This window comes from Salmo trutta, chromosome 27 (genome assembly GCF_901001165.1).
Source record: "Salmo trutta chromosome 27, fSalTru1.1, whole genome shotgun sequence".
NCBI lineage: Eukaryota > Metazoa > Chordata > Actinopteri > Salmoniformes > Salmonidae > Salmo > Salmo trutta.
Genome location: NC_042983.1, coordinates 21,083,773 through 21,155,861, shown reverse-complemented (window position 1 = coordinate 21,155,861; position 72,089 = coordinate 21,083,773). Strand labels below are relative to the sequence as shown.

General features: G+C 43.3%; 1 protein-coding gene across 5 annotated transcripts; it reads right to left on the bottom strand.

Annotated features, from left to right (window-relative positions):
* Nucleotides 1–45,781: 45,781 nt before the first annotated feature.
* gapvd1 (GTPase activating protein and VPS9 domains 1) lies at nt 45,782–70,717 on the bottom strand. 5 transcript variants are annotated; one of them, XM_029717221.1, is made up of 28 exons: nt 70,572–70,717; nt 64,965–65,176; nt 64,220–64,487; nt 63,463–64,038; nt 63,235–63,318; nt 62,971–63,105; nt 62,158–62,347; nt 61,441–61,515; nt 59,197–59,351; nt 58,879–59,008; nt 58,518–58,643; nt 57,441–57,614; nt 55,050–55,187; nt 54,002–54,136; nt 53,237–53,347; nt 52,799–52,879; nt 51,784–52,130; nt 51,506–51,593; nt 49,860–49,931; nt 49,608–49,727; nt 49,397–49,526; nt 49,098–49,210; nt 48,650–48,809; nt 48,170–48,357; nt 47,687–47,900; nt 47,387–47,459; nt 47,071–47,268; nt 45,782–46,708 (listed from the first exon to the last, which is right to left on the bottom strand). In XM_029717221.1, exons 2-28 carry the CDS (start codon nt 65,144–65,146, stop codon nt 46,568–46,570), a joined length of 4,404 nt encoding a protein of 1,467 aa, XP_029573081.1. In that variant the 5' UTR covers nt 65,147–65,176; nt 70,572–70,717; the 3' UTR covers nt 45,782–46,567. The 5 variants fall into 5 exon arrangements, with proteins under 5 accessions (XP_029573081.1, XP_029573078.1, XP_029573082.1 ...); XM_029717218.1 differs by having other exon boundaries at nt 49,397–49,727; XM_029717222.1 differs by lacking the exon at nt 61,441–61,515 and having other exon boundaries at nt 59,197–59,354.
* Between the last annotated feature and the right edge of the window lie 1,372 nt (nt 70,718–72,089).

Below are 72,089 nucleotides of genomic sequence, written 5' to 3'. Positions count from 1 at the left end.
AAAAATTCTAAAAACATTTAAAAAAGGAAAGGTAGTGCATGCATATGTATTCACCCCCTTTGCTATGAAGCCCCTAAATAAGATCTGGTGAAACCAATTACCTTCAGAAGTCACATAATTAGTCAAATAAAGTCCACCTGTGTGCAATCTAAGTGTCATGTGATCTGTCACATTATCTCAATATATATACACCTGTTCTGAAAGGCCCCAGAGTCTGCAACACCACTAAGCAAGGGGCACTATGAAGACCAAGGAGCTCTCCAAACGGGCCAGGGACAAAGTTGTGAAGAAGTGCAGATCAGGGTTGGGTTATAAAAAAATCTGAAATGTTGAACATCCCACAGAGCACCATTAAATCCATTATTAAAAAAAATGGAAAGAATATGTGCCCACAACAAACCTGCCAAGAGAGGGCCACCCACCAAAACTCACAGACCAGGCAAGGAGGGCATTAATCAGAGAGGCAATAAAGAGACCAATGATAACCCTGAAGGAGCTGCAAAGCTCCACAGCGGAGATTGGAGTATCTGCCCATAGGACCACTTTAAGTCGTACACTCCACAGAGCTGGGATTTACGGAAGAGTGGCCACAAAAAAGCCATTGCTTAAAGAAAAAAATAATCAAACACGCTTGGTGTTCGCCAATAGGCATGTGGGAGACTCCCCAAACATATGGAAGAAGGTACTCTGGTCAGATGAGACTAAAATTGAGCTTTTTGGCCATCAAGGAAAAAGCTATGTCTGGCACAAACCCAACACCTCTCATCCCCCTGAGAACATCATCCCCACAGTTAAGCATGGTGGTGGCAGCATCATACTGTGGGAATGTTTTTAATCAGCAGGGACTGGGAAACTGATCAGAATTGAAGGAATGATGGATGGCGCTAAATACAGGGAAATTCTTGAGGGAAACCTGTTTCCGTCTTCCAGAGATTTGAGACTGGGACGGAGGTTCCCCTTCCTGCAGGACAATGACCATAAGCATACTGCTAAAGCAACACTCGAGTGGTTTAAGGGGAACATTTAAATGTCTTGGAATGGCCTAGTCAAGCCCAGACCTCAATCCAATTAAGAATCTGTGGTATGACTTAAAGATAGCTGTACACCAGCGACACCCATCCAACTTGAAGGAGCTGGAGCAGTTTTACCTTGAAGAATTGGCAAAAATCCCAGTGGCTAGATGTGCCAAGCTTATAGAGACATACCCCCAAGAGACGTTCAGCTGTAATTGCTGCAAACGGTGGCTCTACAAAGTATTGACTTTGGGGGGGTGAACAGTTATGCACACTCAAGTTTTCCGTTTTTTTGTCTTATTTCTTGTTTATTTCACAATAAAAAATATTTATTGTCTTCAAAGTGGTAGGCATGTTATGTAAATCAAATGATACAAATCCCCCAAAAATCCATTTTAATTCCAGGTTGTAAGGCAACAAAATAGAAAAAATGCCAAGGGGGGTGAATCCTTACGCAAGCCACTATATAGGCCTACTCCCCAAAGCAATGTGTATCTTGTGTATCACTCATGATCATTTCGATTCTTGAATAGCAAATTCCATTCATAATGTTGTCCTCTCCAGGGACCCTTAAATACATAATACATAAGTTATTATAAACTGGGTGGTTCGAGCCCTGAATGCTGATTGGCTAAAAGCCTTGCTATATCAGACCGTACACCATGGGTATGACAAAATAATTATTTTTACTGGTCTAATTATGTTGGTAAGCAGTTTATAATAGCAATAAGGCACCTCGGGGGCTTGTGGTATATGGCCAATATACCACAGCTAAGGGCTGTATCCAGGCACTCCGCGTTGCATTGTGCATAAGAACAGCCCTTAGCCTTGGTACATTGGCCATATACCACACCCCCTTGGGCCTTATTGCTTAAATATACTATACATAATACATAAGTTAATAAACCCACATCCAGTTATTGAGACCTCGTCACAAGAGGATATTAAAGATGCTGAGTAGAAGACATTTCCTATTGTTGCAGACATTGTTTCAGACAGAATAATGAGTACAGTAAGTCCATGAACTGTATGAACAACATGACACCATTTCCTTTATTGTTGAAGGGGACCAACTGTCATTCAGGCCAGGTGTAAGTGTTTCAGAGGCAGACCAGGAGGAGGTTGGTGCCTGTGATGGGAGATGTGCTAACTAGGCTCCAGTAGATGTGTCCTATGTGAGCAGCAGCGGAGGTGAGAACAAAGCCTTAGGCATTTCTCAGCCCAGAGAGGTGGCTAGGTTGGGCCGCTGCGCCTCCAATTCGGTTACAGTGCTGTCACTATTCATTGAGGGGGCGCACCTCCTTTAAAGCATCACTACCTCAACAAGGGCATCGCTCATGATAGAAAAGAATGAGCATGATTTGTGAACTCTCGTCATCTTTGTAATTTCATCAGTGAAATGGGATTATATTTTAAATCACCACTTTTTTGTTCATTACACGTTTAAACTCCTCTGACAGACAAAAACTTCAATAAAATGTGCATGTCAACCCTGGTTGACTTCGCCAGCTCTCGTACTTGATTAGACAAACAGAGCACCAGGGCTCCGGAACGGGGGGAAATAATGTGCTAATTTATTCATTTTTCAGACGAGTCACAATAGATTTTTAACGACCAATGTCTGACCTCCCTTAGGTGCTTCATGCTTATGGGGGTTAATAAAGCCTAACACTCTGGCGCTGAAACGCTTCACAGAAGAGCCGGGTGAGAAAAAGCCTGCAATGAAATAAAGACTGGGGCAAATCAAAAGTCTAAGAACACCAGCCCCAACCCAACAGAGAGTGAGAGAGAGAGAGAGAGAGATAGAGAGATGGAGAGCAAGACTGGTATTCCACTTAGATTCCAATTCCACAGGTCTCTAAGGGACAATTAAACCAAGTGAGGAAGAAGTACTCTCTTTTCACAATGCGCTGGGGCGTACATATTATAAGCTTTACCCATGGCAATACACACACAGCAGGACCTGCCAAGACAAGAAGGGGGAAGCCTCTAAAGCGTCCCCTAAACTTAATAACAGTTTATTTCCTGACAGAAAGAAATCTGTCCTTTCAATGATTTAAATGTTCTTAAACCCAGTGTTTATACATTAGAGTTTACACAAACAGAGTACAATAAATGGAGTGGCTGCAGATTTGACTTTTCTGGACCCCTATTCCCGACAGCTAGAACCGAATATAATAAGATAGTATAATGTTACTTTAAGACAAAAAACACAACCTAATTTCTTATGAGATTTTAGGATGATTGTGCGAATGGTCAAATGTTTTGGTCATGTAGCCAAAACTCAACAAAGCCTGCCACTAGGCAAAATATGTAATTTGATTGAAACCTAACACAGGTAGGCAATGCTACAGTTTGTTAACACCTTCTGAACTAATATTCAAAACAACACTGTATAATTCAAGAAGATCAAAATGCATATACCCATGAAACTGATTGAGATCAAATATTCCCAGTCACTATTCACATAATAATAAGGAATTCCCCTCGACCACACCCACAAATTGAGGAAAACCAACATTCTATCCTATTGACATTCAACATTCTACCCCGATTGTAAAAGAGGCAACTTCGTCGTACATTTTCATAAAGAAATAAGAAACCATGCCGAAAAGCTGCTGTGTCGTTCATTGTACATGTAACCAGGTAGAAAATCCCAATTTAGAGTTACAATGCTCCCATATTGGGAAATAGTGCCTGTTAACCTCTACGGGCCACGGGGGCAGTATTGAGAATTTTGAAAGAAATATGTGCCCATTTTTAACTGCCTCCTACACCAACTCAGAAGCTAGGATATGCATATTATTAACACATTCGGATAGAAAACACTCTGAATTTTCTAAAACAGTTTGAATGGTGTCTGTAAGTATAACAAAACTCATATTGCAGGCAAAAACCTGTGAAAAATAGATTAAAAAAAAAGAGAATTTTGTGACTGTACTATTTAGTGTCATTGTTTTAAAGATACCACAGTGAGAAAGGATTCAGTTCGCAACTCCTACTGCTTCCACTAGATGTCAACGATCTTTAGAAAGTTGTTTGAAGCATCTGTGATAAATACACACCGAATTAGAAAGCTTACAAGTTGACACGTCATCACTTCATTTTTTGCGCCTGCGCATGAATCTGAGAAGAGTGCCTTTGTCATTATCGTTTATTCTAGACACTTGATAGGTTGTGTGAAAATATTACTGATGTTTACTGATGTTTCACGTTAAAAATGGAACAAAAGATTAGTGCTAAACAACGTTTGACATGTTTAAACAAACGTAAATAGATTATTTACTAGGTTTTCTTTAGTTTTTCGACGTGACTTTACACTGCCCACCTCATTTTGTGGGAGCCTACTGAACGCTAACTATTTGGACATAAATTATGAACTTTGTCAAAAGAAACCACATTTGTTCTGGACCTGGGATCTCTGGCAGCGCCTTCTGATGGAGATAATCAAAGGTAAGGGGATATTTAGAATGTTATTATCGATATTAGATGATGCTAATGCTAACGGTATAGCTTAGCTTAGCTTAGCATATAGCTTATTGTTGTTAGCATAGTACCCAGTTTATACAAAATGTGATTTCCCAGTAAAGTTATTTTGAGATCTGGCCCTTCGGTAGCAATTACGAGATGATAATATATTATTCTTTGAATGACAATATTATAATTTACCAATGTTTTCGAATAGTAATTCCGTGATTTGTAATGCTGGATTCACTGGGTGCATTCGAGCCGAAAAAAATTCTGAATTTCACCGCGACTGTAAATGCTGTTTTTGGATATAAATATGAACTTGATGGAACTAAAAATGCATGTATTGTATAACATAATGTCCTATGAGTGTCATCTGATGCAGATTGTCAAAGGTAAGTGCATAATTCTAGCTAGTTTTCTGTCTGTTGATGCCCTTCTTTGAATTGGCTAAACATTACACGCAGCTATTGTCAATGTACTCTCCTCACATAACCTAACTTTATGCATTCTCCGTAATGCCTCTGAAAATCGGACAGCGTGGTTAGATTTAGGAGATATATCTTTCAAATGGAGGAAAATAGTTGATTATTTGATTTTTTGAAATGATTACTCTTGCAGTTTTGAATTCCCCGCCATGGTCACATGACAATGAATCCCAATACTGGGATAAGATCGGGATAAGATCCTCAACAGGCTAGAAAAGCCCTGCGATATGGCTTCAGGCTATTTGGCGTGGGAAATGTGGGGGTAGCCATTTGATTAGCTGTTCAGGAGTCTTATGGCTTGGGGGTATAAGCTATTTAGGAGCCTCTTAGACCAAGACTTTGCGCTACGGTACCGCTTGCTGTGCGGTAGCAGAAAGAACAGTCTATGACAAAGGTGGCTGGAGTCTTTGACATTTTTTTAGGGCCTTCTTCTGACACCGCCTGGTATAGAGGTCCTGGATGGCAGGAAGCTTTGCCCCGGTGATGTACTGGGCCGTCTGCACTACCCTCTGTAGTGCCTTGCAGTCGGAGGCCGAGCAGTTGCCATACCAGGCAGTGATGGAATCCGTCGGGATGCTCTCAATGGTGTAGCTGTAAACCTTTTGAGGATTTGAGGACCCATGCCAAATCTTTTCAGTCTCCTGAGGGGAAACAGATTTTGTCGTGCCCTCTTCACGACTGTCTTGGTGTGCTTGGACAATGTTAGTTTGTTGGTGATGTGGATGCCAAGGAATTTTGGGGTGGCAGGTAGCCTAGTGGTTAGAGCGTTAGGCCAGTAACCAAAAGGTTGCTTGATCAAATTCCTGAGCTAACAAGGTAAAAATCTGTCGTTCTGCCAATGAACAAGGTAGTTAACCCACTGTTCCCCAGTAGGCTGTCATTGTAAATAAGAATTTGTTCTTAACTGACTTGCCTAGTTAAATAAAATAAAAAACTTGAAGCTCTCAACCTGTTCCACTACAGCCCCGTCAATGAGAATGGGGGCATGCTCAGTAATCTTTTTCTGTGGTGCACAATCATCTCCTTTGTCTTGATCACGTTGAGGGAGAGGTTGTTGTCCTGGCACCACATGGCCAGGTCTCTGACCTCCTCCCTATAGGCTGTCTTGTCGTTGTTGGTGATCAGGCCTACCACTATTGCGTCATCGGCAAACTTAATGATGGTGTTGGAGTCGTGCCTGGCCGTGCAGTCATGAGTGAACAGGGAGTACAGGAGGGGACTGAGCACGCACCCCTGAGGGGCCACTGTGTTGAGGATCAGCATGTCGGATATGTTGTTACTTGCCCTTACCACCTGGGGGCGGCCCATCAGGAAGTCCAGGATCTAGTTACAGAGGGAAGTATTTAGTCCCAGAGTCCTTAGCTTAGTGATGAGCATTGTGGGCACTATGGTGTTGAACGCTGAGCTGTAGTCAATGAATAGCATTCTCACATAGGTGTTCCTTTTGTCCAGGTGGGAAAGGGCAGTATGGAGTGCAATAGAGACTGCATCATCTGTGGATCTGTTAGTATGCAAATTGGAGTGGGTATAGGGTTTCTGGGATAATGGTGTTGATGTGAGCCATGACTTGCCTTTCAAAGCACTTCATGACTACAGACGAGTGCTACGGGTTGGTAGTCATTTAGGCAGGTTACCTTAGTGTTCTTCGGCACAGGGACTATGATGGTCTGCTTAAAACATGTTGGTATTACAGACTCAGACAGGGAGAGGTTGTAAATGTCAGTGAAGACACTTACCAGTTGGTCCGCGCATGCTCACATTAGGCATCCTGATAATCGGGAATGTTGTAAATCTTGACCTGATTAAAGGTCTTACTCACATCGGCTGCAGAGCGTGATCACACAGTATTTCCGGAACAGCTGGTGCTCTCATTCATGTTTCAGTATTATTTGCCTCGAAGCAAACATAGAAGTAGTTTAGCTCGTCTGGTAGGCTCGTGTCACTGGGCAGCTCTCGGCTGTGCTTCCCTTTGTAGTCTGTAATGCATTGCAAGCCCTGCCACATCCGACGAGCGTCAGAGCCGGTGTAGTACGATTCGATCGAAGTCCTGTATTGACACTTTGCCTGTTTGATGGTTAGTCGGAGGGCATAGCGGGATTTCTTATAAGCTTCTGGGTTAAAGTCCCGCTATTTGAAAGTGGCAGCTCTAGCCTTTAGCTCAGTGTGAATGTTACCTATAATCCATGGCTTCTGGTTGGGGTATGTACGTATGGTCACTGTGGGGACAACGTCATCGATGCACTTATTGATGAAGCCAATGACTGATGTGGTGTACTCCTCAATGCCAACGGAGGAATCCCGGAACATATTCTTGTCTGTGCTAGCAAAACAATCCTGTAGCTGAGCATCTGCTTCATCTGACCACTTTTTTATTGGTCGAGTCAGCTGTATGTTCTTAATGTCTTCGTCATTCAGCCACGACTCGGTGAAACATAAGATATTACAGTTTTTAATGTCCCGTTGGTAAGATATACATGCTTTCAGTTTGTCCCATTTATTTTCCAGCGATTGAACATTAGCTAGCAGGACGGAAGGCAAGGGCAGATTAGCCATTCGTCGCCTGATCCTCGCAAGACACCCTGATCTTGTTCCACTAAATCTCAGTTTCCTTCTCCAGCGAATCACAGGGATCTAGCCTGGTCAGGTGTCTGTAGTAGTATATCCCTCCCGTCCGACTCATTGAAGAAGAACTCTTCATCCAGTTTGAGGTGAGCAATCGCAGTTCTGATGTCCAGAATCTCTTTTCGGTCATAAGAGACGGTAGCAGCAAAACAAGTTACGAACAACGCGAAAAAATGAACAAAATAGAATGTTTGGCTTTGAGCCGATAAGACGGTAGCCCTCCCCTCCGGCGCCATCGTAAATCTTACAGTAATAGGCCATAAAGAAGAATACAAGTGTATTTAATTACTTTGTAAAACTAATGGATTCACATACAAGGCATAAAGCTTAAATTAAAAGGCATTAACAATCATTACAAGGCATTGTTCTAAGCATGGTCAGAGACAGAGAGATCATAAATGAAAAAGCCATGACCCAAAACTCCATGTGGTGGAGAGAGAAAGAAAGAAAATCTCACCAGAGCAGGTCAGGAACATATAAGATAAAGAAAAATGAAAAGTAATCTTTAGACGTTGTACTTTTCTTAAATGTAGTTTTGTAATTTACTAAAACAAGCAGACATGGGGTAACCTAGGCAAACACAGGTTGTTTTCCCCACAGGCGGGCAGGGCCACAACATTCTATCTAATACCAACTGGGGCTATGGTTGATGTGCAGATGCTGAATGGACGTTTCACCAGTAAAACTTGAAGAATTGTCATTCACGATTGACAATGAGAAATGTGAAGCGATGGTGGCCAAAACCTTTATTTTGTTTAAGATGCACCATTTGCCAAGGTAGACTGTTCTCTATGAGGAGAGCAGAGACTGTGTGTAAAGTAGAGAATCCCGCACATGCACAGAAGCTTCGGGACCTTTAGCTGTCAGGAAGAGGGGTCCAGAAAAGTTGAATCTGCAGCCTGAGCCTACAATAAAAGCAGTCTCTCTTTCTCCAAAGAATATTGAAAACATATACCAGGAAACTCTTGAATCATATAATGTAAACAAAATAATCCATAGTCTGTTTTATACTTTATTTTAATGTCAATCACTTCTCAGTTTCAAAACATGAAATATTCCAAACTTTATCAACCGATTGGCTTTCATGTAGCTAGAAAAAATGTGAAGATTTACGCTTACTTACTGTCCATAGTGAGAAAGGGCCTGTGGTGTGTTGCAATGTTGCCAGAAGACATCCATCTTGTTTCCACACTCAGCACAGTGCTCTATTTGTCTGAATCTGTGTCATTTTAGTTCAGTCAGGTCAATGGCAATTCAACCTCCTCTCGTCACAGGCACTTCAGATTCCTAATGTGATGCATGTAAGATAGGAACCAGCTAAACACTGTCCCTGTCACTGCTCACACATAGCTGCATATAAATTATATACCCTGAGCTCACTTTCTCCATATTTTACTCCTGATTTGGAAATACTGAATGATATGTCCTGTTTCTTTGCTATCTGGTCCATGACCGGCATGCAAGCTCCCCTGTCACACCCACTCAGGTAGAACCTTGTCATGATGTTATATTGTAATCATTCCCCCCTGAAACAGCAGCCATCCCAAGTGTAAGCAATGGTAGGTCAAATCAAATAAAACTTTATTTGTCACATGCGCCGAATACAACATGTGTAGACCTTACCGTGAAATGCTTACTTACAAGCCCTTAACCAACAGTGCAGTTCAAGAAAGAGTTCAGAAAATATTTACCAAATAAATTAAAGTAAAAAATTATAAAAAGTAACACAATAAACAATAACGAGGCTATAAACAGGGGGTACCAAGTCAATGTGCAGGGGTACAGGTTAATCAAGGTAATTTGTACATGTAGGTAGGGGTGAAGTGACTATGCATAGATAATAAACAGAGAGTAGCAGCAGTGTAAAAAACAAATGAGGGGGGGGTGTCAATGTAAATAATCCGGTGACCATTTGGTTAATTGTTCAGCAGTCTTATGGCTTGGGGGTAGAAGCTGTTAAGGAGCCTTTTGGTCCTAGACTTGGAGCTCCGGTACCGCTTGCCATGCAGTAACAGAGAAAACAGTTTATGACTTGGGTGACTGGAGTCTTTGACAATTTTTTGGGCTATCCTCTGACACCGCCTAGTATATAGATCCTGGATGGCAGGATGCTTGGCCCCAGTGATGTACTGGGCCATACTCAGTACCCTCTGTATCAAATCAAATCTAAAAGTATTGTCACATACACATGATTAGCAGATGTTATTGCAGGTGTACCAAAACGCTTGTGCTTCTTGCTCCGACAGTGCAGTAAAACAGTTGAAGTCGGAAGTTTACATACACTTAGGTTGGAGTCATTAAAACTTGTTTTTCAACCACTCCACAAATTTCTTGCTAACAAACTATAGTTTTGGCAAGTCGGTAAGGACATCTACTTTGTGCATGACATAAGTAATTTTTCCAACAATTGTTTACAGACAGATTATTTCACTTATCATTCACTGTATCACAATTCCAGTGGGTCAGAAGTTTACATACACTAAGTTGACTGTGCCTTTAAACAGCTTGGAAAATTCCAGAAAATGTCATTGCTTTAGAAGCTTCTGATAGGCGAATTGACATCATTTGAGTCAATTGGAGGTGTACCTGTGGATGCATTTCAAGGCCTACCTTCAAACTCAGTGCCTCTTTGCTTGACATCATGGGAAAGTCAAAAGAAATCAGCCAAGACCTCAGAAAAAAATTGTAGACCTCCACAAGTCTGGTTCATCCTTGGGAGCAATTTCCAAACGCATGAAAGTACCACGTTCATCTGTACAAACAATAGTACGCAAGTATAAACACCATGGGACCACGCAGCCATCATACCACTCAGGAAGGAGACCCGTTCTGTCTCCTAGAGATGAACGTACTTTGGTGCGAAAAGTGCAAATCAATCCCAGAACAACAGCAAAGGACCTTGTGAAGATGCTGGAGGAAACAGGCACAAAGTATCTATGTCTGTTAGGTGGAGCAGCAGACTCAGACAAAGAAACAGGGATGAATGAACCAATGTATTTATTGTAACACAGGGAGATTTTGAGTGCAGATCTGGGGAAGCTCGGATGAGTAGTAGGAAACTAGATGTGGAGGCTGAGGTTGGAGTGAGCTGGGTTGGAACAGGGTAAACAGGTCTGGAGAGGAATCCAATGGAGTGGTGGTGTGGTGAATCCAGAACAGGGTAGCAGGGTGGTGAGATGTGGAACAGGAGCCAGAGTCAGAGCGGCAAAACTGCAGTGAGAGGATAAATAGCGTCAGGCAGGGAAACAGACACAGCAGGGTAACAGGAGGGCACACTCTTTCATTAGGTGGGACATAAACTCCGTACCTTGGTCTGTCAAGATCTCATTCGGGATGCCCACCCGGCTAAACAGGTGGAACAGATTCCCTTGGATACCGCCGCCCATAGGGGAATGGCCTCAGGATACCAGGTGGCATAATCTACTATCACCAGTATGTACCGGTGTCCTCATGCTGTTTTTACCAGGGGTCCCACTATGTTCATGGCAATGCGTTCAAAGGGCACCCCGATAATCGGTAGGGGGACCAATGGGCTTCAGAGGTGGGCTTTCGGGGCCGTGAATTGACACTCCGGGCAGCTGCGACAGTAGTCTTCCACGGCCCTCCTCATCCCGGGCCAGTGGAACCGAGCGGCGATCCGTTCCCGGGTCTTCTCCATTCCCATGTGCGCCCCCAACAGGTGGGTGTGGGCCAACTGAAGAACGGTTCCCACGTACCGTCGGGGCAGCAACAATACTTCTCGAAGTTCCCCCTGTTGGCGCGACACCTGATACAAAAAGTTATTCTTGATTTGGAAATGGGGGTATCGCCAGTCACTCACCCCTGGAAGTAGCTGTCCATCCACCGCTATCACTTGGGCTTTCAAGTTCGGATCCTCCCACTGGGCCGTCCCGAATTGTCCCCTCCGTTGGCCCCCAGCGGAGGTCTCGACTGGCCCCTCGAAATCGAGGAGGGGGAGGCTGGGCTCTTCCTCCAGGGGTTCCCTAGGTTGTTCGGGTTCCAGTGCCCCCTCTGACTCCGGAGCCGTAGACACCTGCTGGTTAACCGGTTGCTTCAAGGCCGCACAGGTAATTGGTCGTACCCGCTCTCTTCTTCGGCCGGCTCGTACCTTCTTCCTCAACTCGTGCCCCCATAGGGCCGCGAACAGCGGACAATCCTGTCCCACTAGGAGAGGTACTGGCAACTCTGGCACTGCACCCACCGTCATCTGGCAGTTCCTTGTGGCGTCACGATGTTGGTCCATATGGTTGGATACTGCTTTGTGTCACTGTGAACATAGGAAATGGACATCTCTCTACCCCTTCGGTTTCCTGGTTCAGCAGGTTTCCTGGTTCAGCTTACGTCGGTTAGGAGCCATGCCCTGGTGACGCGCAGTAGGTTGCTCATCTGGGCTCGGGGGGATGCATCAGCTACGAACCTCCAGTCGTGTAACTGTTGAGCCCGATGGTCCAGGCTGTACCCGTAGCGGCTGAGTATCTCCCATTTGAGTCCATCGTAATTAGCCGCCTGTTCGTTGTTCAGGTCCTAATACGCCTTTTGGGCATTCCCAGAGAGGAATGGGGCCAGCAGACTGGCCCACTTCAGCCTTGGCCATCCTTCCCGTAGAGCTGTCCGTTCAAACGTACAGAGGTAGGTTTCGACGTCATCGTCTTCCGTTAGTTTGAGTAAAAACTCGTTGGGATGTGATTCAGGAGATGTTCCTCCTTGCAGCTTCCTGATTTCCTCAACGAGGCGGACGTTTTGTAATCGCTGTTCCTCCAGCGTTCGTTCTTGAACTGCCTGTTGTGCTTGTTGGACCCGGACAAACTGAGCTATCAACTCGTCCATGCTGATGCTGCGTAAATGTCAACCCTGATCTGACCACGTTATCAGATTGCCCGCATTCTCCACCACTTGTGGCAGACCAGGGGGTTTGGTCAAGACGTTAACACAGATCAGACACGGACAGAATTTGATTAACCTCTTACATCTAGATGTTCCGCTAGCGGAACGTCTGCTCCAATATCCAATGATGGGCGGGGCGCGAAATACAAACTCCTCTAAAATCCGAAAACTTCCACTTTTCAAACATATGACTATTTTACAGCTATTTAAAGACAAGACTCTCGTTAATCTAACCACACTGTCCGATTTCAAAAAGGCTTTACAGCGAAAGCAAAACATTAGATTATGTCAGCAGAGTACCCAGCCAGAAATAATCAGACACCCATTTTTCAAGCTAGCATATAATGTCACAAAAACCAAAACCACAGCTAAATGCAGCACTAACCTTTGATGATCTTCATCAGATGACACTCCTAGGACATTATGTTATACAATACATGCATGTTTTGTTCAATCAAGTTCATATTTATATCAAAAACCAGCTTTTTACATTAGCATGTGACGTTCAGAACTAGCATACCCACCGCAAACTTCCGGTGAATTTACTAAATTACTCACGATAAACGTTCACAAAAAACATAACAATTATTTTAAGAATTATAGATACAGAACTCCTTTATGCAATCGCTATGTCCGATTTTAAAATAGCTTTTCGGCAAAAGCACATTTTGCAATATTCTGAGTAGATAGCCCAGCCATCACGGGCTAGCTATTTTGACACCCACCAAGTTTGGCCCTCACCAAACTCCGATTTACTATTAGAAAAATTTGATTACCTTTGCTGTTCTTCGTCAGAATGCACTCCCAGGACTTCTACTTCAAAAACAAATGTTGGTTTGGTTCAAAATAATCCATAGTTATGTTCAAATATCCTCTGTTTTGTTCGTGCGTTCAAGACACTATCCGAAGGGTGACGAAGGGTGACGCGCCCGATGCGTTTCGTGACAAAAAAATGCTAAATATTCCATTACCGTACTTCGAAGCATGTCAACCGCTGTTTAAAATCAATTTTTATGCGATTTGTCTCGTAAAAAAGCGATAATATTCCGACCGGGAAACCCTGTTTTCGTTCAAAGACGAAAAAATAAAAACATGGTGTCGCCTCGTGCACGCGCCCCAGTTTCATTGTTCTCTGCGTTTTGCCGCCTTCTGAGAGCCTATGGGAGCCGTAGGAAGTGTCACGTTACAGCAGAGATCCTCAGTTTTCAATAAAGAGAGTGTAGAAGCCCAAGAAATGGTCAGAGAGGGCACTTCCTGTAAGGAATCTTCTCAGGTTTTTGCCTGCCATATGAGTTCTGTTATACTCACAGACACCATTCAACCAGTTTTAGAAACTTTAGGGTGTTTTCTATCCAAAGCCAATAATTATATGCATATTCTAGTTTCTGGGCAGTAGTAATAACCAGATTAAATCGGGTACGTTTTTTATCCGGCCGTGCAAATACTGCCCCCTACCCTAGAGAGGTTAAAAACAATGCAATAAACCTAACAAAATAGCACAGTTGGTTAGACGCATGTAAAATGTCTGCCATCCCCTAGCATACTTTCTGTTCATTCATTCTGATTTCTCCCCTCTACGTTAGTTCAGATCTTTGTCAGGGGCCACATGGGAGAGGAGAAAATTACAGGCTACCTGATAATTATCAAAGTTCAGAGCAAACTAAAATCTGCAGTGCTTTACCAGCGCTCCCAGCGCCCCGCTACTGGCAGCTTTCTCTTAGCAACTAATTAAGTCCGCCCCTGAGGTTCCTGACAGCAACAGTGGTGGATGCTGTAAGAGCAGAATTAAAAAAGAAAAAGACAAGTAGAGGGAAGAAGGGAGAGAGAGAATGAGAGAGAGTGAGTGAGGTTGAGTATTTTCTTCTCTTTTTGTATAGGAGAATAAAAATGACACTGGGGGCTTATTATTGTTTCACTCTTGAATGGATTCAAATAGAAATAACAGTGGTGGTCACCATTATGTGCAGTTGTAAATAGCAAAGTTCCCTCTGTCCGTAATATTATTTAATTATTATAACGTCATTATCCATATCCGGCAATGCTGCATGAAAAAGAAACACCCAGCCCACCGGGTATTAAATATAGGTTTTTAATCTCCTCACAGACCTCACTTTTGAATGAGATCACACCATAAAGAAGGCATTATGAGTGATGCTATCATCATCAGTGCAACACAATATTGGAAACTTTGGGCAGATGCATCACACAAAGCCTTTTCTCTCTAGTAGTATCTGTTGTCTCCCTACATATTAGAATTATCTTGAGCATGATGTTTTTTGTTATGCTCAATTTTTGTATTTTGTTTTGAAATTTTCAAGACAAACACATGCTCTTTCCATGACATAGACTGACCATGTGAATCCAGGTGAAAGCTATGATCCTTTATTAATGTCATTTGTTAATCTTTTTAATGTCATTAATGTCATTTGTTAATCTTACATCCATTTAAATCAGTGTAGATGGATACAGGTGAAAGAAAGACTTTTAAGCCTTGTGACAATTGAGACATGGATTGTGCATGTGTGCAATTCAGAAGATGAATGGGCAAGACAAAATATTTAAGTGATTGTGAACAGGTTATGGTAGTAGGTCCTAGGCACACCAGTTTGTGTCAAGAACTGCAATGCTGCTGTGTGCATCAAGAATGGTCCACCACGCCAAGGACATCCAGCTAACTTGGCACAAAAGCCAACTTGACACAACCTTGTAGAGTCCAGGTATTCCTAATGTTTGGTATACTGTACAGTGCCTTGCAAAAGTATTCACCTCCCTTGGCGTTTTTCCTATTTTGTTGCATTACAACCTGTAATTTAAATGGATTTTTATTTTGATTTTATGTAATGGACATACATACATACATTTGGACATACAGTTCAAATTGGTGAAGTGAAATGAAAAAGAAAAATAATCAATTAAAAATAATTTAAAGTGGTGGGTGCATATATATTCACCCCCTTTGCTATGAAGCCCCTAAATAAGATCTGGTGCAACCAATTACATTCAGAAGTCACATAATTAGTTAAATAAAGTCCACCTGTGTGCTATCTAAGTGTCACATGATCTGTCACATGATCTCAGTATAGATACACCTGTTCTGAAAGCCCCCAGAGTCTGCAACACCACTAAGCAAGGGGCACCACCAAGCAAAGCGGCACTATGAAGACCAAGGAGCTCTCCAAACAGGTCAGGGACAAATTTGTGGAGAACAGATCAGAGTTGGGTCATAAAAAAATATCTGAAACTTTGAACATCCCACGGAGCACCATTAAATCCATTATTAAAAAATGGAAAGAAAATGGCCCCACAACAAACCTGCCAAGAGAGGGCCGCCCACCAAAACTCACGAACCTGGCAAGGAGGGCATTAATCAGAGAGGCAACAAAGAGACCAAAGATAACCCTGAAGGAGCTGCAAAGCTCCACAGCGGAGATTGGAGTATCTGTCCATAGGTTCATTTTAAGCCTTACACTCCACAGAGCTGGGATTTACAGAAGAGTGGCCACAGAGCTGGGATTTACAAAAAAGCCATTGCTTAAAGAAAAAAGTAAGCAAACACATTTGGTGTTCGCCAAAAGGCATGTGGGAGACTCTCCAAACATATGGAAGAAGGTAGTCTGGTCAGATGAGACTAAAATTGAGCTTTTTGGACATCAAGGAAAATGCTATGTCTGGCCAAACCCAACACCTCTCATCACCCCGAGAATACCATCCTCACAGTGAAGCATGGTGGTGGCAGCATCATGCGGTGGGGATGTTTTTCATGGGCAGGGACTGGGAAACTGGTCAGAATTGAAGGAATGATGGATGGCGCTAAATACAGGGAATTTCTTGAGGGAAACCTGTTTCAGTCTTCCAGAGATTTGAGACTGGGACGGAGGTTCACCTTCCAGCAGGACAATGACCCTAAGCATACTGCCAAAGCAAAACTCAAGTGTTTTAAGGGGAAACATTTAAATGTCTTGGAATGGCCTGTCAAGCCCAGACCTCAATCCAATTGAGAATCTGTGGTATGACTTAAAGATAGCTGTACACCAGCGAAACCCATCCAACTTGAAGGAGCTGGAGCAGTTTTGCTTTGAAGAATGGGCAAAAATCCCAACGGCTAGATGTGCCAAGCTTATAGAGACATACCCCCAAGAGACTTTCAGCTGTAATTGCTGCAAACGGTGGCTCTACAAAGTATTGACTTTGGGGGGTGAATAGTTATGCACACTCAAGTTTTCATTTTTTTTGTCTTATTTCTTGTTTGTTTCACAAGAAAAAATATTTTGCATCTTCAAAGTGATAGGCATGTTGTGTAAATCAAATGATACAACCCCCCCAAAAAATCAATTTTAAATCCAGGTTGTAAAGCAACAAAACAGGAAAAATGCCAAGGGGTGAATACTTTCGCAAGCCAATGTACACTGCTCAAAAAAATAAAGGGAACACTAAAATAACACATCCTAGATCTGAATGAATGAAATATTCTTATTAAATACTTTTTTCTTTACATAGTTGAATGTGCTGACAACAAAATCACACAAAAATAATCAATGGAAATCCAATTTATCAACCCATGGAGGTCTGGATTTGGAGTCACACTCAAAATTAAAGTGGAAAACCATACTACAGGCTGATCCAACTTTGATGTAATGTCCTTAAAACAAGTCAAAATGAGGCTCAGTAGTGTGTGTGGCCTCCACGTGCCTGTATAACCTCCCTACAATGCCTGGGCATGCTCCTGATGAGGTGGCGGATGGTCTCCTGAGGGATCTCCTCCCAGACCTGGACTAAAGCATCCGCCAACTCCTGGACAGTCTGTGGTGCAACGTGGCGTTGGTGGATGGAGCGAGACATGATGTCCCAGATGTGCTCAATTGGATTCAGGTCTGGAGAACGGGCGGGCCAGTCCATAGCATCAATGCCTTCCTCTTGCAGGAACTGCTGACACACTCCAGCCACATGAGGTCTAGCATTGTCTTGCATTAGGAGGAACCCAGGGCCAACCGCACCAGCATATGGTCTCACTAGGGGTCTGAGGATCTCATCTCGGTACCTAAGGCAGTCAGGCTACCTCTGGCGAGCACATGGAGGGCTGTGCGGCCCCCCAAAGAATTGCCACCCCACACCATGACTGACCCACCGCCAAACCGGTCATGCTGGAGGATGTTGCAGGCAGCAGAACGTTCTCCACGACGTCTCCAGACTCTGTCACGTCTGTCACATGTGCTCAGTGTGAACCTACTTTCATCTGTGAAGAGCACAGGGCGCCAGTAGCGAATTTGCCAATCTTGGTGTTCTCTGGCAAATGCCAAACGTCCTGCACGGTGTTGGGCTGTAAGCCCAACCCCCACCTGTGGATGTCAGGCCCTCATACCACCCTCATGGAGTCTGTTTCTGACCGTTTGTGCAGACACATGCACATTTGTGGCCTGCTGGAGGTCATTTTGCAGGGCTCTGGCAGTGCTCCTCCTGCTCCTCCGTGCACAAAGGCGGAGGTAGCGGTCCTGCTGCTGGGTTGTTGCCCTCCTACGGCCTCCTCCACGTCTCCTGATGTACTGGCCTGTCTCCTGGTAGCGCCTCCATGCTCTGGACACTACGCTGACAGACACAGCAAACCTTCTTGCCACAGCTCGCATTGATGTGCCATCCTGGATGAGCTGCACTACCTGACCCACTTGTGTGGGTTGTAGACTCCGTCTCATGCTACCACTAGAGTGAAAGCACCGCCAGCATTCAAAAGTGACCAAAACATCAGCCAGAAAGCATAGGAACTGAGAAGTGGTCTGTGGTCACCACCTGCAGAACCACTCCTTTATTGGGGGTGTCTTGCTGATTGCCTATAATTTCCACCTGTTGTCTATTCCATTTGCACAACAGCATGTGAAATCTATTGTCAATCAGTGTTGCTTCCTAAGTGGGCAGTTTGATTTCACAGAAGTGTGATTGACTTGGAGTTACATTGTGTTGTTTAAGTGCTCCCTTTTTTTTGAGCAGTGTATATTTACAGTACACAAGCTACTGTAAATGCAAAAAGTACTCTTGAGTAGCTACTGTACATTAGAACATGAGAGGTATTAGTAAGCAAAGAAAAAGGAAACAACAGACCCCAGGATCCAGTAGGTGGGAAAGAAACAGATACTGGAGCTAATTAATGATAAAACATAAACACCACTTCACTCGTGAAAAAACAACATTGCAGACATTAGAATATAAGCCAATGGTAATCTGTCATAAAGCTAAAGTTAAACACTTTGAAATAAGCACCTCATTAAAAACGTCAGAGCTATTTGGGCCATTTGGATGAACACCACTGCAAATGGAGGATGCTTTAAAAGAGAACAGAGTGGCCTCACTGATAAGGTTCCTGGCTGCACTAAGACTGTATGTGATGCACAATCCATGAGAGACACAGCAACCAGGCAGGCAGTCATTATTTTCTCCACAATTACCTGAAGTCCTTGATAACGAGAAAAAAAGCCACATAATTAGAAAAACACCACAAACACCATTATTGTCAAGAGAACACAACCGCATAATGAAGCAATTATAAATGAGTGCCTTTGTGCTTGTCATTAATTTCTGCTTTTAAGGATGTGGAGATGAAGCATGGCTAAATGTGTGAGCCTAGGAGAGCTGAGGGGATGTTTAAGGTAGGTTAGACTAGCGGGGCCTCTGGAGGGTTTGTCTATAGTCAGACCAGGTCTGGAGAGGAGAGCCTTTGGTGATGACTCCATAGAGCCAGGCAGAGCAAAGAGGGAAGACATGTCTACTGGGACCAATTCAAGATATTACAACCCTTTCTGACACAAGTATTCAATGGCCCCAGTAGGCTGACCTCCCTAGTGTATTACACTAAACGTTAAAGGTCCAATTCAGCCGTTTTTATCTGAATATCAAATCATTTCTGGGTAACAATTAAGTACCTTACTGTGACTGTTTTCAATTCAAATGCTCAAAAATAAACAAAAATAGCTTCTTAGCAAACAAAGAACAATTTCTCAACCAAGAAATTTGCTAGGACTGTCTGGAAGTGGTTTGAGTGGGAAGGGGAAAACTGAACATTTGTTATTGGCAGAGAGGTTTGGAACTCTCTTTCTTATTGGTCTATTAACTCATTTACTGCATCGTTATGTCACCATGGAAGGCCAAAACTCCCTCCCACCGAAACAGGCAGAAAGTTCAGGCGGTGTAAGGACCAACGCTGGAGTAGAGAAGCATGTACAGGGAGTCAAACATTTAATCAGGAACAGACATGAAACAAGACAGGAACAGCGTCAGCACACGAGTATACAAGGACATAAGGCAATCAATGCTGAAGGGGGGAACAGAGCGGGGGAACAGACAGATATAGGGGAGGTAATGACAGAGGTGATTGAGTCCAGGTGAATCCAATAATCGCTGATGCGCGTGACGGGGGATGGCAGGTGTGCGTAATGATGGTGGCAGGAGTGTGTAATGCTGGGGAGCCTGGCGCCCTCGAGCGCCAGAGGGGAAGAGCATGAGCAGGCGTGACAGGCGGTCTTTTAAAATAGTTCTTACACTTAACTCTTACATCTAGATGTTCCGCTAGCGGAACACCTGCTCCAATAGCCAATGATGGGCGTGGCGCGAATTACAAATTCCTCAAAATTACAAAAACTTCAATTTTTCAAACATATGACTATTTTACACCATTTTAAAGACAAGACTCTCCTTTATCTAACCACACTGTCCGATTTCAAAAAGGCTTTACAACGAAAACAAAACATAAGATTATGTCAGCAGAGTACCCAGCCAAAAATAATCAGACACCCATTTTTCAAGCTAGCATATAATGTCACATAAATCCAAACCACAGCTAAATGCAGCACTAACCTTTGATGATCTTCATCCGATGACACCCCTAGGACATTATGTTATACAATACATGCATGTTTTGTTCAATCAAGTTCATATTTATATCAAAAACCAGCTTTTTACATTAGCATGTGACGTTCAGAACTAGCATACCCCCCGCAAACTTCCGGTGAATTTACTAAATTACTCACGATAAACGTTCACAAAAAACATAACAATTATTTTAAGAATTATAGATACAGAACTCCTCTATGCACTCGCCATGTCCGATTTTAAAATAGCTTTTCGGTGAAAGCACATTTTGCAATATTCTCAGTAGAAAGCCCAGCCATCACGGCTAGCTATTTAGACACCCACCAAGTTTAGCACTCACCAAAGTCAGATTTACTATAAGAAAAATGTTATTACCTTTGCTGTTCTTCGTCAGAATGCACTCCCAGGACTTCTACTTCAATAACAAATGTTGGTTTGGTCCCAAATAATCCATAGTTATATCCAAACAGCGGCGTTTTGTTCGTGCGTTCAAGACACTATCCGAAAGGGTAAATAAGGGTTACGCACCCGACGCGTTTCGTGACAAAAAAATTCTAAATATTCCACTACCGTACTTCGAAGCATGTCAACCGCTGTTTAAAATCAATTTTTATGCCATTTTTCTCGTAAAAAAACGATAATATTCCGACCGGGAAAGCGTGTATACGTTCAAAGAGAGAGAAAGTAAAAGCATGGGATCCCCTCGTGCACGAGCCTCAGACTGATGGCCCTCTGATCGACCACCATCCAAACGCGCTAAAGTTTTTCAGCCTGGGACTGGAATTACATCATTCAGCTTTTTCCCGGGTTCTGAGAGCCTATAGGAGCCGTAGGAAGTGTCACGTTACAGCAAAGATCCTAAATTTTCTTTAAACAGAGCCAAGAAGCTCAAGGAATGGTCAGAGAGGGTACTTCCTTTTTGGAATCTTCTCAGGTTTTTGCATGCCATATGAGTTTTGTTATACTCACAGACACCATTCAAACAGTTTTAGAAACTTTAGGGTGTTTTCTATCCAAAGCCAATAATTATATGCATATTCTAGTTTCTGGGCAGGAGTAATAATCAGATTAAATCGGGTACGTTTTTTATCCGGCCGTGTAAATACTGCCCCCTATCCATAACAGGTTTTAAGGTAAGACCCAGATGCAGACAGTGTTGAAGAAACAAAAGTGTATTATTTAAACAGGGGCAGGCAAACGACAGGTCAAGGTAGGCAGGGGTTAATAATCCAGAGAGGTTGTAAGGAATCGGAACAGCAGGCGGGCTCAGGGTCAGGTCAGGCAGAGGTCGGTAATCCAGAGTAGTGGGGCGGAGGTACAGGACGACAGGCAGGCTCAGGGTCAGGGCAATCAGAACAGTCAGAACCAGGAAACTAGAAAACAGGCACAAGGAACAGGCGGGAGCCGGGAAACAAAACGCTGGTAGGTTCTACGAACAAAATGAACTGGCAACAGACAAACAGAGAACACAGGTATAAATACACAAGGGATAATGGGGAAGATGGTTGACACCTGGAGTGGGGTGGAGACAAGCACAAAGACAGGTGAAACAGATCAGGGCGTGACCCTTTACTCAGTACTTTATTGAAGCACCTTTGGCAGCGATTACAGCCTTGAGTCTTCTTGGATTGACACTACAAGCTTGGTGCACCTGCAATTTGGGAGTTTCTTCTGTTCTTCTCTTCAGATCCTCTCCAGCTCTGTCAGGTTGGATGGGGAGCGTCGCTGCACAGCTATTTTCAGTTCACTCCAGAGATGTTCAATAGGGTTCAAGTCCAAGCTCTGGCTGGGCCACTCAAGGACATTCAGAGACTGCGTTGTCTTGGATGTGTGCTTAGGGTCGTTGTCCTGTTGGAAGGTGAACCTTTGCTCCAGTCTGAGGTCCTGAGTGCTCTGGAGCAGGTTTTCATCAAGGATCTTTCTGTACTTTTCTCCGTTCATCTTTCCCACAATCCTGACTGGTCTCCCAGTCCCTGCTGCTGAAAAACATCCCCACAGCATGATGCTGTCACTACCATGCTTCACTGTAGGGATGGTGCCCGGCTACCTCCAGATGTGCCCCTTGGCATTCAGGCCAAAGAGTTCAATCTTGGTTTCATCAGACCAGAGAATCTTGTTTCTCATGGTCTGAGAGTCCTTTAGGTCCCTTTTGGCATACTCCAAGTGGGCTGTCGTGCCTTTTACTGAGGAGTGGCTTCTGTCTGGCCACTCTACCATAAAGGCCTGATTGTTGGAGTGCTGCATAGATGGTTGTCCTTCTGGAAGGTTCTCCCATCTCCACCGAGGAACTCTTGAGCTCTGTCAGAGTGACCATCGGGTTCTTGGTCCCGTCCCTGACCAAGGCCCTTCTCCCCCAATTGCTGTTTGGCTGGGCAGCCAGCTCTAGGAAGAGTCTTGGTGGTTCCTAACTTCTTCCATTTAAGAATGATGGAGGCCACAGTTTTTGTGGGGACCTTCAATGCTGCAGACATTTTTTGGTAACCTTCCCCAGATCTGTGGCTCGACACAATCCTGTCTCGGAGCTCTACGGACAATTCCTTTGACCTCATGGCTTGGTTTTTGCTCTGACATGCATTGTCAACTGTGGGACCTTGTGTGTGCATGTCCAATCAATTGAATTTACCACAAGTGGACTCCAATCAAGTTGTAGAAAACATCTCAAGAAAGATCAATGGAAACAGGATGAAACTGAGCTCAATTTCGGGTCTCATAGCAAAGGTTCTGAATACTTATGTAAATAAGGTATTTATGTTTTTAAATCTTCTTCAGGATAGGGGTGGTATTTTCACGTCCGGATGAAAAGCATGCCCAAAGTTAACTGCCTGTTTCTCAGGCCCAGAAGCTATAATTAGTAGATCTGGATAGAAAATACTCAGAAGTTTCTAAAACTGTTAGAATAATGTCTGTGAGTATAACAGAAGTGATTTGGCAGGCGAAACCCCGAGCACAATCCATCCAGGGAATACATTTTTTGAGCTCATTGTGTTTTCCACTAGGTTTCATTGGGAATCCTGATTTATAAGGGCCCTGGTTGCAGTTCCTATGGCTTCCACTAGATGTCAACAGTCTTTAGATATTGGTTGATGTTTTTCTTTTGAGGATTGAAGAAGTACGGCTGTAAATTGTTCGTGTCACTGTGACTGGCTGAAGTCTTTTATTGTGAGTACACAGGAGCGCGCTCCGTGGTATTTTTCTTCGGTATTGAAAACAGATTATCCCGTCTTAAATTTTATCGATTATTTACGTTTTAGGATACCTGAGGAAGGATTAGGAACGTTGTTTGAAATGTTTTGAACAAGTTTACAGGTAACTTATTAGATACTTTGTAGGCATGTTGGGCGAGTTGAAACCGGTGTATTTCTGAATCAAACGTGCCAAATAAATGGACATTTATGGGACATAAAGAAGGACATTATCGAACAAAAGGACCATTTGTGATGTTTCTGGGACATTTTGGAGTGCCAACAGAAGAAAAGGTAAGGCATATATTATATGGCTATTTCTGACTTTCGTGTCGCAACTCCCTGGTTGAAAATGATTTGTTATGCATTTGTGTGCTGGACGCTGTCCTCAGATAATCGCATGGTTTGCTTTCACCAAAAAAAGCCTTTTTGAAATCTGACACCTTGGCTGGATTAATAACAAGTTTAGCTTTATTTTGATGTATTGCACTTGTGATTTCATAAAATTTTAATATTTATAGTAATTTAATTTGTATTTGGCGCTCTGCCATTTCACTGGATGTTGGCCAGGTGGGACGCTACCATCCAACTGATCTGCAAGAAATAATAAAAAAAGGTTTAAAAAAATTATAATTTTGCTTTGTCATTATGGAGTATTGTGTGTAGATTGATGAGAGAATAAAAAAAAACTTTTTAGAATAAGGCTTTAACTTAAGGGATAGGCGTCCCATCAACGGGACAGTTGTAAATCATGCAGCGCCGTGTGTCACGATCGCAGGTTTTAGAGAAACAGCAAATGTCGGTACATATAAGTGTCTTATATCGCCTGAAAGCTTAAATTCTTGTTACTATAACTGCACTATCCAATTTACAGTAGCTATTACTGCGAAAAAATGCCATGCTATTGTTTGAGGAGAGCTCCTAACAACAAAACACTTTGAAGGTGAAATTTGTACTTACATTCTGAAATCTTGCTCTGATTTATCATCCAAAGGGTCCCAGAGATAACATGAAGTGTTGTTTTGTTAGATAAAATCCTTTTTCATATCCTAAAAAGGTCCATATAGCATGCACAATTGATTTTGTATTTCCACTTGTTCAATTTGCAAAGAAAGGAATCTGAAAATCTAACCCTAAACGTTGTTTCAACCAGTCAAAGCACATTTGTATGTATTCCTCAGAGATCCTAGAATGTAACCAGACTTCACTATATCATTAGGTATATAGTATATCCTATAGAACACCATATTTGGTCAGAGAGCGATGCCTTCATGGCACACCGATGACGCAGGCGGTCTTCACTTGAACAACTCTAACTTTGTCAAATAATCACCAATCGGGGTCAAACAAAGCTAGGTAGATAGCCAATGAGCTGGGCTTTACGGGAGTATTTGGAAACCCTGTATCTGTTATAAAATGTAGCTACTAACCTTGTACGACAGCATGCCTTTTCCTTTTGGACAACAAATATAAGTTATGAAGTTATGAAAACTGGTTGTTTTGCAAATGTTGAACTTATAATATGGCTACTAATACTGGAAAAGCTAAATCAAAGTCCAAGTATACAGATTTGATGATATTCTTGCAGAAAAATATAATATGAATGCAAATGCACGATTTGTCCAAATGTACCTGGGTGACTTCAGAATAAATGTCATGAAGTTCGCTCATACTTCAAGTTATCCATCTGAAACTGTGCACATACACTGCTGCCATCTTGTGGACACCAATGGAATTAGAACCAGAGTGATGGCTGGAAGTGGGACCTTTCTGTTGCATTTCAAAGACGGTGGTAGAAAAAAACGATTGTTTTTTTCTTTGTATTTTCTTCTACCAGATCTATTGTGTTATATTCTCCTACATTCAATTCACATTTCCACAAACTTCAAAGTGTTTCCTTTGACATGGTACCAATAATATGCATTTCCTTGTCATTAAGGCAAAAATTGAAAAAAATGAGTTTTAACAAAATGTAGAAAAAGTGAATGGGGTCTGAATACTTTCTGAATGCACTGTAAGTGCTTTTGAACAGAGTAGGGTAGTAGGTGTCAGACACAGGGCCAAGAACTGGAACGTCAAGAACTGCAACGCTGCTGGGTTTTTCATGTTCAACAGTTTCCTATGTGTATCAAGAATAGTCCACCACCAAAAGGACATCCATCCAACTTGACACAACTGTGGGAGGCATTGGAGTCAACCCAGACCAGAGCTTTCGACACCTTGTAGAGTCCATGCCCAGGGCACATTTAGGCTGTTATGAGGGCAAGGGGGGGGGGGGGGTCTCGTTTTTTCCCACTGGGTCTGTAAACCTTTGAGGCATGCGAGTGGCCTGTAAAACATGTTAAAGATACTAAGGGATACATAACAAGCTTTCACTGCTTGCATGTCGGAACTGGGTGTGTTGGTTTGTATTGCAGGTGGTGTTAGAGGATAGTGATCTGGCTGCAACTGAAAGGTAATGAAGAGAAAGTTTACTGAATGTGGATCATCCAAGAGAGGGATCTCTGCTGGGATCAGATTTCAATAGAGAGAGAAATAAATTACTAATCTGATTTTAAATAGACCCATGTATAGACTTCCCTTTGAAATGCACGCTGTGCTCCTTGTAAAGCCATGCAATTAAGCCTGGAGTTGCATTTTATTAGAGTAGCGTGCTCTTAACCCCCCCACAACTTTTTATTAATGAGCATTTTTTTCTCTTTGATTTTCAGCCCATATTTAGATTAGTAGCGACATGCAGAAATCCCAGGTTCCTCCAGATATGTGAAGTTTCAATGAGCTCAGTTGTTTTGCTGTCTCCTCAAAGGCATCAAACAATATGTGAACAAAGAAGAAAGAGAGAGACTGAGAGGAGCCACTCTGCCTCGTAAACACAGGGAATTGAACTCCAAATAAATTGTCCTCCTCAGTTAGAAATACGCTCTCATTAATAGGCAGACACATGCTACCGGCACACTGCATCATTATTGTCTTGAGAATGCAATTGTACGGTAGGGGCAATTAGGATGGAGAAACCGTGAGTTCACCATTATTTTAGCATTTAATGACAAGGCAATAAGGCAAGAGCTTGATGTAGAAATGAGGGCTGCAATACAAAAATGATGCATAATGTGCACCCCCCCACACTCTCTTCCTTAGCCTTGAATACATTTACATGGAAATGAATATTCCTCTAATTTATTCAGAGAATTATAATATACATTACAAATATTTCCATAGAAGACATTAATGGCATGCAGTTAGGTTTTTAATGACTTCTTTCTTTGTTTTCAAAGGGGGTAGATGGGCTTGTTGCCCTCCCTAAAAAAATATAAAAAATTACCTACGTGTAGAGGTGCGAATAATATTTACTGGATTTATCTTAGATTTTTGTCAGCTGGTTTATTATATATACTGTAATATAATAACGTGAAAAATTACAACGGTTTTAAGGATCATCAAATCCTAAAGCTAGAGGAAAAAGTGTGGTGTATAGGTAGTGTACATACAATAAATACCACAGATGGCTATGTGTAATGGCATGAAGGCAAAATGCATGGGTATGCATGGACGCAACCCTAAAGCATGGAATATTGACATGGATGCTATAGGTCTTTAATAAGCCGCTGTGTCCGTTGTGTGTTCGGGGTCACCATTGCCTACTATAACTATACCTTGTCAAGGCTGCTCCAGCCTCACAATATGTACCTCATGTATATTCTGTCAGCAGGCATAATTCCTGTGTGCTGGCACACCGCTGATTTCTGCATAAGTAATGCAAGCCTTAGGAGCTGGAGTTAGGAGCTGGAGTTTTTTTTACCACTGAAAGATGTTCATCATTCTTGATCCTGCTCTGTCAGGGCCTAGTGTTTTAGTGCCTCTCACGATTAGGCAGAATTGACAGGCCAAGAAGGAAGCGAATAGCAGAAACGTGTGAAATGAAGGGGAGTGTGGTGTAGGGTGGAGGATGAAGTGAACTGTGACCGTCATTTAATCTGCAATTTATCAGTTTAGGCTGCACCATGTAACATCGGGATATTAGATTCCAGAGAGGAGAAGCTCTCCCCTGTATTCTCTCACACACTTCTTAATGTTGTCTACGGGTGGAGGAAGAGAGGGAGGGATTTCTTTATTGTTATTATAATTATTTCTGAAACACTTCATTAATATATAGCATTGTGGACTCCTCTGTGGGGTAGCAGAGGATCGTTGGTGACAGAGTGATGGAGTGAATGAGGTGTGCTGCAGGAAGAGAAAGAGAGAGAGCATCTCCCATGGTTACTGCGTCATTGCCTGTCATGAGACCGAGGTCATACAGTATTGACACAGAAAGACACAGAGACACAGAGAGACGCACACACACACACACACACACACACACACACACACACACACACACACACACACACACACACACACACACACACACACAGACACACAGAGAGACATACAGACACACAGAGAGACATAGAGAAACACACACACACATACAGAGAGAACTGACGCAAACTATATATCTGCACATATCTACTATACATAATGTATGTCTGCACATGACCTCTAACAACATGGATCATGTTTTGGAGTAATCAATGTTTAATTGGTATGTTTTCCATTATTCTGTTCTATTGATGTCTTTTCTAAACCATAAATATGAAGTGGTTGCTAGTTGGTGTTTTATTTCCCACTCTACACTAAAGATATTAATTGATTCAGTAGTTGATTACTTTCACTGTATAACCTTCAGTTCAAATATCTTTACAAAAGAAGAAGCATACTGTACACAAAACATTATTATATTGAAAAAGTCAAATGATCCTGATGTATTATAATTTGATAAGATGTGTGTCTTCCTCAACAGCAGTTCCCTCTGGTAACTGCAATGATGGGAAGCCCAGGGCCATTGTTCCTTTTTGTAGATGCGGAGCTGCGGCCAGTGGGCAAATAAACTCTCTCCTCCAGAGGTGTCACTCAAATTACATCCCAGTAAGTGATCCCCAGCCCAGTGTTTAGTGGACTGTTATAAAGCCAAATCACAGTTAGTGGCAAGGGGCATTGTGCTTCTCTCTCAAAATGGATCCATTTCCACCTTTTTTGGGAGCGCTTAATCCACCTCATGCTTTGCACTGTACAGAATAAATCAAATCAAATTGTATTGGTCACATACACAAGTTTTGCAGATTATTGCAGGTGTAGCAAAATGCTTGTGTTTCTAGCTGCAACAGTGCAGCTTAAACTGTTGCAGCTAGAAACACACACACACATACGATAACATACGGACTATACATACACATGGATTTAGTACTGTAGATATGTGGTAGTGGTGTTGTAGGGGCCTGAGGGCACACAGTGTGTTGTGAAATTTGTGAATGTATTGTAATGTTTTAAAATTGTATAAACTGCCTTAATTTTGCTGGACCCCATGAAGAGTAGCTGCTGCTTTGAGATAGAAGCTGTTTTTCAGTCTCTCGGTCCCAGCTTTGATGCACCTGTACTGACCTTGCCTTCTGGATGATAGCGGGGTGAACAGGCAGTGGCTCGGGTGGTTGTTGTCCTTGATTATCTTTTTGGCCTTCCTGTGACATCGAGTGCTGTAGGTGTCCTGGAGGGTGGGTAGTTTGCCCCCAGTGATGTGTTGGGCAGACCGCACCACCCTCTGGAGAGCCCTGCGGTTGCGGGCGGTGCAGTTGACGTACCAGGCGGTGATACAGCCCGACAGGATGCTCTCAATTGTGCATGTGTAAACGTTTGTGAGGGTTTTAGGTGCCAACCTAAATTTCTTCAGCATCCTGAGATTGAAGAGGCACTGTTGCGCCTTCTTCCCCACACTGTCTGTGTGGGATGACCATTTCAGTTTGTGAGTGATGTGTACGCTGAGGAACTTGAAGCTTTCCACCTTCTCCACTGCGGTCCCGTTGATGTGGATAGGGGGTTGCTCCCTCTGCTGATTCCTGAATTCCACGATCAACTCCTTTGTTTTGTTGACATTGAGTGAGAGGTTATTTACCTGGCACAACACTCCCAGAGCCCTCACCTCCTCCATGTAGGCTGTCTCGTCATTGTTGGTAATCAAGCCTACTACTGTTGTGGCATCTGAAAACTTGATGATTGAGTTGGAGGCGTGTGTGGCCACGCAGTCATGGGTAAAGGGGCGTACAGGAGGGGGCTGAGCACGCACCCTTGTGGGGCCCCAGTCTTGAGGATCAGCGTGGCAGATGTGTTGTTGCCTACCCTTACCACTTGGGGGCGGCCCATCAGGAAGTCCAGGATCCAGTTGCAGAGGGAGGTGTTTAGTCCCAGGTCCTTAGCTTAGTGATGAGCACTGTGGGCACTATGGTGTTGAACGCTGAGCTGTAGTCAATGAACAGTATTCTCACATAGGTGTTCCTTTTGTCCAGGTGGGAAAGGGCAGTGTGGAATGAGATTGCATCATCTGTGGATCTGTTGGGGTTGTTTCGAATTGGAGTGGGTCTAGGGTTTCTGGCATGATGGTGTTGATGTGAGCCATGACCAGCCTTCAAAGCACTTCATGGCTACCGACGTGAGTGCTACGGGTCGGTAATCATTTAGGCAATGTACCTTCACTATCTTGGGCACAGGGACTATGGTGGTCTGTTTGAAACATGTTGGCATTACAGACTCCGCCAGGGAGAGGTTGAAAATGTCAGTGAAGACACTTGCCAGTTGGTCCGCGCATGCTTTGAGTACACGTCCTGGTAATCCGTCTGGCCCCACGGCTTTGTGAATGTTGACCTGTTTAAAGGTCTTGCTCACATCGGCTATGGAGAGTGTGATCTCAAAGTCATCCGGAACAGCTGGTGCTCTCATGCATGCTTCAGTGTTGCTTACCTCAAAATGAGCATAAAAGCTATTTAGCTCATCTGGTAGGCTCGCTTCACTGGGCAGCTCGCGACTGGGTCTCCCTTTGTAGTCCGTAGTAGTTTTCAAGCCCTGCCACATCCGTCGAGCATCAGAGCCGGTGTACTAGGATTCAATCTTAGTCCTATATTGATGTTTTGCCTGTTTGATGGTTCGTCTGAGGGCATAGCGGGATTTCTTATAAACTTCCGGAGTAGTGTCCCGCTCCTTGAAAGTGGCAGCTCTAGCCTTTAGCTCGGTGCGGATGTTGCCTGTAATTCATGGCTTCTGGTTTGGGAAATGTGCATACAGTCACTGTAGGGACGACATCGTCGATGCTCTTATTGAACATATTCCACTCTGTGCTAGCAAAACAGTCCTGTAGCGTCATCTGACCACTTCTGTATTGAGCGAGTGACTGGTACTTCCTGCTTTAGTCTTTGCTTGTAAGCAGGAATCAGGAGGATATAATTATGGTCAGATTTGCCAAATGGAGGGCGAGGGAGAGCTTTGTATGCATCTCTGTGTGTGGAGTAAAGGTGGTCTAGAGTTGTTCAGAGCCCCGGTGCACAACTGAGCAAGAGGACAAGTACATTAGAGTGTCTAGTTTGAGAAACAGATGCCTCACAAGTCCTCAACTGGCAGCTTCATTAAAAAGTACCCACAAAACACCAGTCTCAACGTCAACAGTAAAGAGGCGACTCCGGGATGCTGGGCTTCTAGGAAGAGTTCCAAAGAAAAAGCCATATCTCAGACTGGCCTATAAAAACAAAAAATCAAGATGGGCAAAAGAACAGACACTGGACAGAGGAACTCTGCCTAGAAGGCCAGCATCCCGGAGTTGCCTCTTCACTGTTGATGTTGAGACTGATGTTTTGCGGGTACTATTTAATCTTGGCGCAAAATCGACAACTTCGGGTGAAGCTGGAGTGCACCAAATTCAAATGACAAAATTGTAATATTAAACATTCATGAACATACAAGTGTCCTACATCATTTAACCTGTTGAGGTGTAGGGGGCAGTATTTTCACGGCCGGATGAAAAATGTACCCAAATTCTGGCCCAGAAACTAGAATAAGCATATTATAAATAGATTTCGATAGAAAACACTCTGAAGTTTCTAAAACTGTTTGAATGGTGTCTGTGAGTATAACAGAACTTATATGGCAGGCAAAAACCTGTGAAAAATCCAACCAGGAAGTGGAAAGTCTGAGAATTGTAGTTCTTCTTTTGATTCTCTATCGAAACTACAGTGTCTGTGGGGTCATGTTGCACTTCCTAAGGCTTCCATTGGCTGTCAAAAGCCTTCAGAAAGTTGTTTCATCTGTCTCCTGTTACTGGGCAGATAATAGGAGCTCAGTCACTGAGTGGACTGCCTGGGGACAAAGTAATTGGATATGCGCAATCCCGCGAGCGCGCCATTCCTGCTTTTTCTTCTTGAATGAATATGCTATTGTCCGGTTGGAATACTATCTCAATTTTACGTTAAAAATACCATAAAGATTGATTTTAAATAGCGTTTGACATGCTTCTAAGTACGGTAATGGAATATTTTGACTTTTCGTCTCTGGTACCACGCTCGCGCATTATGCCTTTGGATAGTACTCTGTACGCATGAACAAAACGGAGATATTTGGACATAAATATGGATTATTTCGAACATAAACAACATTTCTTGTGGAAGTAGCAGTCCTGGGAGTGCATTCTGAAGAAGATCAGCAATGGTAAGAGAATATTTATAACACTAATTCTGAGTTTAGGTGACCCCGAACTTGGCGAGTGTCTGTATAGCTTGCTGTGATGGCGAGCTATGTACTCAGAGTATTGAAAAATGTGCTTTCTCCGTAAAGATATTTTAAAATCTGACAGCGGTTGCATCCAGGAGTAGTCTATCTATAATTCTTTAAATAATTTTTATATATTTTGTCAACGTTTATGAGGAGTATTTTTGTAAATTGATGTGCACATTGGTTTTGGTGGGAATACATTTTGGTGGGAATACATTTTCTGAAAATCACACGCCAATGTAAAATGCTGTTTTTGGATATAAATATGAACTTTATCGAACAAAACATACATGTATTGTGTAACATAATGTCCTAGGAGTGTCATCTGATGAAGATCGTCAAAGGTTAGTGCTTCATTTAGCTGTGTTTTGGGTTTTTGTGACACATGTCCTTGCTTGGAAAATGGTTGTGTGATTATTTTTGTCTTTGTACTCTCCTAACATAATCTAATGTTTTTCTTTCGCTGTAAAGCCTTTTTGAAATCGCACAATATGGTTACATCAAGGAGAAGTGTATCTTTAAAATGGTGTAAAATAGTTGTATGTTTGAGAAATTTGAATTATGACATTTTGTTGTTTTGAATTTGCCGCCCTGATATTTCACTGGCTGTGTCCCGCAGGTGGGACGCTAGCGTCCCACATAGCCCATAGAAGTTAAAAGCTCAACTTCTTGTTAATCCAACCGCGTTGTCAGATTTCAAAAAGGCTTTATGGTGAAAGCATACCATGCGATTATCTGAGGACAGCGCCCCACAGCAAAATACTTTTCCAAACCAGCACAGGCGTCACAAAAGTAACAAATAGTGATAAAATAAATCACTTACCTTTGAAGATCTTCCTCTGTTTGCAATCCCAAGGGTACCAGCTACACAACAAATGGTCGTTTTGTTTGATAAAGTCCTTCTTTATATCCCAAAACTGTCCGCGCGCATGATTCAGTAATTCACTCATTCAACATGCATACAAACGAATCCAAAAAGTTACCAGTAAAGTTTGTCCAAACAAGTCTCACAATGTTTCTAATTAATCCTCAGGTACTCTAATATCTAAATAAACAATACAATTTAAGACGGAGAATAGTATGTTCAATAGGGAAGATAAATAACGAAGAGCGCGCACCTCATTCACGTGCGCAACAAGACTACATTTCTAATGAGAGACACCTTGAAAAACTACAACTACTCAATAATTTTTCAAAAAACAAGCCTGAAACCCTTTCTAAAGACTGTTGACGTCTAGTGGAAGCCATAGGAACTGCAATCTGGGAGCTATTTATTTGTATATCCCATAGACAAGCATTGAAATGGACTATGACCTCAGAAAAACATTTTCTGGATGGATTTTCCTCGGGTTTTTGCCTGCCATATCAGTCCTGTTATACTCACAGACATTGTTTTAACAGTTTTAGACACTTCAGAGTGTTTTCTATCCAATGCTACCAATTATATGCATATCCTAGCATCTGGGCTTGAGTAACAGGCAGTTTACTTTGGGCATGTCATTCATCGAAACTTCCGAACACTGCCCCCTAGCCCTAAGAGGTTTTAGTAAAGCTGTTAGTTGAGGACTTGTGAGGCGTCTGTTTCTCAAACTAGAAACTCTAATGTACTTGTCCTCTTACTTCTCTCCAATGACAGATCACTCCTGAAATGTGGCTTGAACCCTTACAAGATGAAGCAATGACATGACATCTTCCGTTCACTTGATGTCAATGATAGGACAGCTCACTTCTAGATCAGGCATGTTGCCAGCCAGTCCTCCCCGGGTCATGAGAGCCAGTCGTCGTCTCATACCATAGGCCAATGACACAGACAATGCCCAGAAAAGCCCATCACCTGTTGCTAACCTGTTAGGGCTAGGGGGCAGTATTTACACGGCCGGATAAAAAACGTACCCGATTTAATCTGGTTACTACTCCTGCCCAGTAGGTAGAATATGCATATAATTATTGGCTTTGGATAGAAAATACCCTAAAGTTTCTAAAACTGTTTGAATGGTGTCTGTGAGTATAACAGAACTCATATGGCAGGCAAAAACCTGAGAAGATTCCTTACAGGAAGTGGCCTGTCTGACCATTCCTTGAGCTTCTTGCCTCTGTTTATTGAAGACTGAGGATCTTTGCTGTAACGTAACATTTCCTACGGCTCCCATAGGCTCTCAGAAGGCGGGAAAAAGCTGAATGATGTCATTCCAGTCCCAGGCTGAAACACACTAGCGCTTTTGGCAAGTGGCCGATCAGAGGACAATGGGCTTAGGCGCGTACACGAGTCGACCCTATGCTTTATTTTCTTTTGTCTTTTTACCTAAACGCAGATTCCCGGTCGGAATATTATCGCTTTCTTACGAGAAAAATGGCATAAAAATGGATTTTAAACAGCGGTTGACATGCTTCGAAGTACGGTAATGGAATATTTAGAATTTTTTTGTCACGAAATGCGTCGTTCTCGTAACCCTTCTTTACCATTCGGATAGTGTCTTGAACGCACAAACCAAACACCGCTGTTTGGATATAACTATGGATTATTTGGGACCAAACCAACATTTGTTATTGAAGTAGAAGTCCTGGGAGTGCATTCTGACGAAGAACACCAAAGGTAATAACATTTTTCTTATAGTAAATCTGAGTTTGGTGAGTGCTAAACTTGCTGGGTGTCTAAATAGCTAGCCCTGTGATGCCGGGCTATCTACTTAGAATATTGCAAAATGTGCTTTCACCGAAAAGCTATTTTAAAATCGGACGTATAGAGTGCATAGAGGAGTTCTATATCTATAATTCTTAAAATAATTGTTATGCTTTTTGTGAACGTTTATCGTGAGTAATTTAGTAATTTTTTTGTAAATTCACCGGAAGTTTGCGGGGGGTATGCTAGTTCTGAACGTCACATGCTAATGTAAAAAGCTGGTTTTTGATATAAATATGAACTTGATTGAACAAAACATGCATGTATTGTATAACATAATGTCCTAGGTGTGTCATCTGATGAAGATCATCGAAGGTTAGTGCTGCATTTAGCTGTGGTTTGGATTTATGTGACATTATATGCTAGCTTGAAAAATGGGTGTCTGATTATTTCTGGCTGGGTACTCTGCTGACATAATCTAATGTTTTGCTTTCGTTGTAAAGCCTTTTTGAAATCGGACAGTGTGGTTAGATTAACGAGAGTCTTGTCTTTAAAATGGTGTAAAATAGTCATATGTTTGAGAAATTGAAGTAATAGCATTTCTAAGGTATTTGAATAACGCGCCACAGGATTCTACTGGCTGTTACGTAGGTGGGACGATTTCGTCCCGCCGACCCTAGAGAGGTTAAGGACAGCATATCCAAAGCAGGTCACACAAGTACAGGGGCAGTACCCAAGCTCTCCTCAGTGAGTGTGGGTGAGGTGATCGTCTAACCAATTTGATGCTCCCAGTCAAGTCCGTGCTCCAGCTCTGAATTTATCCGTGCTATCCAACCTGACAGAGATCAACATAATCAGTAGCAGCATCACATGCTCTGTCAGATCATACTCACTCTGAGGGCCAGTCATTGACACTATGTCCCGCTGGACAGCATGTGTGCCGCAGTAGCTGATGTTTTTGAGTAAATGATTCAGTTTAAAATAGTATGTGGCACTTAGGCTGATAGTGACAGTATTGTGGGACTATGCCTAGTTTATGTAGCTGATTAATGGTACAGTATGTAAAAAAGAAGTATCACTTCTTGACTGAACACACACACACACACACACACACACACACACACACACACACACACACACACACACACACACACACACACACACACACACACACACACACACACACACACACACACGTCATGTGTTCCCTTCCCTTGTTTTTCCCCCAATTGGAGAGCAGCCCCCAATTGGAAACTACCCCTTGGCTGGTCTCCTTGGAGACGGGAGTTGTCCCAGGCCTGCCACACCTGAGCCTGATCAACTAACAATCTATCTGGGCTCCTTAAAAGGAAGCTTCCAGTTCACTCTGGGGTTGCTAGAGGAAGACCACGTCAAAACGGCTGTCATCATCGCCACACAGCGATGACCTTGCAACCAAAGGGTGCTCATGCATGTGAGCGGGGTCGAATACGTCTGCTCAGAATGGCTCCCTGCTCGTGCATTTTTTCTTCTCCCCCCTCTGTCGCCTGCACTGGACTGGACCGTTGGCTGGGTGCCACAGATGCTTTATGACAATCGACGATGAGGAACGACTGCCAAGTGACTACCGAAGAACAAACAAACCAACTGCAGATGAGAGACCGAAGGGGGGTGGTGTTGGCCATTTTAACAACCAGCAACATGGACTATCTCTGGGACTGAATGTATGGTTGGTGTGAACCCAGACATGTGTTACATTACAAACCCTTAACCTTACATTTGTCTGTGTTGGCCTGGGATCAAAATAAACTGTTTTTTGACACACATTATTCACAACTGTATATTGTTACAAACAAGAGTTTTTCTCAAACATCAGTTCAATTAATTTAGAAGCATCAGAAATGTATGCTTCAGGAAATGCCTTGTGGTCTCTCTCTCCAGGGGATTTTTGTCTCCCTAACTATGCTGCTTAATTGCAAGAACAAAGGAAAGTGCCTGTACAGTAATGGCATCACCTTAGTTGCCATTTATGTGAATGCTATGTATGAAAAAGGGATTTGTGCACCTTTTAATTGTTAAGTCCAAAGGGTAATTTTGTTTGTTTTCATTAACATAATGCTGGCTAAGTGCATCTACTTCTTGTTTCCATGGGTGATTACACGTGCATAGAAAGCTTGCTTTAGAGACTGTTAAGTGCAACTTTGAAGTTGCGCTATGCTCTAACCACACAAGGACAGCTGTAATTGACACAATGCCTAATACTATTCAGTGCACAAAGCAACCTACACTACATGACAAAGTATGTGAACACCTGCTCGTTGAACATCTCATTCCAAAATTATGCAACCCCCTTCGCTGTGATAACAGCCTCCACTCTTCTGGGAGGCGGTCCACTAGATGTTGGAACATTGCTGCAGGGACTTGCTTCCATTTAGCCACAAGCATTAGTGAGGCCGGGCACTGATGTTGGGCGATTAGGCCTGGCTCGAAGACGGCATTCAAATTCATCCCAAAGGTGTTCGATGGGGTTGAGGTCAGGGCTCTGAAGGCCAGTCAAGTTCTTCCACAACAATCTTGACAAACCATTTCTGTATTGACCTCGCTTGGTGCACAGGGGCATTGTCATGCTGAAACAGGAAAGGGAATAACCCTAAACAGTTGCCACAAAGTTGGAAGCACAGAATAGTCTAAAATGTCATAAGATTTCCCTTCACTGGAACTAAGGGGCCTAGCGTAAACCATGAAAAACAACCCCAGATCTTTATTCCTCCTCTACCAAACTTTACAGTTGGCACTATGATTTGGGCAGGTAGCGTTCTCCTGGCAATGGCCAAACCCAGATTTGTCCGTCTAACTGCCTGAAGCTCCCAGATCACTGCACCTGTACATAGCCCATCTATAATTTAGCCCAAACTACTACCTCTTCCCCTACTTTATTTATTTATTTAATTTATTTTGCTCCTTTGCACCATATTATTTATATTTTAACTTTGAACTTTCTTCAAATAACAAATCTACCATTCCAGTGTTTACTTGCTATACTTTATTTACTTTGCCACCATGGCCTTTTTTTGCCTTTACCTCCCTTACCTCACATCATTTGCTCTCATTGTATATAGTCTTATTTTTTCTACTGTATTGATTGTATGTTGTTTTACTCCATGTGTAACTCTGTGTTTTTGTATGTTGTCGAACTGCTTTGCTTTATCTTGGCCAGGTCGCAATTGTAAATGAGAACTTGTTCTCAACTTGCCTACCTGGTTAAATAAAGGTGAAGAAAAAAAATTACAAAAAATGGTGAATAGTGATACATCACTCCAGAGAGTCCAATGGCGAGATTTATACCACTCCAGCCAACGCTTGGCATTGTGATCTTAAGCTTGTGTGTGGCTGCTCGCCATAGAAACCCATTTCATGAAGCTCCCCGACAAACAGTTATTGTGCTGACATTGCTTCAAGAGGCAGTTTGGAACTCGGTAGTGAGTTTTTGCAACTGAGGACAGAATTTTTATGCACTTCAGCACGGGGCAGTCACATTCTGTGAGCTTGTTTGGCCTACCATTTTGCATCTGAGCCTCTCTTGCTCCTAGACATTTCCACTTCACAATAATGGCACTTAAAGTTGACCGGGCAGATCTAGAAGGGCAGAAAACTGACTTGTTGGAAAGGGGGCATCCTATGACACTGCCATGTTAAAAGTCACTGAGTTCTTCAGTATGGGCCATTCTACTGCCAATGTTTGTCTATGGAGTTTGAATGGCTGTGTGCTCAATTTTATACACCTGTTAGCAACTAGTGTGGCTGAAATGGCCAAATCCACTAATTTGAAGGGGGTGTCCACATACACTATATATATATATATATATATATATATATATATATATATATATATATATATATATATATATATATATATATATATATATATATACACACACAAAAGTATCAGACATTGACTTTCCAAGTTATATAGGCTACAGCTTTATTTAAACATAAACTTGAACCACTCAAATACTATATGTTTTAATTATTTTCTTGATCATGTTGAAATAAAAAAAAAATATTATACATCAATACCACCGGTTCTGTCATTAGTATGTTCCATGATTGAGTCTATTGACATGAGACAGTGCTGAGCTTTCGACTGTATCCACATCACTAAGGCTCTATCATGGTCCATGCATACACACTGGTCTCTACACACACACGCACACACATGCATACTTACGCCACACAATTTCACCCTCAGCACATATTGCACACTGCTGCTCCTGACTATGATCTATCCTGTTGCCTAGTCACTTACCCCTACCTATATGTACAGTACATACCTCAATTACCTCGTACCCCTGCACATCGACTCAGTACTGGTACTCCCTGCATATAGCCATGTTATTTTCTACTCCCTATACACAGTATAGCCATGTTATTTTTACATATGTGATTAATTATTCACTGTACATTTTTATTCCTTGTGTCACTATTTCTATATATTTTTTTTAAACATAATCTTTAACTCTGCATTGTTGGAAATGGACCCATAAGTAAGCATTTTACTGTTAGTCTACACTGGTTATCTACAAAGCATGTGAAATAACATTTGATTTGATTTTATCATACCAGTGGGAGATCTCCATCACATTGCCGATACATTCCCAGTCTGTATAGTTTGGGTGGGAATTATCATAGAGAAAAAAGCTGAGTTTTATTATTTATGTCTGTTATCACCTCGGGCACAGAGACTGTATCCTCCTGAGTTTTAATCTTCTCGTCTCCAAGCATCCTCCTGGCTATTTCATTTAGGTTATAATGTGTATTTGACATTTTGACATCTAGGTTCCCCTTTCATTTAATTGATTTGCCGCTGCCTTTTGCTGTTTTCTCCTCAGCGAAAGGATTCCTCATGATCACCTGCCTACTTCTCATAGTGGGCCTATTGCTTATTCAATTTCTCTTCACTACATCTCCAGATGTAGAAGTCAGATTAGTATTAGAGAAGAAGGGATGAAAACCTTGCATACGGGGTTTTGACCATTTTAACAAAAATATTAATGGCTACCATTTTGAAACCACACACCCACACTGTCCAATTTCCAATTTATTTGGACAGTGGTGTGCTATGATAAAGAAATCTATAAATGTAAACCTATGGAGTTAGATGGGGAGTTTCGCAATGCCACCGTCGACCATTTGACCATTTGAATGCTTGAATGAAAAGTAGTTAGGAATATGGGAGACTTACGAGACCGTCGACCACAAATGTAGGCCTATGTGTATGCAAATAATTATTGATTCTGTCTGTCCACCCAGTAATTTGAATGTACTGCTTTGTGATGGTAATATGCATTAATTCGAAAATACTGTGGCGATTTTTGTGAGAGTGCAACGCTAATGGTGAGCTGCCCAAATTAATGGGGACGCACACCTTTCATTATTACTATTAGATTAGGTGGCGCCAATTGATGGATTCACTTGTGGCCAAACTAAAAGCATTCCTGCGGTTCGCATCAATTTGGTTTAAGACCAAATACAGGTTTTAATGTTATGGACACTTACTAAGTAGCTTTTTGTCTTTGTCAGTAGTCCATTAATTGTAATAAGTTTTCTATCCTTTCTAGGGACTTTGATAGAATCTTGAATAAGTAGGCTACAAAAAAAAAACATGGGCAACACAACAAAATTAATGTTTTGTTTGTTTAATAAATGAAAACTATAAGTAGAGACAATAATAATATTAGTAGTAGTAATAATAGAGGCTTTCCAAATTTAGTTTAACTTTATAACACTTTTTTTATCCATGGCTTTTGTTGATTATTATTTTATATATATAATCCTTGTTCACTCTCATGGATATAATTTGCATTAACCGACATTCATGTGTCCATAGACTTTTAATGTGGTAATGTTCCATAGGTCCCTGGTGTTCTTTGTCTAAGCTCAGCTCAGGAGACCGTCGTCGGGAATGATGCGTCTGCCATCTGCAGGAGAGCGACGGCACACCACATTAAATGACCATTCCATTGGCCAGAGCCAACACATTCATGTAGCTCTGATTTATAGCATATTACACTATGATAATAAAATATTTTCTTTGATACAGCTTCACGGCTATATGCACCTCTACTTTTCAGACTATTGATTTACCACATGTTGTTAAAAGGCAAGTGCAGTAAGCATGTCCAGTCTACAGTAAGTAAACATCCATTGACCTAAGATCCCATGGTTTGGGTAGGATTATTGTCCATTACAAAAGATTAATGAACACAGTGGATGCCTACCATACAGCATAAATGTGTCTGTCTTTCTCAGAGTGACTGGTGAGATACACTATTGATATCAAGCAAGTTGTGAAAGAAATAATCAAAAAGAGTCTGAATTAACTCTGATCAGAGTTCACTGTCTTCAGAGCTACATGACCAAAACTATTCAGTTAGGTAGCTAGCATTAGCTAGACTAGGGGTTAAGGTTAGGAATCAGGTTAAAGAGTTAGGGGAATAGTTAGCTAAAAGGGTTAAGTTTAGGGGAAGGGTTAGCTAACATGCAAAGTAGTTGCAAACTAGTGAAAAAGTAGGAAGTGGTTGAAAAGTTGCTAACTAACAAAAATTGTCCATGATGAGATTTGAACTTGCAACCCCTGGGTTGCTGGACGTTCGCATTATAAGCCCACCCATTCACTCCAACCAACCACCGTACTTTTGTTTTTTTCCTTATCTTTGTCTTATGTAACCATACCAAACATAACATATTCATTTGAGTGTCCTGGATTTACAATTACTATGTTACATCTAATCTATAAGACCAGGCTGGCTCTTTCTATGACAGAGTGACCAGGTGAATCCAGGTGAAATCTATGATCCCTTATTGATGTTAAATCCACTTCAATCAGTGTAGATGAAGGGGAGGTGACAGGTTCAAGAAGGATTGTTAAGCCTTGAGACATGGATTGTGTGTGTGCCATTCAGAGGGTGAATGGGCAAAATAAAGTATTTAAGTGTCTTAGAACGGGGAATGGTAGTAGGTGCCAGGCACACCGGCTTGAGTGTCAAGAACTGCAACGCTGCTGGGTTTCACATGCTCAACAGTTTCCTGTTTATGAAGAATGGTCCACCACCCAAAGGACATCCAGCCAACTTGACACAACTATGTGTTGGAGTCAACATGGGCCAGCATCCCTGTGGAAAGCATTTGACACCTTGTAGAGTCCATGCCCCGACAAATTGAGGCTGTTCTGAGGGAAAAAGGAAGGTGTTCCTAATGTTTTGTACACTCGTGTAGCTTGATACATTCTGGTAATCAAATTTCAATCAAACATATTTATAAAGCCCTTTTTACATCAGCAGATGTCAAAGTGCTTATACAGAAACCCAGCCTAAAACCTCAAACAGCAAGCAATGCAGATGTAGAAGCACAGTCATTAGGAAAACTCCATAGAAAGGCCAGAACACAGGAAGAAATCTAGAGAGGAACCAGGCTCTGAGGGGTGGCCAGTTCTCTTCTGGCTGTGCCGGGTGGAGATTATAAGTACATGGCCAATAAGGCCAGATTGTTCTTCAAGATGTTCAAATGTTTATTGATGACCAGCAGGGTCAAATAATAATCACAGTGGTTGTAGAGGGTGCAACAGGTCAGTACCTCAGGATTGTTTTCTATAGACCTAACACATTTAGCATTTAACTACTCAAGGTAATATAGTGGAGCGAGTGAGGGGAGATATATGGCATTCTATGGTTCCCCTAGTAGTCATGCACAAGCCCCACTGGACTGATCATCTGTTATTCCAGAGCCATCTGGGCCAGGCTCCAGGGCTGTTTATATCCTCACGCAACAATCTGACATCAATGTGATACAAGAGTTGCGTCAGAGAAGCCCAGTCCACATTTTCTCCACTTCATCCCTCAAACAATAAAACGGCAAGCATCTTTTGCATCAAACTTAAACAAAAATATAGTATATAATGAAATGTAGCTGTTGCCCATACAGCCAGAGCTGTGTAATGCAGGATATGATCACAATGGGATCATGGGCATGCAGTGATTGGGGAAACAAAGACATCATTCTCAGTGTATCTGAAATCAACCATGTATCAGAAACAAAAAGATCCAAACTCTAAAACAGGCCAATTTTGCCATTGGTTAATTAATCCAACTAATTAACTGCACAGAAAATCTGAATTTAAATTAACAATTGAGAGATATCAGGAGATGCAAGCCACTCCGAGGACTTTTTTTTGTAAGAAAGATTACTATTAGAGAAGGCTATGGGTGAAGTGAGTGGAGCTTTTAGATGAGGGAAATCTCCAATTACAAATCTGCCGTACACTTGTCAGCAGTAATTAAATGTTTGGTTAGAGGTTGCTATATGTGGCGCTGCCGAGATAGGATGATTTTGCTCTGTTGCCCTCTCCAACAATTATGTTCCATGCAAAAATACGGTCAACATGTACCATCTATTGTGCAGCCTGAACGTCAGAATTTCTCTGAAGATAAATCTGAATTACAAAGCTACAGTATATCTCCCACAGAATGATATGAAACAGAAGAATGAGACGACATCCCTCCATTAGAGAGCCTTCACACACTATACTTGCATGCAAACAAATAACAGGATACTGAGTCACAGAAAAATGACTGTTTAATAGTTTTAAAGAATTATATAATACATGAATCACATTAAAGACAGATCACCTACCCCTCTGCATATGTCATAATTGTGCAAGCTTACAAATGTCAAATGTATTATTCTGCCTACTCTGTATCGGGACCAGAGCACAGGGAGGATTGTAAAGCTTTGAAGACCAGATTTCATAGGCAAGTGTCTCTTCGTCCACCAACTGTCTACTTGTTTGCATACAATCAATGCTAAAATCAGGCTATAGTACAGAATTCAATGTTAGGATGTGTACCTTAACTTCACAATAAGAGGTATTCTGTCACTGTGTATGAACAGTATCACTCAGGTCAGACACTAAGGCTGGTTGTAGTTCTTTTTAGCTATTAAAAAGAGTCACTGATATGTATAAGGGAACATTGAAACACTAGTCAGGTCCAGATTGTTTCACATTTGGTCTATACAGTACCTCTAAAGTGACACCACAAACACTTATAGATACAGTCTATCTGCATTTGGTGACATAGTACATGGGTGTGTTTTCAAACATGTTACACAGCAGTATCTATTCAGCAGAGGTGTATTTAAAAACAGTAGATGCTGTACACATATTCCTCAAAAACCAGGAACAGAAGTCCGGGAATGGGGAGAAAACACTTTATATCCCAACTTCAGATTTCTTATAAATGTGTGTGTCCTTATGACTAACAGTAAGACCTAGCTAAACTACCCATATAATCATCTCAATTACTGTATTTTAATGTCAGAGGCATTAGTTCAAATGAGTGCGACTCATTACTAAAGAGCAGAGAAGTAGAAAACATGTCAAATGTTCTGCTTGTAGAATGTAGGGCTCAAGCGTCACTAACCTCGTACAAAAAAATCAGAGTAATTTAGCTCTGAACTTTGAAAAATAAATGACATCAGGGTCAAAGTCTCAAAAGAAAACCAAACCTCAATTCTCAACCCTTTCATACCTGGCCTGAGATGGAAAACAGAAGTATTATATAGATTTTTTACCAGCAAGGATTTACTGCTCGTGGAGTAGTACTGTAGCTACAGTAAGAAGACCATCCTATAAGACAGTGCAAGAGGAGAGACCAGACGCACTCGTTTAACAGACCAACCCCTCACACATTCAACGTACAAACCTCTCACGCCCATCACAGCCTTTTTCCAACGGTCAGTAACATGTCAGTGTTCTGACTTCTTTGTTCTTTTTGTTGTGCTGTCTATTCAAGTGATATGAAAGCAGTCATTTAACACATCAAATAAGACAAAACACTTGGCACAATACATAGTGTGTTCCTTCTTTTGTAGCTGCAATGAAAACAGAACAGGAGTTTGAGTTGATGACTTTGGCTGCAAGTGATTTTGAAACAGGGTTTTTTTTCTCATCTTTTTTTCTTTAACCTTTATTTAACTAGGCATGTCAGTTAAGAACAAGTTCTTATTTACAATGACAGCCTACCCCGGCCACACCCTAACGACGCTAGGCCAATTGTGCGCCGCCCTATGGGACTCCAAATCATGGCCGGATGTGATACAGCCTGGAATTGAACCAGGGTCTCTAGCACTGAGATGCAGTGCCTTAGACCACTGTGCCACTCGGGAGCCCCTGACACAGAACAGGCAGAGCAGAAACATGTCTGTAAGTGGAAGAAAATTATGAAACTGGAATATCCCTGCGCTCTAAAATGGTAAAAGAAATAAAATAATCCACGCGCGCAGACGCATGAAGAGTCCCTTTCTTGATCATGTGAGGTAGAGCTAATCCAATCACTAGCCTGTCTGCTCTATGCTGAAACATACATGCATTCAACTACAGAAATACCTAACTTTGTTCGTTTGGAAATGCTTTACTACCTTGAATACCAATGGTTACTTTGACCCGGCTAAAATATAAATATTACATACTAGTATGCTTCATTGTAGCAGGGGAAGATGATGCTATAGAAGCCCCTTGAACAGTGAATACCTGTTCCATTATTCTTTCTATCCAACCAATGTTAAAGACGTGTGCCCAAAAATAAATGGCAGGTTCATTGGTTCTAACTGAGGTAGAATCTTGGATATTCAAGGGCATAACGGTAATGGGAAGGAAATGAGTGCAAAGGGAATTAACTGAAACAACCAGCGGTGTTCCACACACTGCCTGTCCTCAGAGGTCACTCCCAGCATAGAGGTTGGACAGAGGTTTCTTAAAAAGAGGCTGTGGGGCTCATTGGTGATAATGGGATGGGAGAGTAATGCCAATCGTTTACGGAAAACAAAGAGCAGAACCCTCATTCTCAAGAATACATAGAAAACGAATAGACTTACACAAAACGCCCCTCAAGGCACTAATTTTCAGATAAGCAGTGCTACTGACATCTCATCCTGGGGGCTTTTCAGTCAAGGACAACGCTGCTCCTTGTCCTCCTAACACACACATATATATTTTTTGTTGTTGTTGTTTAAAAGCATTAAATAGAATGAAATAAATACATACATTTTATTTCATATATAAATGTGTTGGCCCTTGTGTCAAAATTGCCACATAAAAATAAGTACTTAGGAAAGGATGAACTGAAATGACTACATTTGATGAAAAAAAGATTTCCTATTATCAATGTGCTAGCGTTAAAAATAGAAACATTAGCATTACTATTATGGATTGATCTTATAATGTACTTGAGTCACTAATACTCAGTATCTATTGAGTGTTGTGATCCCCAGGATACGATACATCTGAAGAGCATAAGTATTTCAGGGGAAAGACTGCACAATTTAACAAGGAAAAACTTCCCTCACCTTCTTGAAGTGAAAGGTGAGGGAAGGAAACATGGTCCCCTTTCCTCTGATTAGAAGCTTTTATCAGTCAATTTAACATCAGAATCATAACTTAAGATAGAACACTTCAGATACAGACCCCCACACCTCACCATGACTAAGAAGACCCAAGAGATGAAAAAAAAAAAAAAATCAAATTTGTTTAAGTTCAAAGTTAACATCTGCCATTTTTCCAAGGCCTTTTTCGCCACTGTAAAACCTGGATTTTGCCCACTTAATAATCATATATACTCTCAGTCTCTGACTCTATGTACAGCTATACAAACAGACAGCAGACAGGGTGTGGGCCTGGGTCCTGGTGGCTGTGGGGAGCAGAGAGGGAGCAGTTGGTTGGGAAGTCTCCAAGTCCTGTCTCCTTCACCACGGTCTGCCCATACAGGTGGCTGTTCTGCTTCACTTGCGATCGTCAATGGTCTTAATGAATTCCACTGCCGCGGTGAACTGCATCCACCAATAGCACTCCTCCCCACTCAGCCGGCTGGCGTAGAAATTATTGATGTACTGAATAGTGGACAGCAGGCAAGGCGGGTTTGCCTGGAGGGAGGGGGCTCACATTAACCACGGAGAGAGCCACACGTCCGCCATGTATTATACATGCCGTATGTAAATATGTCCATACAAGTTATCATACAGCAAGATCTTTATGCTACTACACATTTACTATACAGTTGTCTAGGTGAGAAAAAATTGTCAGAAAGTCTGCTAAGGATTCAGTTTAACCCTCTGCATTTTAGGGAGACAAGGGTTATACTTCTAGCAAAGCCTATCATTTTAATAACCATGTTTGTGAAATTAAAGAGAAGATTTAATGAGGTATCAATTTTCATTATCTAAAGTGAATATGACATTGTAAACATCTCAGAGTAACTTGATATCAGTTTGCGATGGATGCTCACCTTTATCAGGACAAAGACGAGCACAGGGACAAAATCGTCAGCTCCGGGGACAGAGTCCTCGTTGGCCAGACTCAGAAGATTCATGATGGTGGAACACATGCGTAAAATACACTGCACTTTGTCCCGAGGGGTCTTGTAGGCACTGATGGTCCGGATCTCTGACTGGGCAGACGGCCAGGGAGCCTCCCTCGCATACACCTGGAGCCACACAGGAAAAAGCATTCAGCATGTCAAATCTGTAGAGCTCCAAAACATCAACACAAAACATCTTAGACTTTGAAGGACAGTTGGGGGATACAAATCTGTGGGGCATTACCTCTGGGATTTGAAGAGCTTTGTGATTCGCTGTCACCACTTTTGAGAGACGTGCTATGTGTTCCTGAAGAAGCCTAGAGGGGGAAAACATGGCTGTAGAGAGCAATAGATACAGTAGCCTAAGATAAACGCATAACATACCAACACAGGGTATTGGTTATTCAAATATGTCAAAGACACTGCTGCTACAGTAGCATCAGAGGAGAGGATTCTGGGTCATTTGATAGCGTCAGGGGTAGCAGCCACACCGAGGCTGGGGCTGTGTGACTGAGGTGAGGTGGCGGCGGTCACCGTTACTCACTGGTCTCTCAGGATGTCCCCGTCCTGGTTGGGGTAGAAGGCCAGCTTGAAGATGCGGTTCATGACGCTGCGCTCGATGGCCATCTGGGCATCCTGCAGCTGATCCTCGCTGGCGTACTGCCAGATGGCATCATGGGCCATGGCGCCGTACAGGTAGCGCAGGAAGTCCTCCACCGCAGCCGTCTTGTCATCTGACGCTGTGCACCCCTGGAAGGCTGGGGGGGGGGGGGGGGGGGGGGGAGACAGATACACTGAGCACTATGCACCCCTGGGAGACTGGGGGAGGAACCTGAGATACAGTATTTTAGAGAGGTTACAGATTGACACACTGCAGTGTGGTGCAGGTAGTTAGGTTGAATATCAGTGTCTGTATTTTGAATTCCACTCTATGGCCATTCAGAGAACAATCAACTAGCAGAGACAACATCAGTAGATTCATGGTTACAATATCACAGTGAGTGTGTCAGTAATAAGCAGCAGAGACCTTTGATGAAGTCCAGGGACTTAGCCTCCATGTGTTCCAGTAGGAGGCGAACACAGACTGTGGTGAAGTAGCGGTTAGCCACCTCCTTGTCCCTCAGCACCCTCTGCAGCAGCCTCTCCAGGTGGGCATGGGATGTCTGCAGGCCCTGCCGACACCGCGTCAGATACGCTATGTAGGGTGCCCGCTTCCTACCAGAGGGCACAACAAACACACACACACAGGCATTATGGATTATGCTTATTAACAGTTGTGTTCAGTGACAAAATGATGTTGATCTGAGATGATACCAGTGAAATAAGACAGTACACTCAATATTCATTGACAGTCTACCAAAATGTTTATTTTATCCTTTCAAATAGACATACACAGGTATTTCAAACAAAATATAACCAACTATGCCACAGAACTACGTCCTTGCAGTAGAATAGGTGAATGTGCAGTGCTGGTCCTTCGGCAGCATGTCTGTCTTCCTCCAGTTACCTGTAATCCTCAGCAATGGCAGCCAGCAGCTTCTTGCAGGTGCGTGCGTCGAAGCGGCTGACGCAGCGCGTGGTCTCCTGGATCTGGGCCATCTGGTTCTTATCCTGCAGGTTGATGGCCTCCGCCAGCTGGACCTTCAGGAAGCACACGATCTCGTTGTCTGGGAAGGAGACGGAGGTGGGTCAGATACGCAGGCCCCTCACTGGGAGGAGGGCCTGCCCTGCTCCCCCACCTGACATGTGGATGTGACTGATGACTACAGAGATGGCGTCTTATGGATTTCAAATGTAATCATTTCAAAGGATTGTGTGTGGCCGTGCCCTGATGGTAAACGTGTAGTGGGATGGCTTACTTACAGGAATGAATGTGGCCAGATATAATATGGACAGTGATGATAGAATGTGCACAACAGATTATCAGGGATTTTTTACAGTAGCTCGTCTGGTACCTTCAAAGTCTGTGTGGTCAGGCAGCCCATTGCGCGTGGTGGCAGGAGCCATGAGAGGGAAAGCCACAGACTCTGCTGAACACAAGGCCAGTCTCAACTTCTTCTTTGCATCACTGCAAAATATGAGTAAAAAAATAGCCAAATGTAGATTTGACAGTCTTATCACTCCGTCTTTTGCCTCTGAAGCACTTCTGGCTAATTAAGCATTGCATGAAATGATGCATAAACAAAGATCTTATTATTACTATTATCAAAATCCTAGCTGTGTGATTCCTGTGAGTTGCTGAGCATTGACTGACCTGAATGAGAACTTGTTGGAGTCGTGTTGCTGGGCTGTCTGGCTGGCTGAGTCTGGCAGGTCGTCTGTGGACATGTTCTGCAGAGCTTCGTCTCTGGGGGAGTTGTGCACACACTCCTCTCCACACAACTCTGTGTACAACACATTCACACGCTCAAATTCATTTAACATGCGTGTGTGAGTGGGTGTAGCTGAGCGAGAAAGACACTGACCTGTGGCGTCGTAGGCTGCAGCAGTGGCTCCTTCACTGGGACTGGTCCTCTTGATGTTCCTGTACTTGTCAAGGATGTCTTCTGCTGCCTGGGCCTGGGAGTTCCTGGACAGAGGGTCATCTGACACACACAGGAGACACCACAGACACACACAGGACACATCAGGATTAAACCCACCATGGGAAACATGCCCAATTCCTTTCCCCGTGATTCAACAATATCTGAGTGCAATGACAGTAAATCAGGACAGACCTTGTGGGACACGTTCATGGCCCATATTGTCTTTCTCCTGCTTGTCCCTTTTCCGTAAGGCTGCTATCGGAGCTGTGGAGAGGGCATAATGAGTGAGCTAGGAGAAGTCCAGCTATGCTCTCAACGTCTCTGGACCACAGTCCCATCATGACTCACTTCACACAGCAGTGCTTCATGACAGCATGTGTTTATACAAGGTATTTTCTGACTAACAATGCAGAGGAGAGATGCATACCGTAGCATAGCATCATATCACTGAACAAAACGAAGGAGATTTATCCATCTTTTCACTGAGTGAAAATAGCAAAGGAAAAGAGTGGTAAATAAAACCAACATGGCTGAAATAATACGACTGCCAGACCACAATGGAGAAATAAGATCATACATATATACACCTGATAAAATATCAATATATACAGTAAGTGTATATATTTGTACAAATAAGCAGGTGAGGCTCATCCTAATAACGTGTCAACTAGACAAACAGGATGTGTCCAAATAACAGATGTATCCTACAGGACTGATATTTAAAGGGAGAGAATGTGGAGAGGACTAGCAATGATTAGACTAAATGGGTTGCCATTCTGTGCGCTCCACTAACATTGGCTCACAATGTTGTATCGCAAACAGTACAGTGCAAAAAGAAAAATGGAGACAACCAAAACAAATGCATGAATGCTGAGCCGGAGACATCAACTCAGGTGGCACCATGTCACATCACAGCTTTATTACAAAGGGCCACGTCTACAAGCCTCATGACCTACAGAACTCAGCCACTGGCTTCAGAGCCGCTAGCTCAATGGTGACAGTTACAGTGTCGGGACGTGTTACCTGGGACTTCATTCTCAGCCGTCCAATACAGCACTGTGTGAGGAACACAACAGACAAGGTTGGCCTTTCACGCACTCAGTCTGCCTGGCTGCCACTCTGAGGGGCTACACATCACCATGGTATTCACAGCAGCAGCAGCAAGGCCAGGCCAACAGAAGGGCCTTTATGTGGACGTCACAGGTTTACACTTCTCTTTGCAGATCTGGCTTTATTAATACAACTTTAATGTTCACTAAAGGAACATCATTATCTAAAAGAGTAATACGCAGTCATCTCTTGTAGGCACAGCTCATTATTTCCCTGACACTTCCATGAGAAATGGTTTTGGAGTTTAACTGCAACAAGAGATGTGTAATCTATCCGCGGTGCTGACAGCGAGGTCTATGTAATGACCATTAGGCTGGGGATGACAGGAGTGCTTGGAGGGGTACCACCGCACAATCTACACCTGCTCAAACCCCTCACAAGAATGATTAGTTTCACAAACTAAAAATAAATCTAGCGCAAGTGAGACGTGAGAAAAGACATGTCTGGTGTAACTTTCAACAACAACAAACAGTATTTGAAGGAGAGATCATGCATCATCACTCCCTTTCTCGCGTTACAAACTGTACAGGTCTTAAACACTCCATTTTCTGCAACAGTTGTGATTAAGAGAAGATCGTGAAAGAGTGAAAATAATGTACAATACATAGGAACCATGCAATTCTCTAACGAATTGTAACAATTTTCAACCCACTAAAAACATTTCTTGCAACAGACAGCATGCCAAAATGACATAGTGGGGGAAGAGAGTAGTTGAAGTTATTCTTTACCTTTGGGAATGGCTGACTGAAAGCGTTTCTTCCACCACGGTCTGTTGCGATCAGACTTCTCCTCATCACTGTCCTTTCTCTCCTCAACCTTTGGGAAAACAGACATTCAAGTATGTTTTAGAATTCATAGTGAGATACTGTACGGTAGGACAGGAAAGAAAGGCTTACAGTAGAGTTCATACTTAGACTAATGCTATAGAGCAGGTCTAAAACTAGGCTTGGAGAGCAGCATACAGGACTGACGCACGACACAAGCAACGATGACCAGCAGCTCTCACCTCTCCTTTCAGGGAGTCCTTGCTAGGAGACGAGAACGGCCCCATAAGGAAGGCCCCGACATGGTCCCGCTCTTCGGCTGCAGCCCTGCGGTTCAGGCCCGGGTCGCTGGTGGGTCGGCGGCCTGGGCACACAATGTCAGAGCTGCGGCTGCGTACCAGCCTGTCTGTGTAGGAGTGGCGCTGCTTGGTGTGCTCCAGCTCGGCTTGGGCCAGGCAGTGGGGCGTGAACAGGGAGTAGCGGGGATCTTGTCCCAGGGCACAGGTCTCTGGGATGGGAGGGTCAGGGGGAGGATGAAGGGGCCTGGCGTAATGCACCTTGGGCCTCACAATGGTACCAGTGGAGGAATCTGTGGGGGGGAAAAAACATGGCTTAGTTTGGTTATACAGCTTAATACATAGGGGTGTATCACACTCTCAATTACCCAGATTGTCCAGAAACAAAAGAACAGCAATACAATTAGGAAGTAAGGGACAGTACTAGAGAGGTTGGTGGGAGACAAGCCCTAGGTGTGGGTAGGCCACCTGTTCCAAGGGTAGAATGTCTCTCCTGAAAAGCTTCCAATGGCAGCCTGGTGCCATGAGCACAGTGGGACAAGGGGACTGAGCCAAAGTGCCTGGGGTGAGGTCTCTCAACCTGTCATCCCTTCACCTTGCCACAGACACACAGCCCTGCCACAGCTCCCCTCCCTCTCCAGCCATCTCCTCCTCCACTCACAAAAACCTTTGAGCAAGACAGGGCCACAATTTACCAAGAGCAGAGAGAATAAAGAGCAAACTACAATGGAAATATTATACACCAAATGAGCTAATTGAAATGACATTCCCACGCAGTAGACATTTTTATTGCACTAATGTTTTGTCCAGTAATTGGGGCGAGACTCTTTTGGTTCATTTCTCAGAGCTCAAGCTGTTCTGTGAGCCCACGCCATTAGACAACTTAATGATGCTCATTTCCGGGTTTGATTGGACACTCGACACAGCAAAGACCCCAGAGCATTGTGGAAGCAGAAATTACCTTCGCCGGAGGAGAGGGGATCAAACATGGCCAGTAAGGAGTCAGCCTGAGAGGGCGGAGAGGCCAAACTGTGATGTGCTCCTGAAACAACAAGAAGGGAAATAGAGAATTATGAATGACATTCATACACTAAACAGAGAGCCACTTTCTGCTATAATTGGTCATGTCATTGAAAAACGCATGGGCTATTCTGTGCTTCGTATTATACAAAGAGAGTCATCATCATGTACCTACGCTTTGTATTTGAGCAATATGGTCTAAACATCTTATATGGAAACATAGCAGAAAGACTCCAACAGGGTCAGCAGCATTCTAGTGTAGTGGAGAGGTTGTGGCAGCTCAGCTGTAGAGCAGACAGGGATTGATAGGTCTTGCTGATGACAGTGTAGTGATGGCACAGCCAGGCCAGGGTTGAGGTGACTCTTCCCGCTCTCCTACCGTGGGATGACTCCTCCCCATCTGGACTGGTAACAGAGTCCTTCCCCCCAAAGTCCGAGCTGCACTCTGACCGCAGGTCCTCTGTCTTGTTGGGGATGTCTTCTGATGTCGCTGCACAAGAAAAAATGTCTGTTCAAAAGTCTGCCATCCAGGAGATGTTTACATTTGGTGGAAGACTTGGTTTGGCTGCCTAGCTCTTATTCTGAGGGATTGAATGTGTGACATTTGAAAGGTAGCAGCATGACACCGTACACACTGTATTGAGAGGATATGCCGAATGATCCCACTGGGACCTCTAAATATGGTAGCTGGAGATCCCATGGGTGGGGATGGTGACACAGATAGCTGCAGTAAGAGTGATAATCAGACAGAGCCTATCCATCGGCCCGGCCCCTCTGGGACATGTTCCTATAGGAGCTCAGCCATGGGCACTGGCCCAGTCCTCTTCATCTGGGATGCTACGGCAAGCATGTCAGCACGGCTTGTTCACCTGAGCTACCAGTACAGAGTGCCAGGGCTAACCTCTGTGTCCTTGCCAAACTCTCACACCGACCTGATTGTCCTGGCTATTTAGCATTATTTGACGGTTTTCCAACTAACACAGACAACTCCCAACGTGGTTTTAAACTAACCTGCATGTATTCTATGTAACTGACTGGTTAGGTTGCTTTTACTTGATTTCCCACTATGTGTGTTTTATATGTAATGAAACCTGATGTATAGGGTGTAACCGCACAACTTCAATGAGTGACAGACGCAGGGTACCTGAGACGACACTGAGCCCTGGGGTGCTGGGCCGAGAGCTGACCTCTCTGACCTCTGTGTCATCAGAGGTGCTGCCCACCCCTGAGCAGCTCTCTAGCTCCTGTAGACGCTCCTCCTGCTTCAGGTCTGGGGCTTCTGGAGGGGATTAGGAGGAGGTACAGACACACACAGTCACACCCCGTTATAGTCAGTGGTTAGTTCTTACATACAGTAGGCAGCCTAAAATAGGCCAATGAATGCCAATGTACACCTTGCTGTATGTTTGCTCTCCCTTCTCTGGGAGGACAAAGTAATAGCTAAGAAAAGCTCATATGCACGAAAGAAAACAAACCATCTACAACTGACAGAGAAAAACAGAAAGTCGAGTCCAGCCCATTTTGTGGCTGCCCAATGGAGCTGTTCAGCTTAACCCAGAGGCTCCATAGTAACAGCCATAGTCATTTGCATGCTCATTAGTAATAATGTGTTAGTGAAGTGCTCTTTGGAGTGTAGTTTTCTGCTGCCTAGCCATGAAACAAGCGCTCAACTCCAGGTGAGCGTCAGATAGCCCTATTACAGAGGAGAACAGGGGCAGCAAACGGAACAAAAAGCAATCAAGACACTCACGCATGTCAATTTAACACTGCACATATTGCAACGGTGTACTTCAATTAACAGAGTCCGACAGACAACAGCACTCCTTGCACATTTCCTCACGACTGTTCCTTCACTACAGGTGCAAACACACCTGGAGGTTCCTCTGGGGAAGCCCAGAGCTGCCTTATACTGTCACAGGCAGATGTGCCCTGATAGACAGGCTAGTGCACACAAACATGACAGATTACACCCACTTCCTTGATTTGGAACTGGGGGACGCCACACCTGGCATGTCCGCCCACACACACGGAGATTCATACCGTGCACACACCTACTGGAGTGACTCATGCAGATGCAGTGCATGGAGGAAGACAAGAAAATGAATCTACATAGAAAATGTGTGTAGAAAGTTGTGAAATAGACAGGAGACTCCATTCAGCCCCTATAATCCCCTTCTCCACACTGAACCCACCTGAGTCACTGGGCAGGACCTCCACACTCCAGGCCTCGCTGGTGGTCTCGGAGATGGTGGATCCATATGGGTCTAGCAGCACTGAACCGGAGCCTGGTAGACACAGCAGGCTGCCCAGCATGTTCTCTACAGCCGCCCCTGAGCACACGCACAGACAGACACAGAGAGAGAAAGCCTGGGGTCACGGGCATTTCATGCTGGGCCCAAAGGCACACACACACACACACACTACTGTGCCAAAGGTCAAAGGTTAATGGTAATATCTCACCCCACCGCCGCCTCCTGAGCCATGACTTTGAGCTGTTGATTAAGCCGGGCATTACTCACAACCAAATTACCCCTCACCCACCCTCCCACAAAGTCCTCCACACGACGTCCCTCCATTTCGATTTGGGATGCTGCGGCAGGTTAACAAGGCGGAAGAATGCGGAGGAGGGGAAAGAGCTAGCAGGTGTGAGTGGGAGTATGGTGGCCGGGGTGCGGATCATGAGTCGACCCGTGGTACCCACACTCCCAGGTACGCCATGTTTCCACTTCACAGCACACACACAGGCGCACGTGCGTGACAGCGCCCAAGCAACAGTCTGCAGGGCGGGGGCAGGGCCCTTCCTTGCGGCAGGAGAGCTCTACCCTGCTGTCCATGTTTACAGTCTTCAAGGTAGAGGCACAGAGCGCTTGTCTTTCAGGTGGATGATTAAATGAGTGGCACAACAAGAAGTGAAACAATTAGAATGTCTGCCTCATTATCATGGTAATCTTATCAGTGGGATAATGAGGTATTAATGGATATTTAATGTGCATCTCATAACCCAATCCCTTGGAGAAAACACATAAGGAAACCGTTGTAAATTCACTTAATGATGGAAAAGTCCCCCAACGCCATATTCCGAGCAATGAAAAATGGTGGATGCAAATGAGAAGGAACCAAGGTCAATAAGACTGCAGAGACTGAGTGCATATATGAGAGAGAGGGAGAGAGAAAGAGGTTTGCATGGAATAAAATGAACAATTCTGATGTCTTAAGGCGTCAGCATGCTTCAGTTCGGCTGTTGCCAAGCAGAACTTGGCTAACCGAACAAGTGTGCTCGCAAACTCCCTTAAAAAGGACCTTCTCTTCAAAAACGAAAAGAAAAAAAACAGCAATAGTACTGTTTGGCCATTTTGAAACGCCGTAGCCACTTCTCCAAAATAATCAGAACTAATCTATGTCAAGAAATCTGTCATTAATTTTGACGTTTTTACCGAATACATTTTTTTGCGTGATTTTACATCTAAGATGTTCGGTGCATTATTTTTCAATGAAAACGTGTCGTCTCTCATTGAATGACAAGACTATTGAAGAACCCCTACTGTTGACCAATCACCGATAAAGGGGCGTAGAATTCGACTCCGACCTTCAGCTTGCCTCCAGAACGTTTTTGGTGTGCATGACCAACCCCCCAAAAAAACTCACCGAAGCCCAGAACGTCACAAAATGTTGTCATAATATATGCATGGTTGTATGCATCCAGTTGGATGTACTGCCAAATTATCTAAAACAACATTTGAGGCAGCTTATGGTATAGAAATTCATGTTAAATTCTCTGGAAATAACTTGTGGACATTCCTGCAGTTAGCATGTCAATTGCACACTCCCTCAAAACTTGAGACATCTGTAGCATTGTGTTGTGTGACAAAACTGCACATTTTAGAGCGGCCTTTTGTCCCCAGCACGAGGTGCACCTGTGTAATGATCATGCTGTTTAATCAGTTTCTTGATATGCCACACCAGTCAGGTGAATGGATTATCTTGGCAAAAGAGAAATGCTCACTAACAGGGATGTAAACAAATTTTAGCACAACATTTGAGAGAAATAAGCTTTTTGAGTATATGTAACATTTCTGGGATCTTTTATTTCAGTTCATGAAACCAACACTTCACGTGTTGCATTTATATTTTTGTTCAGTGGAAAAAGAAATGTCTAAGGATTTGGTGTAAACATTATTTGCTGATTTGGGATATTGTTTCACATACATACATCTCCCCCCCCCAGAGGTCCTTAATACACTGAACAAAAAATAAAAATGTTTTTAAATAAATATATATAACACACACGTGGCATATGTTGGAACTCCTTCAAGACTGTTGGAAAAGCATTCCAGGTGAACCTGGTTGAAAGAATGCTGAGAGTGTGCAAAGCTGTCATTCAAGGCAAAGGGTGGCTAGTTTGAAGAATCTCAAATATAAAATACATTTTGATTTGTTTAATACTTTGTTTACGTCATGATTCCATATGTGTTATTTCATAGTTTTGATGTCTTCATAATTATTCTACAATGTAGAACGCAGTAAAAATAAAAACCATGGAATGTGTAGGTGTACAAACTTTTGACTGGTACTGTATGTCTTACCAGCTATTTCCTGCAGTCTATCTTCGTCCATGTTGGGGTCAAAGTCGCTGCCCAGCACGTCTGTGCTCCAGGTCTCACTCACAGTCTCAGAGATATCCCGGTCATCTGTCAAGCCCATCATATCTCGGATCTCAAACTTCCTCAGTTTGTCATCCAGGTTGTCCTGAGTGGTGGCTGGGGGTTAGAAATATTGACAAAGTTAAGGCACGTTTGTCGCAGATGAGCAGGGACCCTGGGCATTTCTTTTGGTGTTTTTCAGAGTCAGTAGAAAGGCCTCTTATTGTCCTAAGTTTTCATAACTGTAACCTTAATTGCCTACCGTCTGTCTGTAAGCTGTTAGTGTCTTAACGACTGTTCCACAGATGCATGTTCATTAATTGTTTATGGTTCATTGAACAAGCATGGGAAACAGTGTTTAAACCCTTTGGAATGAAGATCTGTGAAGAAATTTGGATTTTTACGAATTATCTTTGAATGACAGGGTCCTGAAAAGGGGACTTTACTTTTTTTGCTGATATAGATACATACATACACACACCCTATAAGACAGAGGTCCTAACTACACTGAACAAAAATATAAATGCAACATGTGAAGTGTTGGTCCCATGTTTCATGAACTGATATAAAAGACTCCAGAAATGTTCCACACGCACAAAAAGCTTATTTCGCTCAAATTTGTTCACATCCCTGTTAGTGAGGATTTCTCTTTTGCCAAGATCATTCATCCACCTGACTGGTGTGTCATATCAAGAAACTGATTAAACAGCATGATCATTAGACAGGTGCACCTTGTGCTGGGGACAATAAAAGGCCACTCTAAAATGTGCAATTTTGTCACACAACACAATGCCACAGATGTCTCAAGTTGAGGGAGTGTGCAATTGGCATGCTGACTGCAGGAATGTCCACCAGAGCTGTTGCCAGATAATTTAATGCCAGTTTCCCTTCCATAAGCCAAAACAAAGTAAAAAAAAAATTATATATATATATATATATATATACACATATATACTGGAATGAGTATGGGGTTCTAAAACTTTTGACCGGTAGTGTAGCTGATTTCTCCTCACAACACACCATGTTCATGCTCCAGCAGTTGTAGAGCCTCCACCCCATTGCTCCCCGATGGCCCAGCTCCCAGCTCTGACACAGACTCTCCCTCCAGGTCCAGAGACGACACAGAGTTAGACCGGTTGGACGGACCTGTGCAAAGAAAACAATTACATTGTGACATCTCTAACTACAATGCATCAGATTACAAAGTCCTCTTCTGAATCCTCTTTTTGTCGTACATTAACAGTTACTGTGGTTTACATAAGATACACTATAATAACATATATTATAAACCTAATTCCATGGTCAAACATTGAACACATTCTGTTGTGTTGCTTTAGTAACTACTGAGTTAACAAGGCATGTGGGCCGTTAGCACACTGACCCTCTGAGATACCCTCCAGGTTGTCACTGCAGAGGGAGAAACGCAGGGTTTTGTCTGGTTTGCAATGGTGCTTGGTGTCGTCTGCAGGAGTGTACCCTTGTGCTCCATCAGTCTGCTGCACGGTCAAAACCTGAGAGAGAACAGCACTGGTTACTGCCATCCTGGCTCTTGATGTGGGCTTCCAATAATGACAAATACATTTGTTATATCAAAGTATATGTAAACGTAACTGATCTTTGATTTCCACTATTGTGTGGAACTGTATTACAGCACATCTCCATAATGAACTAATCTTCATGATCCAGGCTCCTTAATTACCTCATTCTCTGACATCATGCCGGGGATGGTCTGCGGGCTGCTTCCTAGTGAGATCACCAGCACCTCTTCTGGCATCACCTCCTGCAGGGACTCCATGGAGCTGGCCTCTGCTTCCCCCTGCTGGGCCAGCTCAGTACGGCTGCGACTGCGGGAGGCTGCTGGGGGAGCAGGAGGACAGACGGGATGAGGCTAACTAAATAACAGAGATTTAGGGATAGCAGGGGACAAGGAGTTACTCTAATATTCACTCATTAACAGAAATTCAGAGAGCGCAAAAGACTGGGTTTCAACTATAAAAATAAAAGCAAAAAGTAGGCAATATACTAACTATAAAACAACCGAAAGTACAGACTCGCATACACACAACTACATAGACTGCTTTGCTAGTTAGATTACCTGTAAGTTGCTCCCAACCTTTCAGTTTTGCATAGTGAAAGAAGTATTGCAGTGAACAGAAATATTGGACTCATGAATATCTCACATTTAAAATAACCTGTGCAGTGTAATACAGGTCAATGACTGCATCCAATCAGGTTCACAAATTACAAGTGCATGCCAAACACAATGATGCAGCCACACTCATCACAATCTGCACATGGCATGCATACCATTCTAATGACCGACCTGATGGATTTCTACAGGATGACAATCTGTTCCTACATTGTGCTCTGTATGTTTTTTTTACATTTATTTTATTTCACCTTTATTTAACAAGGTAGGCCAGTTGAGAACAAGTTCTCATTTACAACTGCGACCTGGCCAAGATAAAGCAAAGCAGTGCGACAAAAACAACACATGGGATAAACAAACATACAGTCAATAACACAATAGAAGAAAACTATGTACAGTGAGGGCAAATGTAGTAAGGTTAGGGAGGTAAGGCAATAAATGGGCCATAACTGGGAAATAATTACAATTTAGCATTAACACTGAAGTGAGATGTGCAAGTAATGATACTGGAGTGCAAAAGAGCAACAAAAAATAACAATATGGGGATGAGGTAGTTGGGTGGGCTATTTACAGATGTGCTGTGTACAGGTGCAGTGATCGGTAAGCTGCTCTGACAGCTGATGCTTACAGTTAGAGGGGGAGATAAGTCTCCAGCTTCAATGATTTTTGCAATTCGTTAAAGTCATTGGCAGCAGAGAACTGGAAGGAAAGGCGGCCGAAGTAGATGTTGGCTTTGGGGATGACCAGTGAAATATACCTGCTGGAGCGCGTGCTATGGGTGGGTGTTGCTATGGTGACCAGTGAAATATACCTGCTGGAGCGCATGCTATGGGTGGGTGTTGCTATGGTGACCAGTGAGCTGAAATAAGGTGAGGCTTTACCTAGCAAAGACTTAGATGACCTGGAGCCAGTGGGTTTGGCGACGAATATGTAGCGAGGGCCAGGCAACGAGAGCATACAGGTCACAGTGGTGGGTAGTATAGGGGGCTTTGGTGACAAAGCAGATGGCACTGTGATAAGACTGCATCCAATTTGCGGAGTAGAGTGCTGGGGGCTACTTTGTAAATTACATCGCCGAAGTCAAGGATCGGTAGGATAGTCAGTTTTACAAGGGTATGTTCGGCAGCATGAGTGAAGGAGGCTTCGTTGCGAAATAGGAAGCTGCTTCTAGATTTAATTTTGGATTGGAGATGCTTAATGTGAGTCTGGAAGGAGAGTTCACAGTCTAACCAGACACCTAGGTATTTGTAGTTGTCCACATATTCTAAGTCAGAACCGTCCAGAGTAGTGATGCTAGTCAGGCGGGCAGGTGCGGGCAGCAATCGGTTGAAGAGCATGCATTTAGTTTTACTAGCATTTAAGAGCAGTTGGAGGCCACGGAAGGAGTGTTGTATGGCATTGAAGCTCGTTTGGAGGTTTGTTAACAGTGTCCAAGGAAGGGCCAGATGTAAACAGAATGGTTATGGTGCAATACTTTCAGAGGGATGCACGATCCCAACATCAGCAACTTCAATATCTCTTTAGCCAAAAGCATGTGCCTGAAAACATTCAGCAGACAACTAGATATAAACGATGTCAACAAGATGAAAGAGCAGGGCGAAGCAGGCATGGTCAAAACAACATGGACAAGAGCACATCTAGCTCTATCTGGTGGTGAAGCAGTGGGACTGCAGCTACATGGCTATAAGCATGGCTGTTACTGTATGTTTATGACTGGCAGTGGTACATGACTGGCAGGGGTACAAACACACGCTTTAGTTCTAGTCAGCCTCACAGGGCTGCCAGGCTACCCACCAAAAGGGGTAACTAATGGAATGTGTGCAGACAGGGTGGTGGTTGTGGAGTCCCAGGACGTTGCTAACTGTTGTCCTGGTCGTTCATTGGCAGCAAAGGCGGAAGGAAGAAGGTTGAGGGTGAAAGAGTATACAGGGCAAATATTTAGTAGCAACAGTATGAAAGTTTAAAATCTGATTAAAAAGGTTCATATTTTAGGGCAGATTGAAGCGGCTTATTTCATGGCAGAGGATGTTGTGCCCTCACATTTAATGAATGTATTTCTAATGGAGGAAGGTATACATTTCTCCATCCATACCAATTAAAAACGGTTCATTTATATTTGGTCATTTAATTGGTTGTCATTTCTGGAATGGAGCTCCAATCTAGAAGCTGCTAATTACCTGTAGAACAGTCCCAGAACCTCATTAGCGTCCTACATAACAGGGGCTTTCTAAGGCAGCCATTACAACTCCAGCAAACTGCTTATTTATTACCATGAATGAAACAACCTATAGTTAGTACATAAATACAGTAAAGCTGGTTGCAGTGTAGATTCAAACTGCACTCTCCAACTGGTGGCATCAGTTTCAGCAAAATACACTATTGAAAAGACATCCTATAATGGGAATGACAAGTACTGGAGATGAACATCGTACATCATTAAGCAGTATGTAATTCTATCTGTCAGAAAGCCAGTGGCTGCACATGCACAGTAACAATAGCTGAGGTAGGTACCTAAGTTCCTGTTCTTCTTGTTGGCGGGGGTGGTGGTTGGGGAAAGCTGGGGGGTGTTGGAGGGGGTGAGCTCCAGACTGTTGCTCTTCACTGTGCGGGACTGGGGCACGTTGGCCATTAGGGTCTCCAGGAGTATGTGCTCCTCCTCCCGGAGGTGGTCCCCTGCCATCACACTCCGTACAAAGTCCACCTGAACACCATATGATTGATTTACTTAATTTAATACTCTCACATCCTAGTCTCTATGTGGAACCTAATTATGATGTTTTTAATAACGCATGAATAGCTGAGCTGGTGGAGAACTTATGCCACAGGTGATAAGTACAGGGCTCTGCTTTACAATGAAACTAAAAGTGGAGCTTGAGACATGCTAATGTGCAGAATACAGCTAGGGTAATTGTTGATTATCACACTGTTATAAGGGAAGGTAGCTAAGGGAGGAGCCACTGTACTGTAACTCCAGGAATATGCGAGACTACTTTGTATACTTGAGTATGGTACATCCCAGTTAGGGTTCCTGCTTATTCCCTCCTGATTCCTGGAATTTTACTAACAGGATTTCTGGAAAACCTGGGACATTTGGGATAGTTACCAGAATTTTGCAACCCTAATACCAGTCCTTAAAACATAACGGCACTCAACAACCTGTGTGAAATGTCTCTTTCTGGTCTGACAAGTTTGGGCATGTCATGTAAATTTTCTGTAACATAGGAATCTCTACTGTTGCCTGTATAAAACATGGGTGTATACAATTCATAGGCTAGGCTAACTATATAACATTCAGACTCTGAGACAGTCAGATCAGCGGTGTACCAGGCAGAGCAGCTGACTGTGTGTCATGTACGCCACAGTCCTGCTGAGGCCTTCAAGTAGGTTCATGGAGGACATGGGCGGCGTCTCCACAGCTCTCCCTCCGATTACCACATCCAGGAAGGCAGCTACGCAGCTCTGAGGTGACACAACCAGACAGTCAACTTCAATAATAAGGCAAGAAGCAAAACATGTATTCAGAATGTAATAAAAGCTACCCCATGGGCAAACCGGTTCTATATTAAGATGTGTGTTTGAGGATATTACCTTATCGAACTTGGCCAAACTGTTTTTCCTCCTGGGGTCTCCATCACCGTCAGCCATTGCCAACTGTTGAAGAAGCTGCCCTACCTACAGGACAAAGATAATGATTAGAATACATACAAAGGTAACAATATTTTGTCTTATTATCTAACAGTTAAAACAGGATTTGTACTCTAAGCTGTCAATATAAGAGTAGTGTGGCTGTATGAATCTGTTGGCTCCTCCACTAACCTGCATGAGGTTGAAGCGAGCCACCTCGTTGATAGGGGCATCTGAGATTATGCCATACTGCTCAGGATTGACTATGGCTGGGCAGATGAAGCAGGTGAGCAGCAGGTCCGTGCACATGGTCCGCACCTCTCCCACCTCCAGCCTCTCCACACACGACAGCGTCTTGTACATCTGAGACACAATCCAGCGCAGGTTGTGGGGGAAGCAGTAGGTGTTCTGCTTCAGGTAGCCGATGAACTTGTTTACCAGGGTCACCAGCTTGGCCTCATTGGCCTCCACAGCAGCCGCCACCTTCTGCCTATAGCCCTCCGAGCCCTTCTCCCCAAACAGGCGCTCCTGCTGCGCCGGCGTGAAGCGCTCTGTCACCTTGGAGGGGTCCGTCTCCAGGTGGTCCTCGTCCTCCACCAGCAGCTGCATGATGGGCTCGTGGAGGGTGGCGGTTAGGAAGAGCTTGGCGGAATACAGCCCCTCAGAGAAGAGCTTGAAGAGGATGCTGAAGGCGCACGTGCCTCGCCGCAGCAGCCGCCGAGGGTTGTCGCTCTCCTTCAGCTCAAACTCCACCAAGTATCGCAGGACCTGGAATTTATAGAAACAGCAGCACTGAAACTAACTGCCTGATCACACTGCCTATGGGGATATGTAATAGTATCAGTAACAGGTGGCTGCTGTGGACTTTGTGAGTGCAACTGACTGGCTGTGTGTGACTAGCATGTTTATAGTGTAAGTGTATAAATCAGAAGATGTCCGGGCTGCTCACCTGCAACAGGTAGCTCTCATCCTCCTGCATGATACAGTTGCCATAGAGTGAGGTGAAGACAGTGTAAATGACCCCCTGTGTGTGCTCCTGGTTCAGCCTCTCCCCAGCCACCAGGCAGGAGGCCACCAGCCGGGGATTCTCCCGCACCCGGCCCAGGAACTCCCCATAGATGCTCTCTTGGAAGCCCAGAGTCTTGTAACCATCCAGGAACTGTGTGTCCTCCAGCACTTTGGCATGCTGGCAGCATTCGGCCGGGGAAGCCTCAGCACTGTAGGAAAGAGAGCTTTAATTACAAGAGCAGAAGGCTCCACAAACCAGGGGCTGGAATTGGGCAACAGTGGGCCACAATGGGCTGTTGATTAGTGGTTGGAGTGACATGTAATTGTATGACATTCTTGCTGATCACAGGACTCCTCTGATTCCTTGCAATTTCCCTTTTGACCTGCTAAACTAAATAATACTCAGCTGGGTCTGGCATGCACCGTGTTTGTATTTGGCAGGATCTACCATAAACAAGATGATCACATCAGGAAGATAAGACAGTTTAATAGTGTGGAATCCTACTTCAGGACTACTAAGTTAATAGTTCATTTAAAAAGGTAACTCGGTCACACGTTGCTGGACAATTTAAAATGCAGGACAATGTGCAGGACAATTTAAATTGTTTCTATTCTACAATTGGATCAATGGGCAATGTCAATGAAGTGCACTGGTGTAACAGTAGCTGTGGGGGCACCATGCTGACCTGGTGAGGATGAGCCGGTCGAGGTTGATCCTCTGCTGCTTGGTGATCCAGGCAGCACGGTACAGCCTCTCAGCAGTCTTCAGCACGTCCCCATTGAGTCGCTGAATCAGCTGCTTCTCTGAGGCCACATACAGCCGCTCCTGCTTCAGGTGATGGGCCAGAGTGTGGATGTCTGGCTTCATCTTTACCAGCTCACGCAGAGAGGCAAAGGACTGCGGAAGAGTGAGAGAAGAGAGGGATCAGTCACACTGGGAAATGAGTCCTAGACATTCAGGACAGAGCTACATACAGGGCAGTTTGGAGTAGATTTATAAGCGTGGACAATGTACCATTTCTATATCTAAGAGGAATTCAGATGAAGAGCAGGAAAGAACCCATTTCCTGTGGATGCATAGCTGGCAGAATCCTAGCTCACACATGGACAGAGGAATTGGATTGTCAGTAGTCAAGAGAAGGTAGAAACACTACTTCCATTGGCTGAGAATGACAGCAAAGAGAGAAGAGGGGTGGGGGGAGCTTCAAGCTATCTTCAGCAGCTGGCCCCATACTGGGACGGCCTTTAAAGAATTGAAATCTCCTACTCTCGCACACACAAGCGTCTGGTAGTATTATTCACAGCACAAAAGAATATGCAAATCTCTTTTTCTTCACACACATACACAAACCAGACAGAACGCATTAAATTTAAATGATTTCCTGGAGCATTCTATAACACAAAAGGCTCTTTGTGGATGGCTGCTCCCGAGGAAAACAGACAAGATTGTAAGGCTGGGAGGCCCGTAAAAGCGGCCCAGAAAACCCTGCCTCTGACAGAAGGCTACGGCTATCAGAGGACACAGCCTACTAGCTAGTAACATACAAGTGCAAATGCTTGATACCATTAAACAGAATTAATTAATGTGGTTTGAGGCATAAATATTGTGTAGAGGTTAGAAGCATTTTTTAACATGCCAAATAAGCAAGGTTATCATCATGGGTAATACACAAGGCAGTCTCTGTGTTTCTTTAGTATGCTAAATCCAATGGACAGTCCACTGTGGAGTTTTCTGGAAACATGAACACTGTGGAATCTCTGCTAAATCAAATTCTGTCAAATGTATATAAGGTTAATCAATAGATTAATGGACGACTAGTATACTTGCCCATGAGATGATGCATATGCCGTATTCTCTTGAAAGAGAGGACTACATTTGTCACAGTCCTGCGGGGAAGAGAAAGGGTATAGGCCTAGGGCCGACAGACAGGTGGTACTGTAGGAACTGTGGCCTGGTACTGGTAGTAAAGCCATTTCTGCGTTAGAGATTTGTTGAGTAGACTTACAGTGCATTCGGAAAGTATTCAGACCCCTTGACTTTTTCCACACTGTTACGTTACAGCCTTAATCTAAATGTATTAAAAGAATCTGAAATATCACATTTATATAAGCTTTCAGACCCTTTACTCAGTACCTTGTTGAAGCACGTTTGGCAGCAATTACAACCTTGTATGACGCTACAAGCTGGGCACACCTGTATTTAGAGAGTTTCTCCCATTCTTCTCTGCAGATCTTCTCTGTCAGGTTGGATGGGGAGCATTGCTGCACAGCTATTTTCAGGTCTTTCCAGGGATGTTCGATTGGGTTCAAGTCCAGGCCTCTCAAGGACATTCAGAGACTTGTCCCGAAGCCACTACTGTACTGTGTTGTCTTGGCTGCGTGCTTAGGATTGTTGTCCTGTTGGAAGGTGAACCTTCGTCACAGTCTGATGTCCTGAACGCTCTGGAGTAGGGTTTCATCAAAGATCTCTGTACTTTGCTCCGTTCATCTTTCCCTCGATCCTGACTAGTCTCCTAGTCCCTGCCGGTGAAAAGCAACCCCACATCATGATGCTGCTGCCACCACCATGCTTCACTGTATGGATGGTGCCAGATTTCCTCCAGACTTGATGCTTGGCATTCAGACCAAAGAGTTCAATCCTGACTTCAGCAGACCAGAGAATCTTGTTTCTCATGGTCAGAGTCTTTTAGGTGCCTTTTGGCAAACTCGGGCTGTCATGATGCTTTTTCTGAGGAGTGGCTCCCGTCTGGCCACTCTACCACAAAGGCCTGATTAGTGGAGTGCTGCAGAGATGGTTGTCCTTCTGGAAGGTTCTCCCATCTCCACAGAGGAACTCTGGAGCTCTATCAGAGTGACTATCTTGTTCTTGGTCACCTCCCTGACCAAGGCCCTTCTCCCCAGATTGCTCAGTTTGACCAGGCGGCTATCTCTAGGAAGTGTCTTGGTGGTTCCAAACTTCTTCCATTTAAGAATGATGGAGACCACTGTGTTCGTGGGGAGCTTCAAAGCTGTAGAAATTATTTGGTACCTTTCCACACATCAGTGCCTCGACACAATCCTGTATCGGAGCTCTACGGACAATTCCTTCGACCTCATGGCTTGGTTTTTACTCTGACATACACTGTCAACTGCGGGACCTTACATAAACAGGTGTGTGTGACTTTCCAAATCATGTCCAATCAATTGAATTCACCACAGGTGGACTCCAATCAAGTTGTAGAAACATCAAGGACGATCAATGTAAACAGTATGCACTTGAGCTCAATTTCAAGTCTCATAGCAAAGAGTCTGAATAGTTATGTAAATAAGGTATTTCTGTTTTTAATAAATGTGCAAAAAAAATCTAAAAACCTGTTTTCGCTTCGTCATTATAGAGTTGTGTGTGTAGATTGATGAGAAAATATTTTATCCATTTTAGAATAAGGCTGTAACGTAACAGAATGTGGAAAAAGTCAAGGGGTCTGAATACTTTCTGAATCCACTGTACCCAATGAGTAAGTAATGGAAAAGGGGAACTCGAAAGCAGAAGAAAACACAGTAGGTGGTGAGGAAAGGGCAAGGTTGGAATGTGTGAGACAGAATGACTGTAGTTACAGGTAGGTAGGCAGGTTAGAAATAGAATTCTCAGTCCAAAGCCACCCCAACCCTCTGTACATGATCCTTAGGCTCAGAACAAGGAAGCACACCATCCATCTGATCAAAACACCATAACAGCACCTGAACCAGTGATGTAGAGTGGTGGTGTTTAGAACCCAACCCAAACATCCCCTCAGTTGAACATACAACACAGGCCAACAGAACAAAGTGCTTTCTAAAGGCACTTGAAAGTCAGCCAAAGTCCCTTTTTCACTTCCCCTCCACATCAGATCAAGTAGGACTGTTTGCATGAGTAAGTTAACAACTTCAGTACACCATAATCTATGGTCCCCACCACACCACTGCTGAGCCGCAGCATCTAGGGCTGTCTCCCTTTGAAACTCGTCAGGCCTTCTTCCATTGGACTGCAGACATTTTACCAGCTCCTGAGTGCAATGCCTTGGGGTGCACACTGCACCTCCCTACAAGCACCTCCTCTCAGAATGAGCTCACACACCAGACACATAGCAAAACTCTACCTAGCCTATTCCAGCAATTTGGGCCCACCACTCCCCATATCCAATTGACAACATAGGATAGTCAGGTACTCTGTTTTAGATGATAAGGAAACTAAAAATATGAAATTAAAACCAGGGTGAGCAGGGTAGCTGAGAGTGTACTTCAGTCAAAACATAGATCTGATAAAAATGGTTACTTCACAGAAGCTCAGGCATACAGCACTCTTTCACTCGTGAGTTCCCAACAGAGGTTGTCCGTCACATCTAGTAGGCCTAGGCCTATGTTTGTCCTACAACAACTTTCATTATTGAGCAAAGCCTCTTGCATATGTCCATGTTTAACAGTACATGTGCCATACACACAATATACTCAACTGCTGTAGCCTGAAGAGGAGGCTCAGCATGTTTATGTTCAGATTATTGATTCTGGGATGGAGGGGTAGAGGGAATCGCACTGACACTGGTGTCTCCCTGGCCACTGAGAGGAGGGGCAATGTTGGGGGAGAATATGCTGTGTGGCATTACAAGCCCAATTGATGTTTTCAGTGAGTAGTTTCACTTGAGTAATTTCAATGCTTGGCTTGCTCTTCTGCTTTCCTAACCATGTTCAGAATAATGCAGTGCAGTACTGTCATAAATGCATAGAAACTTGAGTTAGGCTATCTGAGCCCAGAGATGACAAATTAGTAAATGCTTCCTCTTACAAACACCATAACCAAAGGGGTTCTGTAGGTAAGAGCAGTGCTGGCAGGAAATATCTAGAGACTTCAAGTTCAAAGGTGGGAGCAAAGGAGTAGCGTCCAAATATAGGAAAAGGAGAAATGATATAGGCCTAAATCAACACCTTTACTAACACATTTATGCTCCAAATTTTATTTTACAAAATGTAGGTCGAAATGCTGCCTGCCAGGAAGACAAAGCCTGACAGTGCACTTCAACGCTGAATGAAACATCCTCATCCTCTGGAGTGTTCAACTCCCTAACTTCTGACCTTGCCAAAACACAACTAGTACTGCATGGGCAGAGGCTGTTGAGATTCAATGGAACCAGAATGATATCCAATTTCTGGTAGATCACTATAACTCAAGAATAAATTAAAGAAGCTAGGCGCACACTTCTCATTTGCAGGGATTGAGATGCATGTGTGTTTTGGCTCAAACAATGAACCTAATCAAAATGTCAAGTGCATCCCTGAATCAACATAAATAGTGAACATCCTGTTTAAAAAAAAGACTGAGCCCCTCTTGATACACACATGCCTTTTTCTATGGTTCATCATACTGCCCTACATTCATGGCCCCTGCAGTGGGTGGGGCTCAACTGTACACCTAACTAGGAGATCGGGTGGGAAATGAAAGGGGTGACCACCGTTTGTGTGCCAGCCATGCAGCTGTCTGAAGAGTGATAAAACTGTAGTTGCCCAGCAGCCCAGAACCATATAACAACCCCTCTTTGTCATCCTTAACTTGTAAAATAGTAGCTACAGACCATTTCGGAATTTCTGATTTAAAAATCTATATGATAAATGACATTGAGGTAGTTACAAACTAGCCAGTCCTATGATTTGTCAAGGCCCTAGCTTGTTCACTCTGTTGCAGCACAGTCGACATCTTGCGGAATTTTAGGTTTGTGTGTTAGCATCTCACTGCTAAGGTTTGCAAGCATTATGATAGCAAGCTATAGTAGCTGTTTACAACAGCCCGACCGTACCACCTAGTTAACGTTAGTTGTTGTAAACAGCTAGTTTGCTATCATGATGCTGGCAAACCTTAGCAGTGAGATAGCAAGCATTGGTTAGGTAGGTAGCAATCTAATTACTAACGTTATATCCTTCACAATCAAAATATCAAGCTATCGAAGAGATAATGGCTAACGCGCCAGCTATCAACAACGATAGCGTAACTAACGTTAGCGATCTAACGTAAGTTAGCTAACTTCAAATGTTGGCAGTACTAATACTGTACTAGCCAAACATCGAGTTACGGCGGGACAACTTTATGGGAATACCTACGCCAATGTTGCCGTGGTAGGCCAGTTGTGGCAGCAAACCGGTACAATCACAGAGGACCGTTCGTACTCAAACAGCAAGAAGTAGCTAACAGTTACTACTAGCTAGCCTGCTATCTGTGCAAACTAGCATGGAGGAGGCCATCGAGGAAAACATGCAAATTGCACTATAACACGAATTCAATGACTTACCAAACACGTTTAGTATAACAGTTGTTTACGGATTCCCTATAAGCGTGAAATAATTGCAGTAAGCAATAAGTCGTTAGCTTCTATTCCACAGCGTTTCTGAACTCCCTCTTTCAGGTTACAGCTAACGTTAGCTGTCATAATGAGAAGACGCGCTCCACCCGCATGCGCACTGGGCATAGAATGCTCTTGGACGCGGTCAGCGCTTTCTTGCGTCCTTGGAATGTCTCTTCCCTAAAACCTTACCTTAACTGTTTTACATTTCAACTTCAATGAGGGTGACGTCCGAGTTTGGACTTCCCAATGATGCCGTTTAGACGTTTTCCTCTTGGAGACTCAAGGCTGTTGATGTCAGAAATACTTTAAGAAATTAGCAGGTCAACTCTATTTGATCTGTATTAACGCCCATTACATACTTTCCCCGTGAGTTGTAGGCCATGCGGTGCATTCTGGGTAATTCTGGGACAAGGTAACCAGGGCCTTTTCTCATTTAGAAAAGTCTGTCCTTCACTCTCACTCCTTTATGACCTGGAAATCAATAAGTAGTCAAGGAGACATCAATTCTTTAGTAGGCAAAATTAAGAGTGTCCTCCTCGACATGACGTATTTGATACCGTTTCACTCATTCCGCTTCAGCCATAACCACGAGCCCATCCTCCCCAATTAAGGTGTCACCAACCTCCTCCTACATGAGTCTGCAGAAAAGTTTTGAAATCAGCCACACCCCCATTGAATTAGTTTTTGTTTTGTCGGAGGAGAAAAGCACGCACGTTTCAAAACAATAAGTTAATTATCAATGTATCTATAAAATGTTTTGCACAACTAACTTAGTTAGTTTACACATTTATTTTGAGTTCCCTGTAAACATAATTTGCCTGATGACGCACGGGTGGAGTAGATTTCATACAAGCGCATTTTCGTCCACATTCCCTCTCCTCGCTGCCTCTTGTCGATAACCTTTGACCTTTTTTAAAAAGGAGGCGAGAGAGGACAGAGGATGCAGGAGTTGATCAAACCAGTTGAGAAAATGCCCATGACAAGGAGACTTATGGGGGGTGATAAGGGCCATAATTATCCTCGTGAAGCTACTGATACCTCTCACGAAGTCACCTAACGGCTTCATAGGGCCATAAAATACCGGCATGAATTAACACTGTTAATGGAGACAAGTTTTTTTCTAAGGCGCGTTCACGTCACTTGACACATACACGTCATGTGTCAGTTTGCGTGTAAGTTTATTATGAATGCCTTAAAAACGTCTAGATGTGTTACGCGTCACGTGTTAGTTTGTGTCTGTTTAGTTTATTATTAAAGAGCTCACCATGAATGCCTTACAAACGTCGACATGTACATGATTTTGTAAAAAAATATATTTAATTGCCAGAGTAATCAATTCAATTTCATTTGTCGATTTAGCTAAAATAGGCTGATCACCTTAATACAAAAATGATTAGGCTAGTTGATATCGCAGCCAGCCACCATTACTGTGTAGTTACTGTATGCCTATTTCTCACATCAATA

Coding starts and splice junctions, on each gene's coding strand:
- gapvd1 (XM_029717218.1), bottom strand. CDS start 65,146: ATGAAGCCAGACATCCACACTCTGGCCCATCACCTGAAGCAGGAGCGG. Junction 59,352..61,440: donor TCCATTAGTTACCCCTTTTG/GTGGGTAGCCTG, acceptor CTCCCCCAGCAG/CCTCCCGCAGTCGCAGCCGT. Junction 52,131..52,798: donor TCCCCTCTCCTCCGGCGAAG/GTAATTTCTGCT, acceptor TCCCCCCCACAG/ATTCCTCCACTGGTACCATT.